The sequence below is a fragment of the Coloeus monedula genome (genome assembly GCF_965178545.1).
Source record: "Coloeus monedula genome assembly, chromosome: 4".
In the NCBI taxonomy this organism is placed as follows: domain Eukaryota; kingdom Metazoa; phylum Chordata; class Aves; order Passeriformes; family Corvidae; genus Coloeus; species Coloeus monedula.
The window spans coordinates 23,586,947-23,659,035 of NC_138784.1; positions in this window are offsets into that span (position 1 = coordinate 23,586,947).

Below are 72,089 nucleotides of genomic sequence, written 5' to 3' on the forward strand. Positions count from 1 at the left end.
AAGTAGACTGGCAGATCCACTCAGTCACCTGGAATCTTAGTCGCCAGTGCATGAAGCAATGTGCTAAGCTCTCTGTAGCGGTGGAGGAGAAGAATAAAAGAGAAAATGAGGATGTGAGGATGTCAGTCTCCTGCTGTCACGTATTCTTTCACTGCACGGGTGGAGTGCAGGAGCTCAGACAGTTTAATGTAAAATGTCTAATCCACCTTTGTGCATCAAATGCTGAACATCCCAAAGAGATGGCACTCAGCATTCCAGATCACTTCTAAAAATACCAGCTCTGTAACTTCCCTGTGCCTCAGTTTGCCCAGCTGAGAAAGGGGCAGATGATGTGGCCATGATTAAGTTTCATGTATTCATTTTTTAAGTGCTTGGAGAGCTGCAGAAGAAAGATTTTTTATTCTGTGAAAGTTATGAATGATAAAATTACAGAGAATGTTATTTGATCTCCTAATCTTCTATTTAGCTATGAAATTTCTCTTCACAATTCCTACAGCAGTTTCATAGGTACTTGATTAGCTAGAAGGTACTACTTAGAAAGGCTTTTGCGTGTGATTTAAAATCTGATTTAAGATCATCACAGACTCTACTGTATTTCTTTTATAAATACTTAGGGTTAAGCAGTTAATTAGTTAAGTGGAAAGTGGTTAAGGGTTAATTACATTCATTTCATAATTCCTTAAAAATGTCTTCTTTCCAGTCTGATCTTTATTTCACCTCAGAAGTAAATGATCATGTATTAATTCTCTAAGTTTTTTCTAAAAACTGTGTGGATATCAAAAGAGGCTATTTCTAGGTGACTAGAAATAGATCACTTAAACAGGAAATAAGGGATTTTAATGTGCTAAAGTTCAAACGTACATTATTGTACAGGATAAAAACCCTCTTGCTTATACTAGCTACTATACAACATATTGAAATGCTAAATAGTAAGTTGTCCATACACCTACATAAGCCTACAATACCCTATAATCACCTCATCTCAAGCCACCAAACAGATCAATCATTTTAGTCCTCACCATGAGCAAATTCTTCTGCTTCACCAGTCTTGAACACACTGAGAAAACCTATCACAGTCTGACATGGCTTGAAGTACCCTGGGATGTGTTTCTTTCAAAATATGTTCTACATACTTAATAAACAATGCATAAAGTCAACAGTAGAGATTCAGCAATGCATTTCCATTACAGCACAAAACAAGAAGCAAGGGAAAGGCTTTGTGGGAGGTGTAAATAGTGGTGGAGAATTATACAGTACTAGAAGACTGATCTGAACCTGTTAACTCTTTCAGATTTCTTCATATTTTGTTTTTGTGAGTTTCTTTCTTCTTACAAAGAATGTGTAGCAGCGGTCCTGGGGTTTTTTTTATAAGTTTACCACTTTTTTTAACACCAGTATTTTTTACTTCTTTGGCCTTAACATTTCAGCATCTTTTCTGTGGTGTTTAGCATACACATCTAAATGAACAGCTGGAAACTATTTGCAAGTGGCATACTCTCCTCCATTGCATTGAGCTACGAATTGCTGGCTCCCTCATGAGTAGTTACTGAGCTGAGTTTCACCAATGGTGTAAATGTGTTATTTACCTGTGTGACTGCTTACCAGTGACAGCAAAAGGTTCTGGGTAAGGCTGCTGTAAAGATCAATGAATCAGGGGCACAGTTAATGGAGAATTTAACTTGAGTCCTGGCAGACCAACAAGAAATAATTTAAAAAGCACTGACTTGCTTTTTTCCAGAGTCAAACAATGTTTTTCTTCCTAGAGGCTTGAAACAGACAATCAATAGATCTGATTTTGAGAGAAAGAGGAACAACCTCCAAAGCAACTTCTCCCCAAGTTTCATGCAGAAATCCCAAATTATCTGGGCTGGAAAGCAGCAAGTGGATACAATCATGTTGAAAATAAGATGGTAGTTTGGAAGATTGTGTATAGTTATCAGCTTGGAGCAGTGAACAAGGCTGATGGTCATTTCTTCAGTCAATTTTAAGTAAAGCTCAAATATTTTTCCTCAGTTCAAGCTGGAATTCAAAGTAGTTCCACATCTCTAGTCTGATATCAGACTTAGTGATTCCTAATGGTCTTATATGGATGTGTGACTCATGAACATGTTCTTCACTGGTATTGTCCTGATATTGCTGTCCTCTGTAAAAAAACCACAGGTTTTTATTTTTATTATTTTATTATTATTTATTTTTATTTCAGGTGAAATACAAGTTTATGTTCACCAAAATTAAAGGAGTGATCAGAAAAGGAAATGAAATATATATCATTATTATGCATGACTTCAATAACATTCCCAGACCCATTCAGACAAATCACCTTTGGCTTCACAATTCAATTGCTCTTTACAAAGGAGAAGTGTTCTTGGGTGACCCTTCCAACACATGAAGACAAAAAGGAGCTTTTTGCTGGGATCCTTATGGTGAGCTGTGACCAACCTGACTGAATGAAGGTCTAAAAACAGAAGTGCCAGTAACAGAGTGTACCTTGACTGAGAGTCAGTGGTCATCATCTCATCAGTTTGCACACTGTCCTGCTAGAGCCCTGTGGGAAAGGCTCATCTGCTTTCTGCTTGGAGGTAGTCATTGCTATTTTGCCTTTCACTTCTTTTATTGACACCACTTTGTCCATAATGTCAGTATATGTACTGTGGAGAAAATCATGAATGATACCATTTCGAGATCCCACATAGGAGAAAATGGTGTGATGTGTAGGGCTGGAGTAATAAAAGCAGGAAAAGAAGGAGAAGCAATAGAAGAAAAACATTTCTTTCCTAGCAGTCTAAGTTAATAAAAGCACCAATTTGTCTGGGTTTTGGTGCCATTTAATATCAATATTAAAATTTCCAATGAAATGCTAATATTTCCCTTCCATCTCTTCTTAGCATATCACCCTCAGTAAATCGAGTTTTGTTAAGTGGCAAATGTGATTTGAACAAAAGCTCTCAGAGACAGAATTTATACAGAGTAAAGTTGACTCGATTTCTCAGTAATGGAAATGAAAAAGCACTCCACTGTCTTTTTGAAACACGATAATGATGCTTCCTTGTCTTTCCCCCTGCATAAAAGCATTTCAAGCTATAAATACTGGAAATCTGTAATGGAAACAGCATAAAAAGTTTCTTGAAAGATTTATTTATGGCACACAGGAGAACACAGGGATTTCTTTCTTTTGGGGGGCCTAAGTTCAAATCAACAGGTCATACTTGAAAATGGTGCTTATCACCCACTCAACCTGTGCTTGTTCAGAATAATGAGTACCACAAATGCTACAACTTCCAGCTTTCTCTGAGAAATTCAGTCCTGGTGTAAGGAGGGACTTGCAGGCATCTTAATGGACAAGTTTAGGAGAAGTCATTTGTGTTTCCTTGTGGGAAAGGCCAACCAGCCACTGAACTGCATTAATGTCAAGGGTAGAGATTTTTCCACTCTGTTCAGCACTTGTGAGAGAATAAAGAAAATTCCAACTAGATACTGGGAAAAATAAATTCCTAATGGAATGATAGTGGTCAAATGCAAGGATAGTGGCCTAGAAGACACTGGGGTGGCTGAGCAGCTGTGGAACAGCAGAGACTGTGTTTAATGACACCCCACTAGAAGTTCCTCAGTACAAGTTCCTTTCACCTTGCAGGCTTTCACAGGGTGTAGCTGGGCACATTGTTATCCAAGGCTGAAAAGGCCTGGTAAATTAGTGATGTCATCATAGGGGTTTATTCACACAACTCAAGACTGTGGGACAAGTGGAATCTTGCCTGATGCTCGCCTTCTAGAGGTCTTTTCTTCAGAAGGAACTTTTTTTGATGTACTGCTTTTTGCTTTTCCTTCCTATTTTCCCTCCAAAAATCAATGCTAAGTCTCATGATGTCCCATCAGGAGTAAAGGAAGAATGTAGGAATACTCATGAATCTTTATACAACTAAAATATTTTCTTTTCCACCTTGATGGGCTAAAACCCAGTGAGAAAGGCTGCGGAACCCTCTTTCCTCTTTCCACCTCTTTGTAGGGAAAAGTCAGAACTGGTGCTCACACTGTTTGCCTAGAGATCAGATTTCTTGCCAATTTGCTTGTGATTTCTGCACTGTGCCACCACAGTGAGGGGGGTCTTGGCTTCTATAGGGCTTGCATCCATCTTTATTCCAAGGATCTGCTAAAAGCTGACCCAGAGATGAAATAACCATTAGGATGCCATCGACCCCATTTTAGGAATTCCCTTAATGCTGTGAATAAAGATATAGATTGTATTGTCAGACTGCACAAACAGGGCACTCACTGAGATATTGGAATTGATGCTGGCTGAATCTGAAGTGGCTGGAGAAATAAGAAACGTGGAAAGCATCTGGTGTTTGTTTCAGAGATGTGAGAGGAGACCTTGGTGATAAATCATGTGTTGAAACAAATGAGAGTTAACAAAAGCCAACAAATTGGCTCTGATTTGCCTTCCATGGGAGGATATAGATCTGTGATTCCTAAGGGGCCCAGAGGGTCATTCACTTTATTCCTTATCTCCACCCTAGTAGCTCCCCATTGCTGCTTGTCCTGAGGGACATATTTTACATGGGACAGATACACATAAAAGGAAAGGTGGGGAAACATTGCATGCAGCAAACTAAAAGAATAAAGAGGAGGGTGTTGATAAAAGATAATCTGTTAAAGTTGAAATCATCAAGAAGAAAATGTAAGACATGTCACACACTTCAACTGTTCAGCTGAGGAAAGTCTTGTGAGTGACTGGCAAAAGCAGGCTGTCTGTCCCACCAGTACGAGAGGAACAAACAGCTGTGATCTCAAGATGCATTGAGGCAAGGTTAATACCAAGGAATACAGCTTGGTGGAATGTCCGGTTTTGGCTAGCTGTGATGTAGATGGATTATTTTAAACTTGAATAGCCACAGAAACAGGGAAACTCTGAAGCCTTTTCCTGCATAAGACAGGAATCAAGCCTGGCTTATTTAGCTCTTATTTAGGGCTGATAGAGTATGTGATTGCTGCCTAGCAATACATTATGTGGATAAACATTGTAGGAAGGGAGACTGCTGTCTGCCAAATCTAAAGGATATCAATACAACACCAAATGGATTTAGAGGATGGTCCCTCGTCAACAATGTGATGGAGGAAAGGAAAAAAAACATAATCCCTTGCTTGGTGCTTGATCATTCAATCTATAAAAAGGAATGATGGCCTGCTTGCAAATGATGGATGCAGGGTAGATTGAATAATTCAGATGGCTTTCTGTCCAGCTTCCTCTCTGCGAAGAAAATCAAAGACAAACAGATGAGACTCCCTCTGCTCCTCATGCAACATCAGTTAATTCCTTCATCTCTCCCTACGACAGAGCATACCACATGTGCCCACTGGCTTTCTTCAAGACCCCCGAACTTTGGTGTCTTACAAAAGCCTCTTGTTGACCTTCTGATACAAACTCTTTCATTCTGGAGAGCTGAAGAAGAGCCAAAGATCAAATGAGGTCCCAAAGGTCTAATACAATTCCCTGAGATCAGTGTTCTTTGTTTCAAGGAGTGTGTAGCAGACCCGTATGTGCACCAACTTTAAAAAAAAAGACAGTTGAGTAAGAGTACCATGTAAAGCCAATGTACCATGGTTTGCAGAGCCAACTCACGCATATGTTTGTGAGTACTCCAGTATCTTCCTGACGTGGTTTGACTCAGCTAAGCGTCAAGCACACGAAATCTATTATTTTTCATACGGGGAAAATAAGAAAATATTGAGGAAAACTAGAGAGCTGATAGGCAAAACAGGTTCAAACTTAAACAGTTGCTGTACAAAGAAAAAGTTTATTACTAACAGAATTAAAAGTAAAAAGAAATGACAAGAAATTAAAGCAAGCCTCTCCTCTCTTCCAGCACACCCCTCCTTTTACCCAGCTTGCACAAAGGATAACAGAACATGGGATTTAGTCAGTGTTGTAGTTCTTGAAAGTCTCTTTCTTATGCTTAAGGAAAAAGGGTTTCTTCTGCTTCACATGGTTCCCAAACTGCCACCAGCAACAGACCAGCCCGGAAATCTGCTGCAGTGAAAAAACATCTCTCCCATGAAAAATCTCACAGTTCCTTAACACTGCCAGACATGGGCCATCACATGGCGTTATTAGTCTTTTTAAGGATGAGTTTTTTTGGCCTGAACACAAATGCTTTCGTCTTCACAAGTCTCTAAAAGCCTTTCACTGCTTCTATATAGCCTGGCACAGGCACTCTTCACATCTTTATAAGCCGCACATGAATTCCTCATCTCACATGTACTTTAGAAAAAATGGATTAAAGAGATTTACGGTTTGTGATATTACAGTTTCTTACCACGGCCTGCAAGAAGTAATTTTAAGCTACGCGTGAAAAACACGACGCCGCCCTCTTTTTTCCCATCACCATTTTCAGCTTCCTCTCACATGACTCACTTTCTCTTTCGGACTTTGAAGCTGCCATGTTGAAGAGTGTTCTTGTTCAGACTTTACGGTGGAGAAAGGCTCGCTCCCCTTATGTTGTTGGCTGCATGGTGTCTGCTTCAGTTTAGCACAAAGTGTGCTGGCTGCAGAAAGGAGACTACGCCGGCTCCTGCCGGTCCCAAGAAGCCACGCCAGATAGGTTTAGCTGTGTGGCAGTCTATGGCTGGTTTTAGCTGCCTGCAGCTCTGGGATAGTCACCCCCCCACCCCCTCCCCCAGCAACCCAGGGTTCGTGTCGCGGTGTTGAGAAAAGGGGAAGGGGGCAGGGGCCCCGGCCCAGCAGGGCCTGCAGGCTCAGAGGCCCCCCCACCTTCCAGCAGGCAAGCTGGAACAAAAGGAAATTCCCACCTTTCTGCGTGGTTTAAATATGTAAATTGCGAGATGCATTATTGGTCTAAAAGTCTGTCCATCAACTCGGGTTCAACCCACTGCACTTCCAAAACTGAAGGTATTGGTGAAGGTCAAGAATGCAAGTTCAGCATAGGTATTTCATAGGCAACAAGAAAACATCTTAAAGAAATGCAGCCATCCCAATTTAAAATTATTTAACCATCAATTCCAAGACCAAAGAGAGTCGCACCTTAAAAACTGAGCTACCAGGCCAACAATTGCAAGCCCACCGTCTAATTTAAACCATTTAAGAGGACATTTCTTATACTTTGTCCTTCTCAATACAATAATCTTGTATTGATACTTGATCAATTCTTTAGCTAAAATGCAGATAGCTTTTAAATAACTATTAGGCTGTTTTCTCCTCTTCTTTCTCTCTCGTCCATGTAAATCTAAGCCTGCTGCCATTTTTAATGTAAGTCCTGACTTGGACCAAAAAAAATTACAAAATTTCTAACAGAATACCCCATCTACCTGCAATATTTATTGGTTTTCCTGCCTCTGGATGGGGTGATCTGATGTTTTGATGAATGGATGAAAAAGTAGCCTATTTTCACTACTTCATTGATATTTGCCTCTGGTGAAACTCTGTGAACTAACACTCTATCACTGCACCTGGAAAATCACAACCAAATTTCTGTCTTCAGTGAGATCCAACCTTGAGAAACCAATTTCTCTATCTAGGACAGAAATAGTTTCCTAATGGACTGATTTCCATCAGGACTTTGATTTCCATTCCTATGCTTGTGGCTTGTATAACCAGCAGCATTTGACATACAAGAGTAATGAGGTGATCATGTTGTATAAACATGCCAGAAGAGCATGGTCCCCTGCCTCAAAGGATATGCTGTCAAAGTATGATAAGAAACAACAAGATTTTCACTTTTGAGGCACAGTTAACAGTCTCTTTTCCCTGCTCATTTGTCAAAAGTTAAGTATGGACCATTTGAATTCCAGAAGGAGAGCTTTGAATGCACACTAATGATGAAAGGACAAACATTACGTTTCCCAAAAATGACCCGTGGGCTTTAGGAGCACTATCTAATCTTATCCCAAAACATCTCCAAAATCTTTAGAGTCCCAAGACCTGTGAGTGTCCTGTCCTCTCGTATTACAGTCCAGTTGATATGGATACTCAGGTGAAGAAAAAGCATAACTAATGAATCATTATCCTCAAAGGAACAAGGAACTAAGTGGGTCTCTTTTACTGAAGTCTCCCTTGTCACCCTGTCTAAACATGGAACTTGCTGGACTACACTTCTTGAGTTCTAACTGCTCTTTCCCACGTTAGGGACTGAAACTAGGCTTCATGGCTGGGTACTTCTAAAGAGAGAAGAGTTTAAATGCTCTGCCATTGTAAGAATGCTGAGAAGGAAACCATCTTTTACAGGGATTATTTCAGGTTGATAGCAGCAGAGTGAAGTGCTGTGATTGGGAAGACTAGTTTCTGCAATGTCAATTCAGATAGATTATTACATTTCTGCCATAGTAAAGGGATGTGCTTTGCATAGTGCACGAAGTGTTACCCGAGTGGTTTTCAGCAGAGTAAGAAAAACTGAATTTTGCAGTGGTTGAGGACTTGTGATCTACATTCTTCAGCATAGAGAGGGAAGACAGGAAGGAACATTGCTAAGGAAGAGAGAGCCCTGGAGATCTGGAACTCCTGCTGTCACCAGCACCAGTGACTGCTGCTCAGTTTGCTGGAGCAGAAGGTTCTGCCCACCATTATTAACCCTCCCCAAAATGGCCCACATTGCCCTTGGGGAATCTCTGGAAGAAATCAGCAGGAGTGGAAGAGCTTTTGTCAAATATCAATCAGGTGTGAAAGCAGTAGTGATCTTCAGACATGTTACCTTCCATTATATTTTGTGCAAATGGACAACTGGGCAGAGAAAAGAGCAATGGCTACCAGAAAGCTACGGATCATCCATTGCTGGGACCAAAGCTACCTGCACAAGGAAGAAATGTGAAAGCTGCTGAAATCTGCTACTGAGCCTGATATATGACACAGCTGAGAATCCAAGCAGAATTCCACAGGCTTGTAAGAAACACAGCATCTTTCATTCTGGTGCTGATAGAAGTATTTGGTTTTGTCTTTACCAAGGCAGGTATTCTATCAGACACAGGAGCTGGGCTTTTCAGGAGCACCATTCACTCTTGTAGTATTTGCATTAAAATAGAAAGCACAGATTTAAACTATTCCAGCTCTTCTTTACCTATACAATTCCAGGCAGGCAAAATTGATAAGGCACATCATCTTTTTCTTGGCATAAAACAGCTCTTAAATGAGGTGGTGAAAAAGAAGGAAAGAAAGAAAGGAAAGAAAGGAAAGAAAGGAAGGAAAGGAAAGAAAGGAAAGAAAGGAAAGAAAGGAAAGAAAGGAAAGAAAGGAAAGAAAGGAAAGAAAGGAAAGAAAGGAAGAAAATCACCAAAATTGTGACTGCCCTGCATATCCACACATATGTGCAAGTCAATCTTTTATTCCTCTTCCCACTAGGACCTTCCTTTTCATCCAATGGAGCCCCCAGACACCTTCATTACTCAGAGAGCTTCAATTAATTATGTCTGGGTTTTATTTTAAAAAATTCAAGATGCAAATTCATAAGAAACAGCAATTAAATTAGCTTGTAAAGCCCCAGAAATGCCCAAAGCTTGTAGCATCCTCCAGCAAACATATGATCACTAACTCTCATTTTGTGTCATATTTAAGCTGCACGTCTTCATGCCAGCTCAGGCTCTTCTCACCTCCAGTACAGTGTGCAAAGGCAAATGTACACACAAGCAAGCTGTGCAAACCTTGTCAGCATATGCATCAGTTCTCTCAACCCTCACAGGCACAAGGTGTCCTTTGTATCCTGCTTTCCAAAGCCTCATCATTTATCCTGTAAATATGTCACTGGTGCTTGCTTCAGAACATGCCCCCATCTGTATCCCCTTCTCTGTTAAACACATAGTTTTTAAAGTGTTCACCTTATTCTGGAATGACAATTGGCTTGAACAGAAAATTAAAATTTACTTGCAGATATTTTCCAGGCTTAAAAATAGTACACAGGGATCTACCCATGTCCAGCAATGAGGTTTTGTGGCCTGTTACTGACCCGGAGTTGCTGGTGAGGCATGGATTAGTTATGGAATTTTTGGCAGTAGTGAAATGTTTATCAGTTTTAGCCTAAGGGATTTCTAATAAAAAATTCATGCGTAAGTGGATTGCTGATTTTCTGTCTTTGCATTCTTTTAGGGGGCACATTCAGTGCTTGTTTTTGGAATTCCATATAATATCTTTCCATCATATAGTCATCACTCTTGCCTGTTCACTACCTTTTCCCATTGAGTTCATGCTCTTGCAGCATGCATGACTGGATTTTTCCCTGTATTTGTGCATGAGTGTAGCAGTCATCTTCAGGCTATTGGATTTCGACATTTGAATAATAGTAATTATTTATAAGTTTCAATTAAAAATGAATGCTTTGTGTGCTAGCCTGGATGCTTGCTTACAATCCCAGATATTTGAAATTTGAAATATGTACGTTTGAATTTTCTTAAGTTTCCAAATATGCAGACTGGGTGCTGGGCATGCTGACTTTGACTTAGGGAACATGAATCAGTCTAGTCTGATCTCCCTTTAATAGAAGAATGGAAAGACTTGAAACAGATTTAGACACAATCTCAAATTTTTTAGGACCTTTGAGGAATAGTACCTTGACCAAAGCTGTCATAGGAAGATTGGGAATCTAGGTGTCAATGACTGAATGCAGCACAGAGGTGGGTAGAGCTGGTGTGTGATGAATATTTCCACCAGAAAAAAAAGCCAACCTAAAAAACAGGAAGGAGAGAGAAATGAGAGTTTTCCTAAGAATGAATGACAGTCTTCTGTCATCCTTTGGGGAGCAAGAGCTGGGATTGGGAATTGACAGTGCAAAATTTTTCTGTTCTGTGGGAAGCACTTAAGGAGGGACAGAACTGTTTACAATGTTAAATTGAAATGTTCTCCAAAACCTTGCTCTGTCAGAAGCCTGTGTGGTGCTCAAAGATTTCTTCTTCTCCTGTAAGACACAGAATGTTTTTTGCTCCTCTGAGGTCTTTGTGAAACAGATGGTAAGTCCCAGTGTGCCATGTAAAATTAAAGAGGAAAACTGTCTCTAGAAGAGAATGTACAGAAAAGGGAGAAAGGTCTTTATTAGTGATGTTGTCCTTCTTTTTATTTTAAACCTGTGTAGGCTTCTGGGAAGGACATGGAGTTACACAGCTCTGCATTTCTGATTAGATGGAGGGCAAAGGAGCAGTTTGACTCTGGGATCCAGAAATTCTAAGTTGTACCTAAAGTACTTGTACTGGCTTGGCAAACCAGAGCAGCTCTACTCACACATAAAGCATGGGGCTTTCTGGAGACTGCTGCTAGGGTTGGGTATTTTTGAGGTTTTGCTGACATACGGAGTTGTATGTATGTGACTGTGCATGCGTTGGGAATATCGCCTGGAGAGCACAGCCAGGGCTCCAGGACAGGCCAGTATAGGCACAGCACACGTGATATATCTTCATGCAAGCACAAAAGCCTCAATCTTCTACTTCCCTTTAAAGCTCTGCATGTAACTAGGCTTTACTCCCTCAAAGCCAACAGCGCATTATTGGCTCGGCCACACAGTCTTTGCTGTCCTCCACAGACTGCCAATGATGCCTTGACTGGCTAAAGCGACCTTAGCTGGACAAATGGCTGTTTTGCTGCTTGGGTTGGTCAGTGTTTGTGCTTAGGCCTTTTGACATGTTCTGGCCAGGATGAAATTACTCTCTGCAGAGATATGGATTTTTTTCTGCTTTATGGGCTATCCTTTCAGAGCAGAAGAGAAAGGCACATACAGCATTATATCTGCAGTGTTTTAAAGAAGCTGCAAGAGAGGGAAATTAGCATCAAGCCTGGTTATAAACAACATATGGAGAATAAATCTCCATTAAGCAAGGTTGAGGAGGAGGGGGAGCTAAGGGGGCAGCTAAGTCAAATAGCAGAAAAGACCTAGTTTTAAATGCTCTTCTGGACAAGCTCATGTAGACTAATTAGCTACCTCATGAGCTGGCTAAAATGCAAGAGCTGGGACTTTTCTGTTAAGCATAATCATAGAAATGTATTTTCCTGCCTCATCTCATGACTTAATACCACAAGTCTGGTTTTACCTCAGGCTATATTCTCCTGCTCCCAGCCTTAAACTTAGTTGAGGGATAAGCATGCCTAAATAATCTCTGTGTGCCAGGCACAATCCTCCACTGGAAATGAAATGCTAAATTCAGAAACCAGCCAGGGGTGTGGAATCACCAGGACATTGCTGGGGGAGGCAGTAAAAGCACCATATCATGCCATATGTATCTGGTAGCTTCTATTATCATGTGCCTTTTTGGCAAGTGACAAGCTGTTGCGAGAAGGAATTCAGGTAGCCACCACGCACTCTCTACAGAGAATAAACCAGACCTGCTAGCATGGAGAAACGGCGTCATTCCTGCACATCCTTGCTGCACAGAGAAAAGCAATTAGCACAGAGAATTTGTCTTATTGCAGTTTCACATTTTAGTGTCCAATTTTGCTCAGGGAGGAGGTGCCTGGGGATTTCCAATACATCTGTTCTAAGAGGGAGGGCAGAGGGAAATTACTTTAATTAAAGTAACAGGAGTACACTTTGAACCTTTACAATCTGATCAAACTGGAACAGAAGGAAGAAAGTGGGGGGAGCTACAATGGAAAGGATTTATAAAATATAAATCATAAAGCAGAGAGGAGAGAACATAACAAATGGCAGGCCAGGTGCATCTTTCCTAAGTGGTGCTGAATTTAGCCCAAATCCCTCTTGCTTTTTTTCCCCTTGGCCATCTGAACAGATGTCTGTAGCCTTCAGACAAATTATAAAATATAGAGGGAGGAATTCTGCTCGGTGCTGTTGCCTTGCAAAAAAAGTCCCTGCTGCTGATTTTTACTGTGTTTACTTCTACTGCTCTGGAACTACAGGGAAAGAATACAGTGAGCAGCTGGGATTTGTAGGGGACAATGGGCTCTTCCATCGACACATTTACTCTTCTTTTGCCTTCCTCTTAATCTCCCAGTGAGCTATCAGCTTTTCTTCCCCTCATGTTGTTTTATATATAGATAGAGAAGGGAAAATAAAATGCTTTTTTTCTTATGAGTATTCATTTTCCTGCTCCCCATGTTTACCATCCTCAGAGGAAAGTTAGACCACAACTCACTAAAACACTTGCAGACAGAGTGAATTTCATGCAACACCTTTGGCTGATGCCTTCTCTAGGCTGCCCCTAGATTAATTCCTGCTCATCACTTTCATTTTAGCCTCTTAAACTTCTCTTCAGTGTGGCCTGCCCTTTCTGAAGGCAAGCCATGGATATTTATATGGAAGCTGGGATTACCAAGGCCATAACCACATAGCCTACCAATGCCATTAAGCATCTAAATCCCTTTGTAAAGCTGAACTTCACTGAGTCTCTTTGTTTCCTTCCTGTCCCTAGTTCCTCATGCCATTGCAACTTCACAGTTTATGGCTGAAGGGACAAAGCCTTCAGGTCCAAGGGGAGTAGGATGATACAGCGTCATCAAGAAGCGAAGGCAGGCTTCACTGTCTGCAGAATGCGTGAGGGATGAACTGTGGCTTTGCAGAGCACTTGGGCACCTTTTACTGACTGAGGGAAGAAAGACCATCACATTCTGCAAGTGCAATTCAGTTCAGATATAAAGGTGTAAACTTAAAAGCTACAGCTTCACTAATCTACACAGGCTCCTAACCTAGTCAAGGGCTCTGCCTAAAAGCAAAATTCTCCTGCACTCCATCCCTGTTCAAAAGCACAGGGAAACCACTGCAACCACCATGCAAGCTGTACAATGACACATTGGTGTTTGCAGCCTTAGAATAGGAAGGACAATATCTGCACCTTTCACTTGCTACAGCAGACTTAGCAGGAGTCTTCAGGATTTGAGAGCCACATCTCATGGCAACACATGCTGGAGCCCTTCCTGCTTATATGTCTGGAAGCCTTTATTTCTTGGTCACCATAATGGCATGCCTCACACACACACACTCAACAGACTCCGTATTTTTGAGTTCTGATTTACAAGAAGTTATAACAATTCTCTCAGCCTGGTATCTGTGTCTGGCAGACCATCTGGAGAGCGGGTTGCATGAAGAATCTTTTCTATATTACTACTTTCTAATTTTTCAAATTAGTTTTTTTCCTCCCTTCACCTTGATGAAAAAATAATCTTGAGCTCTTCAAAATGTTGGTCTCAAATGAACCCTAGTCTATCCATTTCTGCTGTGAAGGATTTATTAAACAGAATATAAAGGGGGAAACATAATAATGAAGCTTTAATTTTCAAACTCCTTACCTTGTTGCCCTCCTGCACCCCAATGAAAACCAAGAGGCAGCTGCTATTAGAAATGCTAATTATTTTATAGATAATTAGATGCAATTAGTCATAAAAGCACCTGATCTCACTTAATAATGGCAAGAGGGGCAGTGGGAGGGTGTGAGGAGAAGAAAGAAGCCTTTTTAAGATGTCGAGATATGCAAAACAATAACAAAATAAACACACAAATTAGAAGATTTGCCAATGTCAGTAGTAGAAAGTAATAAGGCTGCAGAAGAGGCAGCATTCTAGAAAAGTGATGCAATAGTTGAAATTTCAGCTGTTTATGTAGTGAACTAAAAGAGGCTGCATTTTAGTCCATTTTCCTATAAGAAGTTTACATCCTTGTGCTTTGTGAGTATCCTCTCCTCTTCCACTCTCCAACAGAGTGCTGAATTTTAACCCACGCAGTGTGACAGAGGTGACATCAAGTTTCACTGAAATAGGTTGCTTGTACATAAATGAATCTGAGACAGAGACGCTTCTGTGACTGAAAACCCAGGCAATCCACGTGGAGATGAGTCTTCATGGGACACCTGGCAAAAAGTTTCAGGCAGACTTTGTACGTCCTTAAACTCCAAAGTCAGCAACCAAGATAGCTTTACAGGCACGATGCTCAACTTGCACCAGAGTTCCCAGAACACCTCATTCTCTTTTCTCACAATAGCTATCAGTGAGAAAAGAGGCACCAGCCCTCCTCCCTTTGCTCTGGAACATGCAGTGTGACCAGGAGGTGTTGCTGGGTCATCAAAGGCTGTGTTCACCCCTATGGATGCCATAGTGCTGCTGCCAGGGCAGGGCCATGGCAGAAGGCTCATGTGGCAGCAGACAGGAGGCACTTACTCTGTGTGGCTCCCCAGACTTGCCTCAGCTCTGTGACTCTACTGTTACTGGAGCAACTCCCCTTCCACATCTTCTCCCTTCCATATTCGGATGTGGCTTTACAAGGACAGCTCTGCGGCTTTTGTCTTGAGCTTCCCACCCTTCAAAGGAAGACAAAAGAAACTAGAAATTTTAATGGTATCTGGTAACAGGCCATCTCCCAGGGGGGATTGAATTATCAGTGCTATTTCTTACAGTGAGATCAACAAGCTACTCTGTATACACTTTAGACAATACTTTATGACCTTTTAAATCAATGTGCACTCAGATCTCTCTCAGCATCACCTATGGCACAAATTCTTTTTCTCCCATTTTCTGTAAGCAGCCCTAATTAGATGGATTAGGGGAGTAAACAGTCCATCACTGACCCTCTTGAATGTAGTAGATGAAACTCTGCTATACAGCATCACATCCCATTAAAATCCTGCCTCACTGAACACAAGCTATTTCACAGTGACGGAGGTCTTAATAACCATGCCTAAAGGGAAGTTATTATTGGAAAGAAATATCAGGCATATAAGCCATGGCAAATGCATGGATGATGTTAGGGCTGGAAACTCACATCATCAGGTTGTGATCCAGGCCAGCAGGCAGCTGAGCAAATATGCTGTCGCACTGCTGTGCATAATCTCAGAGTTCAGCATGTGTACCCCATGTACACCCCTATGTCCTGCAGACATGCAGAAAGGAACTGAATTTCATTTCTGCCTGTAGTGCCTTTTGCCATGTGCCCTTTTTTATTTATGAGTTTTAACCCACAGCATGCCACACTACCAAAGTCTCTGTATAGTACACAGCACTGCCTTGCAGTCCTTTTTGTTCAATATGCAGTTGCTTTTGACAAGCCTACATCCTAGTTTCTTTTATTTGTAATTTTTTTTTCTTTTTTTTTTTTTTTTTTTTTTTTTTTTGGCTTTCTAACATCAGTGTGAGGCTGTGGTAGTTTAGCAGTTTAGAATACTTGGTTTGTACAGACAGAAGAAAAAAACCCAGCTGCTCTAACCTTCTGTGACCAGCACAGAGCCAAATAGCTGATGGGCAGGTTGCTAGGCCAATTGAACAAGCTGGAAACGCCTTCGTGATGTACATATTTAAGAAAGGAGGAACCGTGAAAACTTCCTTTTTCCTGCTTCCCTGCTGAGGGGTGGTGAGGGGGGAGGCCTCTAGGCCTCCTCCCAGAGTGGGCCTCTGGGGACCCCTGGCACAGCAGCTGGGGCTGGGCCGTGCTGCCAAGAGAACCACCCTGGAGCCACAAGCAGCCATGAACAGCCATGAGCAGCCACGCAGCTGGGATGGCGCAGTGCAGGCCTCTGGGGCCGGTGCAGCGCGTGTGGGGCCAGTGGGCCCTTCCACGCAGCTGGCGCAGCTCTCACCAAACTGGGCGAAAAAACACCACACAGCCAGCAATGAGAGATGTGGCGAGTGTTTCCCCTATGCAGAGCCCAGACAAGATGAAATTCTCAGCTGCAGCTTACAGACACTGACTTTCTTCCAAGTCAGAGAGAAAGAAAAAGTGAGATCACATGAGGAGAAAACATGGTGACACCAAGGTCGGAGGGGGGAAGGGAGATAGCGGAGACGCTCCAAACACCAGAACTGAGATTCTCCTGCAAGCCGTGGTAAAAACTATAATACAACAAACTGTTTCTCTATAATTCATTGAAGTGCATGGGGGGGTGCAGAGATCAATGCGCAGCCCGTGAAAAAGAGTGCCAGAGTGCATAGAGGCTGAGAGGCTTTTAAAGATTGAAGAAGAGCGCCTTTGTTTCCAGGCTGGAACAGCTCATCCTTAAAAGACTAAACCACACGAACCATTATGACCCATGCTGGCAATTGTGGGAAGACTGTGAGACTTGTAGGAGAGATTTTTCACTGCAGCACATTCGGGCAGGACCGTTGTTTGTGAAGTTTGAAACCATGTTAGAGAAATTCGCAGAGAGCTATCTTCCGTGGGACGGATACCACGGCACAGCACAAGAAACTCTTTTCCTTAAACATTAACATAAAGAAAGATTCTTAAGAAATGAAACACTGATCAAAACCCCATGTTTGTTTCTCTTGTGCGGGCTGGTGAAAAGAGGGAGGTACTGGAAGAGGAAGGTGTTCTGAAAGCTTGTTTTAGTTTCTGTACTAGTTTGAAAACAAACCAGTGGGAGGCACCAAGTCAGAATAACAATTTAATAGGGAAATTGAAAAAAAATAAAGGCAGGAAACACTGGTTTAAACTGACAGAGTCAGGATACAACAACAGTCAGGGTGGTGGTAGCAGTCCAATAAAATGGTGGCTGCAGTCCTCCTGAAGTGGTGGATGTGGTTCTGTTTAAGTGGTGATCCTGTAGAAAGGGCCTGCTCTTCCTCCGAAGGTCCAGTGGTGGCTATGTAGCTCTTGTCCTCCAGGAATCCAGTGGAAAGGGTTGTCTGTGGTGGTCAGAATCTCAGATTATATCCAGGATGGAATGCTTGGTTCCTCCTTCTGAGTGGAGCATCTCACAATGGGATGATGAGTCATGTGGCAATGCATTGATGGGCTCCTTAACAGAAGATAGTCTGGAGGGAGGAGGCAAGAAAACACTGCCCCACCTGGTTTCAACAGCTCATAAGGATGGTAATAGAATACACTGCAACCCAGGACAGTTTCTCATTATTCTTTTCACTTTTGGTTCTGTTGGTAATAAATTTTCTTTATACTGTTTAAGTTTGGATCTGTTTTGCCTTTAAATTTTTCCATTTTCCTCAATAATCCTTATTTCACCTCATGAAAATGAAGTTTCAATTTCCCCTTCTCTGCTTAGCTATAGCAGAGGCAAACAAGTGAATAGTTTTCGTGGTGCCTGGTGGCTAACCAGTGTCAAACCGCCACAGAGGCTCAGTTCAATAGCACAGCCATGCAAAATTATCTAATTGCTTCTCTGATGTGGTTGACAGACGAAGCATTCTTTAGAAAGGTGATTTGAGCTGATTGACTTACACCAAGAGAGGTTGCAAAGACAACCCAAAACAAATATGCAAATTCTCTCTGCTCTTATTCATAGGACCCTCCTGTTCAAGTGCTTATTATTTTTACTATTTCAATCACAAAAATACCAAATGTTTTCTGAATGTTAGCATGGATGATTATCTTTTGACTCCCACAATCACACAACAAAATATTTTCTTGCTTCTTCCTTGCAAATACTGACTTGTGGAACTTTTGAGGAAATGTATTGCTTTTGACAAAACTTCCTTTTGGAAATATTTACATCTAGGATTAAAGCTATATTCATCAGGTGGGTGAGACTATCCAAATGCAGATCAGATCAATAATCCCATTAGTTCATCGTTCATTTTTGATGTAACACAGCTACAAAATTCTGGTGAACCAAGATGGACAGGGACCTGAACTCCTCTACAAGAAATGGAGGCTTTAGATAATCCAGAATGTAAATCCCTCCTCCTTCACTTACCCTCTTGTTTCTAACTCACATAAGAAAAAATTTATAAACAGAGGATAAAAATTCTCTATCATTCCCTAAAGATTACTTGCTTTAAAATCCAGAGGATTAAATGATTTCTCTTCTCTTTCAGACAATTTAAAAGCCAGTTTCCCACTCACTGAGCAGGTGCAGGGGAAGTCAGAAGACCACTCAGCTTTATACAATATTTTCCTCTATTTCAAACAGTATGTATAAAACCTCAAGTTCCTTACCTTTTTGCTAAGTTCTTAGAAAAACAGCAAGAGACTCTGTTCCAAAGAGTTCAGCATATTTGGCAAATACCCTGAATCGGCTGTCATGGCCACAAATCTGCAAATACTACAGAATCTGAGTCCCAGCCCTAAACACATAAAATAGAGGTGGGTGTTGCTCCAATGGTTTGACAGGGAGACTGAAACATTGCTGCCCTCAGTGCACTTTTTGCTCAGTATGGCTGACCACGGTCAGCCAACGTTCCACACACTGCTTTGTGATCACAGAATGGTTTGGGTTGGAAGGCACATTAAAGATCATCTTGTTCCAACTCCTGCTCCCAAGGGCAGGGATACCTTCCACTGGGCCACATTGTTCAGACCCCCATCCAACCTAGCCTTGCCCACTTCCAAGGATGGGGAATCTACAACTTCTCTGGGAAACTTTTTTCAGTGCCTCACCACCTTCTTAGTAAAGGTGATGAAAAATTTAGACTCAAAAATGTTGATGCTGTTCATCTACAGTTAATGAATAATAAGCACAGTTCTAGAATAAGGACTAATTTTTGCAAAAACCTGAAGTTCATAACTTCATTTTTCAGCTGAACTATTTATCCACATGAAGCTTTAAAAGAATGTATCTATAAGATGTAGAACTAGACATCCTAGAAATGCAATAGGACCTTCAGGTATCTTAGTGTAAGCACAAAGTAATGGAGTGTCTGAAATATATATTGTCTCCTAGTAATTATAAAAAAATGCTAGAACTTGTAATGAAGCATTTCTAGAAAAATGAGACTTTCCAGAAAGCACTCCAAATTCTGGGCAGCATGAGGTTATGGGCTTCCTATTAATGGCATCTCTGCCTGTCAGTGTGGAGTCTGGATCTACCTTTCTTCTGATTCAAGAGTATGCCTTGAGTTAGCTAAGTCTGGTCAGACAAATAAGCCAAACCACAGCAAAATTCACAAATGCTGTGGCCCAAGACGATGTAAGGCAAAGTAGCATTTAGACATGATGTGCACAAACATGCGTGTTTGGGAAATGGAATGAGGCATGGAATGTGGCACATTCTTTGCATCCTGCACAGCATCTGGGTATAAGCATAGAAATGTCTTCAACTGAGAGGGAAGGAGTGGAGGGAAACATGGAGCTGAGAAGGAAGGTTAGGAGCACTTTTCTCCATGCCACTATTTTCAGTGCTGCTGCAATTAATTTGTGTTTAGATATGAGCAGCTGTCGTCTCTGTGCCTTTTACATCTCCATAGAAGTCAATCATGAGCTGGCATATCCCTCCGCACTCCCCAGGTCTGGCTGCTGCTGGAAAACATTCTTTCAGCCTAAGCATTGCAGTTCTTAGTATGCATGATTTTAATGTGAACACTCAGCAGTAATCTCATATCCTTTGTGTTGGACAGTTTTGCTTTGGCTCATCTAGTTTTGAATGTTGTTGAGTTTTATAGGGATGTTTTCAGTCAGTCTTTAAAATGAATAAAATGAGTCTTTTAAAACACAAGCTTATTTGAGGTTCATCAGGCCAAAATAAACATACAATGACTTGTGAATGGCTGACATGATGCACAAAGAAGCAATTTTAAGTCACACAGATCCCATACCAGAGTGAGCCCATATCCTACAGTAGGCAGAGATAACACCAGTAGAAGAAAAGTGACTGGGCAGCATATCAGAAATTATGAAATCTCAGTGGGAGGAGAGCTTTCAGAACCTCCATGATAATTAGTTTGAGGCTGGAGGGGATATGAAGGTTACAGACTCTTTCCAAGCTTGATTTTACGAAGAGCAACTTGCAGTAGGAAGGAAGGCTGTGAGTGGAGCTCAGCACAACAAAGCAGCAACCAGGAGCCAGGGTCCAGGAAGATGCTGCAGCAGGAGGATCTCATACCATTTGGAGCACTGGCCCTGTGAATCAAGCAGGGCCTGTCATGCTCAGGAAGGTGAAAAAGGGAAGGTGGAGAACTCATGAGACCTCAAGCTTCTCCTCACTCCATCTCTTCCTCTAGATCATCCTTTACTTTTAGCTGTCGTAACTCATTTGCCATTACTTAAACTGCCATTTATCATCTCAAAGGACTGGGCATTCACACTGACTCCAGACAGAGCCCCTTTTCACAAAACATATTAGCAATGCTTTCAATTCATTAAACAGTTCCTTGTACTCTTCAGTATGGAGCCTGCCAGGAGGAAAGCAGGGCAGGAATGTCTGTTTTCTGTGAGCTTGAAGTTCACAGCTTTGCAGACAGTTCAGGAAAGGCTCTGGTGTTTGCCCTGCTTCTCCTCTTGGAGAGCAAAGTGATGGTTTGAAGTGTTCCTCTAACATAAGGGGCAGGAACAAAATGCAGTGGAAGGGAAAACACTGTCATTCCCTTGGGTTGTGCATGCACAGGGGTGTGTGTGTGTGTGTGTGTGTGTCTTCCCTTTCCTGCCCCTCCTCTTCCATCTCATTTCTTAAAAAACAGGCAGGAATTGTAGAGAGATAAAAGGATGTGACTTGTCTTTCTACCCCTCCCCTTTCTGCACTATAAATTCTTAAACAGGCCCAAGAGAGTAAATTGCTTTTTCAACTTTTATCAACAAGAAGCCAGCCCAGAAGAGTTACAGTTCAGTGCTCAAAGATTGAGTTCATGTTTAGCATGAAGCTTCCAGACTGGAAAATAATTATATATATATATGGAGGGGTGACTCCTCCCTGCTGATGGTATAGAACTTGCATTTTGTGGATGTAACTCATCTCCCTGAGGCACTTCCAGTCTCGTCTGAAGTAAACTGCCTTTTGGAGTCAGGGTTATAGTAAGACCTACCCAAATGGGACACAGGAGAGATGTGCTGGACCATGGAAACAGTTCCACTTAGTGCAAACTATTTCACAAGGCATTTTCCAAAAATGTCAAATTGGGGTTTTCAGATACGCAAAACATCACTGAAAAGTAGTTTTTTAAGCCCGCTTTGTGCCATGATTTCCTACTTTAGAAACATCAGATGCTATTTCACAAGTTCTAATTTTCAATTAGTAGCAAAATTGAAAGATGGGGAACACTGAAAAGAGGACAATATGTCCACACACATGTACATGTGCTAGTCTGTGACAGAAAATTAGAGAAAAGGAATGCTGGTAGACAATATCAGAAAAAAACAAGGAAGAGAAACATTTCCTTGAAAAATAAGAACGTATATTTACAACATTAGTTTTTGTCTATTCAATTCAAACCTGTTAGATTTTGAACTATGTTGTTCTTTCAGAAGAACTGACCCTCTTTTCAGAAAGCTCAGGAGAACAAGGAAGGGTCTAATCTGGTGTTGGTTTCAAAAAAGAGCCTTGGGAAGAATTTCAGTCTCCCTGTAAAGCCCCATTTAGGGGGTACAATATGGCAATTTCTGGTTCCTTCTTCTCTATCAAACTGCTTTGCCTCCCCATTAAAGTAATGGAAAAGAACTTAAGAAGTCCAAAGCAAAGCATAACTCATCAGTTCTTTGAAAGAAGAGCTTTTTATCAAAAAAAAAAAAAAAAAAAGAGAGAGCTTGATTTTTTTTGACAAGCAGGTATGCTGTATTACCTGGCACTCTTCCCACAGCTTTTTGTGGAGTGAGATGGTGAGACAGCAGTGCAAGGGGCAGGCTTGTGGGGGTCAGCTCACAACTCTGTGATGCTCCTGACTATACAGTTTGTGACTGAATCCTCTTACTTCCTGCAGCACATCCCCTGAAGCCAAAGGGAACTAACCGGAAGTAATGCTCTCAGGAAGTTAAGATTAATAAAGTTCTCATCATCTGCTCCTGAAGCCACAGGCTTGGAATTACACTCCAAAACTATGCTCAGACTCCCCTATGGGGAATTATAAGACAGAATTAGGTTGTGAGCTGTAAAACCTGCCTGCAAAAGCACAGAGCAGAACAAAAGAGAACATGGCAGCACAGAGAGGCTTGTCTCCCCTGGGCCCTGAGGGGAGGAGGTGTCACGTGGCAGACCCCTAGGAAGTGTGTTGCTGATGTGGCAACACGGGATAGGTCATGCCATAGAAGGAAATACTGTGCCTTAGAAAAGTGTATAAAACCAACTCACTCCTTTGAATAAACATTTCAGATTCCCTCATGGTCTGCGTCCGTCATTCAATCGCCGACAAATGGTGCCCCATGTGAGGAATTTATTATACGCCTATCTGTGTGTCCGTCGGTGAGCCCCATGGGACTTGAACTGCTGGTGCAAGAAGCAGGAAGGCTGGCCAGTGATTAATCCCTACAAATTGTATGTGAGCCATGGGGGATGTAGGGGATGGAGTATCCCAGGAACAGAACATCCCAGAGATGTTAAAACATGGCAGGAAAGTTGAGTCTACAGATTTGAACAGACTCTTGCTCTGGGCAAAAAACTGTGATTCAACTTTAGATAGGACCAATATTTTTAATCCTCGGACATGGGATGCTTCAGATGTTACACATGGTGACAGCGCTGACAGAGCTTTTGTGTCCACGGAGGACAGTGTGCAAGGCACTCGCACAAGAGACCGGACAAAGAAAGATGCTTGTGCCACCGCAGCAGCTGTGCTGACCCCTTCTGCACTGCCAGAGAGCGACCATAAGTCTGTCAGGGCTGTGGGAAGAGAACCAGAAGATGGCCCCTCATCCCCTGACCTGTTTGATCCCGGAGGGAAGCCGGATAGACCATAGAAATGGTACTTTTCTTGTACCATAGAAAAGCTCACGCCACCCCACGCCATGCGGCATCAGCTGGGTCACGGTGGGTGTCTGGAGCCAGGAGAGAGTGTGTTCCCTCTCCGTTTGCCTTCTGCGAGCGTGCAGCAGTGGCGGCAGACGTGGCGAGGGGAGAGCGTGTGGCGCCGCGAGAGTGCAGTGCCGGCAAGTAGCTGAGCCAGTGAGCACATGGCAGAGCTGCGCCATAGTGGCAAGCACATGGCAAAACCATGCCATGACCGTGCCTGGCAGCCGCCCCCACACTGCAGACGGGCAAGATTGGCGGCACTGGAGGCTGGTGGGGCCGTGGCTCTGCTCAGCGCATGGCAGGGGCCGCGGGCGGCTCTCTGCATGTGGGAGGTGAGGAGATGGGCTGGTGGACATGTGCCGGCCGCCAGACCCGCGCGCTTGTGCAGCCGGTGGGGCCCGGTGGGCCGGTGGGGCATGCACGAGCCGGCGGGACCGCACTGTTACAGCCAAGGCTCCCATTCCCTGCAGACTCTCGAGAGCTGATACTGTGCTAGAAAAAAAGACTAAGTGGACCAATAGCCCCTTCCCCAGAGGTGGGGAGGCTGCAGCATACAGCATTTGCACCAGCTTGTGCGGCAATGGCTGCAAGCTAGGTGTTGAAGAATGGTTAGAGGATCAGGGACATGGATCATTGATAAAGCCGAAAGGTACAGATCAATAAAAGAGCTGTACAAGCAAAGGCCTGCATGAGAAAATGCCTGCGTGAGAAACAGGCCTGAGAACCAAAAAGAGGTTTTAAGGAGGTACAGTGCTGTGCTGATAAGATATACTGACCACAAGAAGGGAGGGAGAACTTAGATTTCTCAAGTCAAAACATAAATAATAGAAGCTTGCCAAATGTAGTCTTTTATCTAACCCAATTATGTAGAAGTAAGGATGCGCTTTCACAAGCTAAAACCAATCAAGAACTGACAAGCATGTACACTCATACTATATAAGTGCCTCTGTATTATCAATAAAGGAAGCTTGCTTTATCAATCACACTGATTGTCTGCATGTCTTCCCCTGCCGAAGTCAGCAAGTGCTAGGCATGTCATTCCTGCAGCTAGTCCACAGAACTCTGTTTTCATTATTCAAAATGTTGCCACAATAATTGTCATTTTCCAAAGCCTAGATTTATACCACACACTGTTCTAATTGTTTTTTGTTAGAAATGCTCCTGTAATGATTATAATTAGTAAACTATTTTTTTAAGCAGGAATAAGACTTATTACAAAACCTTTTGAAACCACTTAGAGAGTTAATGTTATTATAATTGTAATTTTCCAAGACCTAGATTTATATATATTCTGTGAAACAATGAAGTATTTAAGCAGTTGAAGATAACCACCTTGCTTATTTTTGATCAGTGAGTGCTTGTTGTTTTATTAGATGTATTATTTTACTGTTCATAGGAAGAAAACTGCCTGTTATGTTACACATTTTCCTGAATTTAGTAAATTGAAAGATGTTCGTGTTACGTATAGCTAAAACAGAAAAGGGGGGAATGCAGAGATGGGGTGTGCCCCCTGCAAAAGACTGTAAAGAAGTTTACATCTTAATTTTTCAATTGCATTCAGAACGATAGTAGTAAAGTTTTTAAGCAATTTTATAAGTATTTTAGAGAAACCTTCTCAGTCACAGCTTGAGGCTCTGGCTAAGTCCCAGCCCTAGCTGACTAGGGAATTATACCATCAGACTCAGGTGTTTCTGCCCTAAAAGAGTAATCAAGTAATTTTGACTTGCTAATTTGATCTTAAAAAACCTGGACTCTCTTTCAAAGTAAACTTTAAAGTCTTCCCTAGGAAAGACTTTCTAAGTCTTCACTATGAAACAGGACCTTACCATCTGAGTGATGGTTAAAGTTTTAGACAACTTTACATTGTTTCTCTAAGCTCTACCTGTTTAATCACGGTCATGATTCTTATTTGTATAAAACAGAAAAGGGGGAATTATGGGGAATTGTAAGACAGAATTAGGTTGTGAGCTGTAAAACCTGCCTGCAAAAGCACAGAGCAGAACAAAAGAGAACATGGCAGCACAGAGAGGCTTGTCTCCCCCGGGCCCTGAGGGGAGGAGGTGTCACGTGGCAGACCCCTAGGAAGTGTGTTGCTGATGTGGCAACACGGGATAGGTCATGCCATAGAAGGAAATACTGTGCCTTAGAAAAGTGTATAAAACCAACTCACTCCTTTGAATAAACATTTCAGATTCCCTCATGGTCTGGGTCCGAGATTCAATCACCGACAGTCCTCTAAGCTGCTGGTTTAGGCTGCTGTCATATTTAGGTTGACTTTACTATGCCAGCTATAATTTCAGTAGAATCATAGAATTATGGAAACTTTTAGGTTGACGAAGACCTTTAAGATTATTGAGTCCAACAATAACACCACCAGGTCTGCCACTATACCATGTCCCTGAGTGCCACCTCTAGACAACTTTTAAATACCTCCAAGGATGGTGATTCAACCACTCCCTAGGCAGCCTGTTCCAATGCTTGACAACCCTTCTGGTGACGAAATTTCCTAGTATCCGATCTAAACCTCCCCTGGTACAACTTCAGGCCATTTCCTCCTGTCCTATCACTCATTATCTGGGAGAAGAGACTGACCCCCACCTGGCTACAGCCTCCTTTTAGCCAGTTGTAGAGAGTGATAAGGTCCCCTGAGCTTCCTTTTCTCCAGGCTAAACCACCCCAGCTCCCTCAGCTACTCCTCATGGGACTTGTACTCCAGATCTTTCACCAGCTTCATTGCCCTTCTTTGGATACACTCCAGCACCTCAGTGTCCTTCTCATTGTGAAGGGCCCCAGAACTGAACATGGGATTTAAGGCACCAGTGCTGACTACAGAGGGACAATCCCTGCCCTGGTTCTGCTGGTCACACTATTTTTGATACAGGCCAGGATGCCATTGGCCTTCTTGGCCACCTGGGCACAGGCCTGCTCATGTTCTGCTGCTGTCGACCAGCACCCCTAGGTCCTTTTCCTCCAGGCATCTTTCCAGCCAGGCTTCTGTGGTGCTCAGCCTGTGTCACTGCATGGGGTCATTGTGACCCAACTGCAGGACCTGGCACTTTGCACTGCTGCCAACAGCGTGTTTATCCCAGTCACACAGGGAAAAAGGCCCTCTGCAGTTCTTTCATTCCTGGAACTAGGAGCATAGGCACAAATCTGTAATCTCTGATGTAAAGATCATTAAATGATAATCCCCCCTTTCAGTATGGGTGAAGCCCATTTTTACCATGCCTTAGTCCCGTCTTAGTTATATCATAGACCCATCAGAAGATCTGTCATTTTTGTCACCGACTACTTATGTCAGTGCATTAATATTGCTATATAAGTGTTTAAAATAATAATTAGAACTCAATGGATAATGAATAAGCTGAATAATTTATTCAAATATATTGCAAAACTTGAACAACTTACTTGATGAATATATTTAATAACTCGCTCTGTCCCCATCTTTGTGAATAATATTTTTAAACTAGATGAGTAATTTGTTTTTAAAAATTTGTAACATTTGTTATATGAATTATCCACTTAATACTATTCAACCAACTCTAAATATTAGTGCATTACCAGCAAGTACATTCTTAAACGGTCACTGGAGGGCCATATAATCATGTCTGAGCATTCTGGGAAGACTTTTTGCTTATAAAATACTTATTGTGATTAAATATGATCTTTCTAGCTCAGGAACTAATTTTTACTTTTTAGTGGAGTAAAAGAAGACCAAGCAGTTAGCAGAAGGGAATAAGGATGTCCATCCTTTTCCTGAAACCATAGCAACACACCCATCTTCATATGGGATGAAAGCTACCAGACATGAAGTAGTACAGGAGGACTGAAGTGTAATTATGCCTGCGCTCCTGTTTCCTCATCTCCAGTGTAACACTGGAGAAAGAAACTCCAGAGACAAAGCACTGAGCTCTGTAGAAGTGATCCTGAAAGAGTGTTGTACTACAGGCTAGAGAGTTTGCAGGGTGTAATTGAAGAGTTAGCATCAATTCAAATCGAGAGAGATTTCCTCAGTTGGGATATGAAGAGGAAGAACTCCAAGACAGAAGTGTCAAATAAGCAACCCTTTCACCCAAGGGTACTTCCACAGTGAGAGTAAATGAACCCATATTATGACCAAGAAAGCAGTAACTGTTCCTGCTGCCTGATGATCACCAAAGGTCATGAGTGAGAGATTTTCTTCTCTATTGATCTAGTGTACTTTCCCCAACCTTGGATGCCTTTGTTCGGCTCTGATAGATTCTCAGACCCAGGACTGAGCTTCCCCAAGGAGCCATGCAGTGTACTTGGTAGCAATCCAGCTTTTGATATTGAAGATAATATTTATTGCTCAGGGAGAAAGAGCTCATATTTTTTCAACTCCTACCTGGACTGACCTAGTTGGGTTTAGCCTTGAAGAAGAAAAATGTAGCAAAGTGCTCTTAAAGATTAAAATTTATTTTACTTTTTACAGCTTTGCTGTAAAGCCTTGGGCTGATGTACAATTTGCAGTTATAATTATACTATTTTAAACACACAGTTCTTACTTGTAGTGATGCTTTTCCTGGTCTTAAAATCAAGAATCTAACACGGTTAGAAGGGAAAAAGGGGTTTTGCCTTGGTATTGATTTTAAGGATCCTTGGGTGCACCCTGTCCAGGTAGAATGCACACCGCAATGCACACCACAATGCACACCCCACAAAAGTTCGGGTATAACATTATAGGTCTTACTAATTAGCATATCTATCAAAGATTCCCCAGTGAGAGGCTTGAGTGAGCCCCCTCCCCAAGGAACCTTCCCCCTTCATGGTCTTATCTTAGTTTACAAAATGTGTTTTGGAGAGGACCTTGGTGTCTGGGGCTTTCTGATCCCTAACTATGAGGCTTCTAAGATGTTTAGTCTCCTAGCTTAACAAAATAAGTCTAAGAATGAAGGCTAAAAAACACTAAGAATACAAAAAGCTATAAAAAGGTATATAAAAGGGGTATAAAAAGGCTAAAAAACACTAAGAATACAAAAGGTATAAAAAGGTATATAAAAGGGATATAAAAGAAAAGGCAAAAAATCATCATGGCTTCAAGAGCCTTTGTGATTCTGGCTCAATACCTCTGGACATGTGACCTTTGGGGTTTTATTCAAGTTTTCTCTCCACAATCATCTCATTAAAAATTGTAACATGTAAAGATGAAGCTCACAGTCCTACTTTTCCCAATTACCTGTAAAGCCTTTTGTACAGATAAACCCAAGGGGCCAAGTACACGGCCTCTCCTAGGACCACTGGGCACTGCCATGTGAAATGAAATTCACAGGTTGTTCTTGTTCTGAGATGGTTCTTCAGCATCCTCTAAGACAGGCTTTATTTGCTTTGGTTGCCCACTTGTGACCACTAGTATAAGTCTTTGACTTTTGAGCATCTATCTGAAGGAAAGTACACAGTGTCTTTTATAAGGTTTGAGAGCTGTGTGAAGCTGAATGTCTCAAGGTACCCAGATCAGTACTGTGTGTGAAGATACAAGGTTGGAGCACAGGAGCACTCTTGAGCTTTGCCTTAATTCTCTTACCTACAGAGCAAGTTGCCACATTCCTGTAAGAAAACATAGTTAACTGAGGAGTTGGGGTTCCAGTGTGTGCCCATGTCTTGAGTTAGATGGAACCTCTACAGTCAATAGGTTAGTTGCCTGAAGATCGTATTTCATTTAACACACTCTGTGTAAGGACTGGAAGCCTCTTTACATATCCCCAGACATACAAGGATTGTCTCTGCAGCAGCTGGGGTTGAAGAAACATTGAGAAGGACTTGGAAAAGGAACAATTTCTGTATCAGGCTCAGCTGGATATTTCATACAGAAAAACAAAGTACATGGATGGAAGAGGCATAAGATGTGTTAATAGCAATGCCTGTGCTGGATTTATAGATATTTCCAGAGGGCTGAACCAGCAATTACAGATGGGAGAATGTGGAACAGCCATGACTCATGTTTTGGGGAAGGTTGAAAGCTTATAGTCAAGTCCTTCCAGTACTGGCAGAATGTCCACACACCACAGACCCTGGAGTTGTGTCTCCTGGTGCAGGATACCAAGGGAATCTCACTGACTTCAGTCACTGCAGTTGTAACCAGTGGCAGGAGAACGGCTTTCCCTGACATGTGCTTCTCTATCTGTGAAACAATTGGTTTAAAACACAGATTCCAATATGAGTTACCTTGTGAGAGTCACTGTTTTAGGACATCCAGACCTTCACCTCCCCATCTCTTATTTTTGTAAGCTCACGATTCCAGCTCCCTCACCTTAACCCATTGCAAATGCTCTTGAAGATATCACTCATATTTCCAAGTACTTTAAAAGGTTTAGTTCAGTCTCATTTGTGTGTATGCCCTACATAACCATCTGTTATTTGAGCACAAGAGGCATAGAACAAATTCATTCCAGGGATCAAAAAATCTCCCAGACTTCCTCCGTTTGTGTGTGTTTCTCCACTTTCGTATGCGTGTACGTGCAGGGACACATTTCTCTGTGGAAACTTTAATTGGACTCTCAGTCCCCTAAAAACAAGTACAGCCAATGGATTTGTTTATGAAACTCAACCACCGAATATTTAGTATTAGAAGAGTCAATTTCAAGCTTTTCACTTGCAAAATCAGGCAATGAACCGTACAGACATCTGCTATCTTGCCTCGATTTATACTGCAATGGGAAGCTCTGTAATGCAAAATGATGTTAAAGTAACTGGTGTAAAGTAGTCCTCAACCTTTAATTGGCAACCTGTAATGCTTACAGCTCAGCTTGGCTGGACTTCCAGGGATTCAGCCTATGAACTAAACCAGTGCAACCTATCAGCTCCTTCTACAATGTTACGTCAATGTTATTTCACCTCATAAGGTAAAATAGGTAAGCAGTCCAATTTCTGCATGTATAGACATGTTTGGGAACTTACTAAATCATATAAATTGTCTGCTTTTATGATATAAAATCATGGCAGCGAGGCATATACAGTGTTGTCATCTCAAGCACCTCTGCAACAGTAAATGTTACATCTATCATTACAGTTGTATTACTGACCTTTTCCATAATTTCAGTGAATACCTGATACACATCAAGGTTGGAAAGACTGCCTCATAAGGTGCTTGTTTGCTTTCTACAGTACATAATCATGTATTGCCAATAAATGACCAGAACTACTCCATGCTTCCTGTGTTTAACAAATCTACATTTTGCTTTTGCTTTTTCACTAGTGTCTCTTCTCTAGGTTGAAGAGTCTGAGTATATGCATCCCCAAGCATCTCATTTTTAGTGCGTCAGAAATATTTGGGTTTTCTGCTATAATTTTGTTGTCTTTGAAGCCTTGAGCTTTCCTTGGCCTTACATAATAATTAGCATCTCTGCTTTTTTGCCATTCACTTTTTGGTCCCTCTTACTGAACTTCAGCTTTTTCAGACAATTGTTCCTTTAGGGTTTGTTTTGGTTTGGTTGTGGTTTGGTTGTTTGGTTGGCTTTTGGTTTTAGTAGGACATAGCTTTGTGGTTTCTTTAATAATTCCTTCTTATTCCTGATAAAGCTCCCTTATGCTTCTGCTAAGCTTGGCCTGTTATCTTTTGGTCTTTCTGAAACATTTATGGATAGGTAGTAAGTGTTTGCTGTGACCATCCACCATGGCATCTTTAAGCATCTTCAGTGCTGTCCAAAAAAAAAGATTTTTAGGTATTGTAACCACTTATTTTAGCTTCTTTATAACAAGACCCCTTATTTTTCTGTAGTTAGGATTTTTTTTTAAATTCATCAGTACAGTAGCAGACCTCTTGGCTCTTGCAGGAGGAATGTGGATGTTGGACATAAATAGAGTATTGCCACCATTCTCAGCAGCTCTGTGACAGCCACGAAGTCCTGCACATTGGTGATGACTTCTCGTTTCTTTTCCTTGTATTGTATTGTATTTCCATAGAAAAATAAATTGTCATTGCCTGAAAGTTCAGCCCACACATCACTCTCCACAGTGAAGTTTATCCAGTAAATGAGGGCAATTATAATCTTCTTTTATTGTTCACTCCTGCCTTCCTGGATCTCCTTCAGTGTGTCAATCTCTATCACCATCTTCATCAGGCAGCCTGTAATAGCCTTAGTGCTGTATTTTGCCTACATGGGACTGAATTTTGATTCATAGGGTTTCTATTTCTTGCTGACAAGGTTTGCTTGATTGTTAATTTGGTTTGACTCAAAGTTTCTTTCAGGCTCTACTATGATCCATTCATCTATAGAGAACATTTTGTCTTTTCCGTATAATTTTTCAGATTAATATTACATTGTCCATCTGCTTCGCCTTCCACCAAATCTCCAGTATATCTTTTATGTATTTATATTCATTTAAATCTAAATTTTCCTATCTCCCTTAGCTGCTAGTATTAAGGTAGATGTACACATAAAATTACTTTTCACTTTCTTCTATCTGTGCCATCATGCATTTGTTTGTAACTTGGCAATTTCTAGGTTTTGTACTTTGAGGATGAAGAGTTCTTATAATGCCAGAATGTGCTCCTCAGCACCTTCCTGTGAGCACCCTCCTGTGCAGTATCAGCAGCTGGAACTGCCCTGGGCACAATCCTTCGCTTCCAGACATCTCTCTAGTCTTGATGGTTTTGATACCTCTTACGTATATAATTTTGGAAATAGCATTACCTGTTCACATCTGCCTGGCCCAGAGTAGATTACCAGGACTATTTCGGGGAAAGCTGCCAAGGAGTTCCTGCTCTTTTATCTCCCCATATTTCACTGAGGATGGTGGTCACTAGCTCCTTTCCCAAAATTTCCCAGAACTCTAGCAAAAACCATTGTGAGCTCTGATGCTTCTCAACTTACAAGAAAACCAGGAAACAACCTTTTCTGGAACCACAAGCCCAAACAGGGACATGTTTAATAAGCAGTACTCACAACACAGCTGCCCACTCCAGTCTCTCATATGCAACAGTTTCTTATAATGTCACCCTCCTCACAAAACTCCTCAAAACCCAACCTACTTCCCCTTCAGGAAGAAGGTTTTCAGACCCACAGGCACACAACCCATAGTAGCAATCACAGACAAATAACAAATAGAGAAGGGAAATGGCAAAGAAACTGTGACAGTCATCACAGTCTCATAGCTGACCACAAACCTATGAGGTGGCAGGATCCCTCAGGGACTGAGGACATTGTACACCATACAAACACCATAGCAATGCACTGTGTTTAAAGAAATGGAAAGGTAGAAGCACATCCTGTCTTGCATGAAATCCTTTCCCAGCTGTTTTTTCAGAGCTGACCAAAACAGGCAGGCACAGATTTTCAACTGGTGCTATTCTGTCTCTCCTCACACTCTTTGAGGAAGGTTTATGGTGGGGCTGCCAAGCTATCCTAGGCCCTTGCACTCCAGCTGGCTTCATGTTCTCTGTTGGACTACTCAAACCAAAACAACTCCAAGACTTTATAAATCGTGGTATAAATTTTCCACCCCTTTCCTTCCCTTCTTTGCCTCCTCTCCTGAGGCACTGAGCAAAAGAGCATTCCCTTTTCAGTTATTTTCTCTGAACTGAGATGGGGGAGAAATGTCAAATTTGGGAATATAAAATCTGGCAAGAATGAGAAAAAAAAGAGACAGGGAGCAGACAATTATCCTGGTTTGGCCAAAAACTTGCTTTAGGGGTAAAATGGTTGTATTGAAAAGGGTTCTGAACTGCTCTGAATTGGGGAATTTTTCACTGGTTTTACAGTTAGGCCCTTGTTGGCAGAAAGACATCAAATGTAGCAGTAAAAATCCTACATTTGTGACTTCTCAGGAACTAGCAGGAGCCTCTCTTTCATCTCAACAGGAGTGTCTCTTCTTTGATTTTACTGTCTGCATTACTGTGTAGTTTTTCCCTTCTTTATAATCTGCTTCTCTCTGTAACAGGGAGATACAGCACATCATTAAGAACAAGTAAACACCATTAAAAAAAATCCACCTCATTGTCACTGCATTGTTTTGAATTGGATTATTGACTGTTGAATAATACCAGGGTTAGAGAGAAGCAGGCAGAAACTAGCTTTGAACCCCTCTGGGTAAAGAGCCTGCTTACAGCATCAAAAGAAATTAGTTTACTCTAACTGCATGCTCTGGGTGGGAGAACCTAAGAGCTTTTCTCACCTGTAGCTCACACTCAGATGGCCCTATTTTGGGCAAGTTGCTGCTGACTAGACAATTTTCCTCAAGCACTCTAAGGAGCATGACATCACAGCACTAGAAGTTTAAGGAAGGGGCTCCCCAGCATCTGTAGGAACATAGTGGGAATTAAAACACCAGTCCTTATTCTGTGACAGATAAAAGATCTCACAAAAATTCAGAGCGCAGCTGATTTGTGACTTTTTGAGACCACTGAATGGCTTCCTTACAAAGGAACAGAGAGATGGGACACTCAGCAATGCTGGGAAGATGTTGTGTGTGAGGGGGAGGGAAAAATCACTTTAGTCAGGTAGATCCTGTAGCTCCATGAGGTAGGGAAAAATACTTTCTCCAAGCTCTGATCTAAGGAGAAGATTCTGTAGTGTTTCCTTGAAATATTTTCCAGCTCAGGGTGAGAGGGAAGATGAGGTCTCTGTCAGACACTGCTACCAGGTTGTCTCAGGAAAGGGAACACAAGGAAGAGTGTGAAGAAACTAATCACCTTTATTTAAAAGGAAAGAAAATAAAAAGTAAGTGAATTGTAAATTTGCTGGTAAAGTAGCGCCCTGTGAGTCTTTTACAGACCAAAGTTGGCATATGAGGTCTCTTCTCACAGCTCATCTGTCCTTGGGCTCAGGATATAATGGGACTTGTTCAAACAGCCATTCCTCTGCTCCTTTTGAATCAGTCTGCTTTCAGTTTTGTGTGTAGAGGCTTTCTTTTTTTTCATATCAAGAAGCACCATGACATCTTTTAAAAATCTGTCTTTGGTATTTTCTAGCACAGACAAGATGGGGTCTCAGTTTCTTGAGAGATGATGTCCTCCTGCTGTTTATTCCCTACTTAATCCTCCAAGTGCGACATCAGTCATCTCCATGCAACTCACTGAGACTTGCCAGGCACAGGATTATCAATGATACAGACTCCAGTGGGGAATGCACAGAAGGAGCGGATGCACGGTAGAGGCAGAGAGACAGAAGCCTGTTTTCATGCAAACTCGAACTCACAATAAAGTGGTTTTTGGACAAGAAAATGTGGAAGCAGCAAATATGCAAAATATAGAAAATGTACCTGATATCCTGAAAAAAAGGAATTGTCAGTGATCCTGGCAATTGCAGTTTCATTAATTTAAATTCTATCCTTGGGGTGAAAATGAAGCAAATATGAGAGACAGGAGGAGGAAAGAGAATCACTAAACAGCTGGAGATAAAATTTCAGTAATGTAATTTCAGTAACATGACAATGGGTCCTCAGCCCAGTTGGATCCTCTAGGCGCCACTAAAGTACAAATAATAAAAGAATAAATCTTCACAAACAGATATAAAAGGGTTTAAAATAATTAAAGTAGTAGTTCCTACTGGAAATTCAGTTGCTACACTGCATTTTGGTTTTCCATAAAGTATTTGATACTGCATCTCCCATGAATGTACTTGAATAATTAATTGAAATTGGCTTCAGTAGGAGTACTGCCATGGGGTCTACAAATTGGAGGAAAGAACATTAGCAAATTGTAATGATAAATGGCAGTGTTTGAGTTTGGGGGAGGAAGCTACTGGGGTGCCACAGGGATTGGTGTTATGTCCTACCTCATTTATCACCCTCATTAATTGGTCTGGAAGAAAAACAAACAGCACATTAATGAAATTCACATTCAATGCTGAACTGAGGGGGAGTTTTAAATCCTTGTAGGGATGAATACAAAGCAAAATAAAAAACATTCAGAAAAAAAGTGAGGTGCAGGGACAGAGAATTTTTTTTTTTTTTTTAAGGAAGTAATGCAAGTGCTAGGTCTTGCTTGGAATATTTAGGGGGGGAAATATCGACAAAAAACTGATTCTTTTAAGAAGCCAGGTATTCTAAAATGTGTGAGAACATGTCCCCTGGAAATGCATCCAGTCTTAATTACAGATCTCAGGTGATGAATTCTACTTGCTTGTTAAAGGTTTGAAAGAAAACCTGGAAAACACCCCAAACCGACCCAGGAGAATCGGTTTATTGACTAACTACAGTACTGAGTGATCAGTCATTAGGCAAAGTATTTTATTACCAGTGTTGTGGCAACTGTCTTGTTCTGGTGTTTTTTCTTCTCTCTCCTCTTTATGTATGTTCAAACCTTAGCAAACCTGAAGGCTCTTTCTATATTTTCCTTTATTTTCTCTCGTTTTGTCATCTTTGTCTTTTGCCTATTTTTGATTCTCTTTTCTTGACGTGATCTGCAATTAGTCAGGAAGAATTAACTTATTGGACAGGCCGATTACTTGATAGATTGCAATGCTTCCAGAGGCCAAATGTATCTGCTGCTCAACAGCCCTAAAAAAAAACTTCTTGAAAAACAGTAGTAGAAGTACAAGGCATTTTTGTACTTTCCTTTTGATTGTTCTTAGTATAATATCAAACACATTTTGATGCTAAACTTAGCACATGCTTGGGTTTTCAGCACTGTGCCTTGGTAATTGAATGCTTTCACTTAAGTATGATTCTCAGGTTCATTTCTTACTAGATTAAGTAGTAAATGTAAATCAGAAAGTATTTCTCAATGTGATTTACTGCTTTAAAAAAGTCAAAATAGTTTTCATTTCCTGCACAGAGATTTGGCATCATCGTCTGTTCAGGATTCCAATGGTGTTGCCACCCAAAGGTTGACCAAAGCAGACAAGAAACAACTAATCCATATTCAATATGATGTCATCAGTACCTTCCCAGAAATAAGCAGCATGTGCTCCTTGAGGGGTATAGTACTGGTTTTTAGGGGGAATCATGGTATAACATATCCAGAGGAACTTTCCATCAGTTTGACAGCTCTCCAGCACTGAAGCCTTCTCTTTCTTGGTGTTTTGGAAGTGTTGCAATAAAAGGTGGTAGAATCACAGAGTCATCAGGGTTGGAAGAGACCTTCAAGATCATCTAGTTCAACCACAAACCCAGCACCACCATAATCACCCCTAAACTATACCCTCAAGTGCCACATCCAGATGCTCCAGATCCTTCTGCAGCTTCATTGTCCTTCTCTGGACACTCTCCAGCACCTCCTTGTTGTCAGGGGCCCAAAACTGACTCAAGGTGTGGCCTCACCAGTGCTGAGTACAGGGGAAAAATCACTGCCCTAGTCCTGCTGGCCACACTTGCTGATTCAGGCCAAGATGGCATTGGCCTTCTTGGCCACTTGGGCACACCTGACTTACGTTCAGCCACTGTCAACCAGCACCCCCTTTCTGCTGAGCAGCTCTCAAGCCACAGGGGAGCGGGGGGCAATCTCGTTTAAGACATTCTGCAGCAGAGCAGATGAACAAAAGAACTTTCTCTACATGACTGCAAATGCAGCTGGCATTTCCCGTGCTGTTTTGAGCGCCATATCACTGGAAAGATACTGAAAAGCTGGAGGGACTTCAGAGAAGAGGCAGAATTATTATTATTACGTAGTGGAAAGGTTTGATTGATATGGAAAGACCAAAAGAGCAAACTATGTACATCTCGGCAAAGCAACAACTAAGAGAAGATATGATAATCACCTCCAAATAAATTCAAGGAAAATCCCAAGAGGAAGGGCCCTTATACAGGCCAAGTACAATAGAGCATTGCATAATAATAGGATGAACTTCAGAAAAGGAAAACTTGAGAAGTTTGAATGTTAAGAAAAACTTCTTCCTTTCTAATAAGGGAAGATGTGGAAGATCTGTGGAGAAATATTTCTGCAGGACTGCTTAGACTATACTGGTCCCAGTGCAAGAGAAGAGTTCAGCAGCCATTCCACACAGATCAAAAGAGGCAACACTCTCCTGAGGTCAGATGGCCTCTTCCTAAAGCCAGAGACCCTAAATAGCTTGCTGCTAGTTTTTGTGAGAGAGCCATCCTCTTGTCTTTAAAGCTGCCATGGCGTATGTTGTTCGGTGAGATTATCACTGCATGCTGCATGCACTGCCAGCCTGCTCACGGCTTCAGCAAGGGGGCTGTATTCTAAGAGAAAGGCTGTCTGTGAGATGTAGTCTGTGGATACAATATGGCTGCTAGCCTGAATTTTTCTTGCTTCTTTCTAGGCTCGTGAGATAATTTTCTCTCTCATGGAAGATATTGCAAAAGTTCTGTAAATTATGAACACCTGCAACCTTGTAGAACTATGTTTATGGTACAGTAGGAAAATATTTTCACAATGGATGTTTATGATTTCTAGCCAATTAACCCAGGGGGTGGCTGATCCTTTGTCCAATTAGACTATGAAGAAAAAAGTCTATAAAAGAGTTTGTAAAATAATTAAATAAATCAATCTTGCTGCACAATTCCTGCCTGCTGGATCTTCTCTCCTCTTCTCCCTACGGCTGCGGGATGCAGTAAAAGTAGACAGTGGATGTCCATTATGAAAGGGTTGAGATACAAGAACATGTAATAAAGAGCAAAGGAAATGGAGGTGGCATTGCCCAGTATATTGCAGTAAAACTATTGAATTATTTGCCAAAGGGAGACCTCGACTGAAATATTGCAGCAAGGATGTTTGAAAAGTATGTGCTGGCTCACAGCCATTATCAGTGCTGGATTAGTAGCTATGCACAGTAAACTGCTGCTTATCAAAGATGTTGATTTGCCAGGAAGGGTCAAGAGGGATGGGCTTTTTTTCATTTATACAAAACATTTCAGATCTGGCTACATACAGGATTGCAAGGTTTCACCCATTGTACCAGGTGCTGATCTCTGCAGGAGAAGAACTTGAAGAGCAGAAAACAGCTTTTCAGTAAAAGAATCTAGGATACATTAAAAAAGACATTACTCACTGGGTCATATGTCCATTTCTTTAGATGCAATGGCAGTAACAGTGAACTCTCCAAGCTGCTCTGCAGAAACTCTCCTAGTTACACTTTTACTCCAAGATAGATGTGAGGTAATTTGCTCAGGGGTGGCCTTACAGGGGAATGGAGGCACCATAGCCAACTCTACTAGATCCTGGCCTAGCTGAACTTAGCAGCCTGAGGATGCCAGTTTCCCTCTGTGCCTGAGCTCTCTCAGATTGCTTCACATTTTTTCAGGGATGAGTGCAGAGGTTACTGGTTACCTCTCTGTCACTTAGTCAATTGTCCATAACCCAGCTAAACAATATATTTTCCTAGAGGAGTTAGATATTTCCATTATCTTTTTGTTCCTTTATTTACCTGAATACTGACTCCCTGTTTCTATTTCTTCACCTTCCCTAGGCCTGTAGAACAACTGTAGTGTTAACAATTATTTATGGGAGAGCTGCTAATGCATGTGACAAGAAATAGTGCTAATGGTGATGTCTGTTAGCCTGTAAAACAGCTCCCCCAAGTAAACTGGTGGAAGTCTCATCACTGGGATGTTTTAAAGCCATCCTGGACAAAGCACTGTAAAATATACTGCAGGGAACAATCTTGGAGTGGCGGCAAGATTAATAATGGCTTACTCTTTCATTCAGCCTAGAAAAAAGACATATGAGAGTATTCAGAATACTCCAGGGATGTGCTGGTTTGGCTTGTCCTTTCAGGGGTCTATAGTGGCAGTGCTTTTCTGCAAACTCTAGGTTAGATTTGTCCTCGGGGAGACAGAGAGCCAGAGGGAAAGGGGAAAGAGCAAATATGAGAGCATGGAATGTTGCATATATTGCCCTGACCATCCTTTTTTTAGGACATTCCCTTTCACTGCCCTGGTGCTAGTCATCACTCTCACACTGCTAGCCTTCCCCCTTATTGAAACATTTCTTTGCTATGACCAGCTTCACATCCACCTTCAGCAGTCCTGAAAATCCCATGCTTTTCATCTTTTAGCTCCACTTCCCTGTGTGTTGTTGCTGGAGTCACTGGTGAACCAGTGGTTGGCTACTGAGAAAAGGCTGATGTGCTCAACCCCCAGTAAACCACCCTGATGGTTTTGTACAGATCTGGCCAAAAATACACATGAAGAGATTAACAGTTCATAAAGTTACACCACAGTGCAAAGAGCTCACTTGAAACTGAGGAGCAGAGAACATAAAAGTCACAGTGATTAGTCTCTGCTATCCTGACAGGGAATGATAGACTTGATAAGTAATGCTATTTTTCCACTCCCTGTTATATAACACACCTTTAAATCAGGTTAATGCTCACCAGACAGGAGCAATCATTGTAAAACATGTTTGGTCAGGCAGTGTCTTGCACTAAAATAGTTTTCTGAGCCAAAAGCAGGGGGTTCATTTAATTTCTACAAGAGGCCAAAGAAGCTGGACTTCTTATCAGGCAAGGCTGATAGGATCTAACTCACCTTGACTACTACTGCTACTACTACTACTACTACTGCACAACAATCCACTGACTACCAAACTGGCTGGAAAGCCAAGCCCAAAGAGTGGAGGTGAGTGGAGCTGAATCCAGTTGACAGCCAGTCACTAGTGGAATTCTCCAGGGCTAAGTATTGGGGTCAGTCTGGTTTAATATCTTTGTCAGTAATTTAGATTGGAAATTAGGAAAAATTTCTTCAGCAAAAGGATTGTCAAGACTTCCCAGGGAAGTAATGGAGTCATCATCCCTGGAGGTATTTAAAAGAAATGTTGATGTGGCACTTAGGGAGATGTTTTAGTGGAGGACTTGGCAGTGCTGGGTAAACAGTTTGATTTGCTGATCTTACAGGTTTTTTTCCAATCTGAATGATTTATGGTTGTATGATACTAAAGAATGTGCCTGGTAAAAGGACAAGAGGCAAAGGTCATCATTTGCAACAACAGAAATTTCAATTTAATATAAGAAAAAATTTTTACTATAGGTGTGGTGAAAGCAACACAAGAGCGGCCCAGAGGATTTGTGCAATCTGGGAAATTTTCAGTGTTCAGGTAGGTAAGATCCTGAGCAACCTCATCCTGTTTGGTAGTTGGCATCCCAGAAACAAACATTCTAATATAAATCATTTAATTACTTTCTGATTTTGCCTTTGAAGATGTGGCTGGCTATTTTGGTGTTCAGATAAAAGCTCCAAAACCCTTCTGAAAGTGTGGGTCAGGCATAGCAGGCAATGCCACTTGCTAAGTTCTGGTTTGCAATCTCTTTTGTGCCTCAGTTCTTCACTTGTTGCACCATACACAAACCTCAGTGCTGTTGTGCTCCCCAAGTACTTGGAAGGGAGGAAATAATTACAAATGCTTTCCATAGAAGTGAAATTCTAGGTAGGAATCACACACACACATACTCTTTAGAAAATTTAATGCAGAATTTATTATTCTATTACTTGGCTTGCTGACTTTTTGCCTGTCAAAATGGGTCTTGTTGATTCCACTGTATCCCTGAAGACAGAAAACAAAGTTGACAAATGCCTGCCAGCCAGGCAGCACTAGCGCTGTCATTTGCATTTTCTCAGTGGAAATCTGGAATTTGTTGTCAAACCTGAAATTTCTCATGACAAAATTTCAGTTATGCAAAAACTGGTTTTAGGCAGGACAGTCCTTATCTGGGTCCTAATAAGAATATATCCTTTTTCGTTTTTTCTTTCTCATCCACTTAGCCTTTAAATGATTACAGCTCTTTTCATAAACTTACCAGACAATGCAACATAATAGCCCTCCTGTCAAGACCAGGACATCTAGGTTTTCCCTTAATAGTATTAATTTAAAATAATGGCTCAAGTGTTCAGTTAAAGCCAAGTGGAAGCTGCTGCTTATTTCAGCAGCAGCCAGAGTTTGCTCTGTGACTTAAGGAAAACTATTTAAAATTGTCATTTGTAAAATGAGAATACCCTTTTCTATCCAGAAGGAGAAGCAACTTCTTAGCCAGGAAGGTCTGAGTAAGGTGCAGTTTGCAGCCCTGGCTGCTTCTGCCCTCTTCCTTCTCCTGCCCTCATTTAATGGGAAGCTCTCACTCAGCTAGGAAAGATAATGCAGAGAGGAAGGTAAGGTTAGATTCTGAGAATTTATTTTGCTGATATTGCTGCTGCAGCCCAACAGCTTGTTGCCTGAGGGTCTTACTCTTTGCTCTGTGGGGTCATTTAAATCTTGCTGAAAAATTTCCTCCTCTCTCTTAGCCCCCATGGAACCCAGCTTCTGTTTTCCTACACCTTGGTCTCTGCTGCTTCATGAGTGATGTTGGTATAGCTGATAGTTGCTTTCTTGCCTGTTGGAAAATGACTAAGACAATGGTCTCCCTCCCGTCACTATATTCAGGAGTAGCGGTATTAATGAAAATTTTCCCCCTGCCACAAAATAGCTCAGGCTGGCCAAATCTGACTTAGTTTCCAAGAATCCATCTCAGCAATGAGCTCCTGTAGACCCCAAGGAAGCTGGTGATGTTCAGCTGATGATACTCAGTCTTTGTAAACTCAACCTTGCTTCTCATCTTGCTAGAGTAAAGCATGGAAATGCTCCCCATGTTTACAGGGAGGTGGTTGGGGAGGTAGGTGTGGGTGTGCTCTCCTTCCAAAGCCATTCTGCAGAGACCTTGTGGTGTTTGTATTTCCCCACACAAATCTGCTTCCTATGGGAGCACCGAATTAGCCACTGAAAGGGAATGGGTCCTGGCACAGTCCTCTTAGACCCACAAACAGAGTAAAAGGCTTCACCTGGAAGATAGGCATAGCTGGCTGAATGACAGTGTTGTCTGATAGCTCAGAGACAAACCTGAGACTGCAATTGAAATGCATTTGATGGCTGGAGTTCATCCTCTATTAGGCAAGAATCCACATTGTAAAGTGAACCAGCTTTGCACCTGTTCTGTCCCTGGCATCTCCTGCCTAAGAAAGGCCCACCACTGTGGTAAAAGGTATAGAAAAATAGTAATAAATCCTATTCAAAAAAGGATTTGATCAAAGAGCTTTCTCATTTTCTTTCCTTGTTTTCTTTTATTTCTCTTTCTTTCCCTTTTCTTCTATTGTCTGATTATTCTAGACAACTGTGTCTGATGGCGTGGGGGAACCAATTGTGGTCCTATAAGTGTCCATGAGGCTGGAGGATGAGACCATATATAAGTCTCAGGTACATAATATGTGACACATAAACATGTAAGCCTCACATGCCCTGGTGCTGGCTCCCAATAAAGAGAGCATCTAAAGTGATTAAGTACAGAATAGCTTTGGCCTGTGTGTCCCCAGTTGCTGATTTTGCTGTGTCTCCTGGAGTCACTTCAAGATACTGACCTGCTCCTGACAGTCCTCTCTCCTGACTCTCATCTCCCTGCTCCCACCCCTCCAGCAGCCCCTGTGTGGGACTTGGATGATCCATGTTCAAGGCCCTCCTTGACCATAAATTTTTGGTATACCATTGTTTGGGGGTTTTGTGCCACTGCCAGCAGTGTGTCAGCTTGCCATCTGTACAGAGAGGGAGTAGTTCTGCTTGCTCTGTGTTCCTGCATGTGATTCCAAGGACAAGGCCCTACCTCCAGCTCTGAGCTGGGCTTTACCTGGCTAAGCCCAGAAATAGATCACCCTCCCCACCTTGCCGCAGGCTGCCATCTCACTGTGCCCCCTCTGTGGGGATGTGCCCTGAGTGACTGGTTATCACACTGACACAAACAATCCCAGCCCCTGAGGGGCTTTATGGCACATATCACATAGGTGATGTACAGCACAGCACAGCTTTTCCTTTTCCTTAAAGTGGAGGTGTCTCCTCTGCCCCTGTATCCAAACTGTTCATCTTGCCCTCCTTCAGAAGCCTGCTCTGTGATCAAGGGAGCTTTGTGTCACGTTTCACTGATGCCCAGTTGAGGCACTCAGGCTGGGATCACTGAAGAGAAAAACCTCCATTTGTTCTAAAGGCATCCCTCCAAGTCTTGTCACAAGCAATCAGACAACCTTGGCAGAAAGAACCCTTCATTTTGTGTTATAAACAGGAAAAAATAGTATATGATCTAAGCTCCTAACCATGCTTAAATCTGTTTATTCTGGTATTTCCCTCAGCATATATCATCAAAAAATATGTTAGTCAGAATATTTTTCTCTCTCTGACTATCTTCCTGACTGCCTGTTTTTAATTATATCAGAATTAAGTGATTGCTGCTGTGGATTATGTTTACCTGAAGAATATGCACAGTGATGACTGTATTCTCATACCTTAGCATAAGCCTTTTGGCTTAGTAAAACATTAGAACTTTGAAATACAATGTTCTAAAGTCAAAATACTCTGAAAAATAATGATACGTCTGCAACAGCAATCTATCTGCACCTAGACACCCTCTATATTTGAAAATAATGTATTAACAAAAGCCTTAAGATGACATCTTATGTGTAACAAATGAATCTGGAATAGAAAACAGTTAATGTGTTCAAACTACAGCGGCTAAATTGTGAATTTATTTTTTCTCTGATGCTTGAGCGACTCCATATCACAGCCTGAAGATTTGATTATGGACACAAACAGAAAGAACTAGCCCTGGTTTGTCAATGAAGCTGTGGACAGTTGACCCTGGCTGGACACGTGGTGCCCACCAAGGCTGTTCTATCACTCAACTCCTCAGCTGGGCAGGGGAGAGAAAACATAATGAAAGGCTTGTGGTTGGAGGTAAGGACAGGGAGAGATCACTCAGCATTTACCATCACAGGCAAAGCAGATTGAACTTGGGAAAATGAATTTATTACCAGTCAAAATCAAAGTAGGATAATGAAAAACAAAACCAACTCTTAAAATACCTCCCCCTCATCACAACTTCTTCCTGGAATCAACTTCACTCCCTATTTTCTCTACCTCCTCCTCCTCAGCTGCACAGGGGGTTGGGGCATGGCATCTGTTGTCAGTTCATCACACGTAGTCTCTGTCACTCCTTCCTCCTCAGGGGCAAGACACCTCACATTCTTCCCGTGCTCCAGCATGGTCCCTCCCACTGGAGACAGTCGTCCATGGGTCCTTCCCATGGACTACAGCTCTTGAACTGCTCCAGTGAAGGTCCCTTCCATGGGTTAGTCCTTCAGGAACAGACTGCACGTGTAGCAAGCCAGGAGGCTTGAAGCAGAACTATATTTGAATGTGGAAGCTCCTGCCTCTCCCTGGGAAGAAACACAGAGCTCAAACCCACTCCAGGTAAGGCAGGCAGCCCCACGCTCCTTGCCGAGTCTTCAAGGCAGCAAGAAACAGGATGCCCTGTGCTGCAGCGATTCCTTGCCTGCTGGCAAGGCAGCAGCTTCTGAGTCAGCTCTGCTCCACATCAACAGGAGCTCAGAAGAAAACAGAGCCCAGCCTGCAGCAGCTAACAGGTGTTATCTGAGTATCTGCAGGAGTTCAGAGTCCAGAGTGTTGCTTGGTGTGTTGGCTTTTGTTTGTGTTTTTAAAAAACAAAACAAAACATGATAGCATATTGTTTAGTATAAAAAAACCCCACTAAAATTAAAAGTTCTGGCATGGTTGGTGACCCACTAAGAACACTGCTGAACAGTGAATCTTGTTCTACCACCTGTTTATTAGAAAGGTACCAGAAAACTAGACAGTAGAGTCACAAGATGCAATTCAAAGACTAGGGGTGGAGAAAAAATGACTGAGCCCACTGCCTTTCAGGGAAAGACTTAAGGAGCCCAATCCGTTTCAGTTAATCAAAAATAAGATTGAGAAGCAGTGTGGCTACAGGGTATAATTACCCACTTGGGAAGAAAATACTGGCTACAAAAGGTATCTTTAATCTAGCAGAGAGAGACATAAAAAGAACTAATTACCCAAAGGTGAAGCCCAGCAAATCTAACATAGTAATGGGGTGCAACTTCTTAAGAGTACAGATGATTAATCACTGGAACAAAATACCCATGGAAACGGTGGGTTTTCCATCTCAGTGGCCAGGTTGAAGGCTGCTCTGTAAGACCTGCTTTCAGCATGAGATGCCAGACTAGGGCCTAAGGACACTCCTAGTGGAAATCTATGGCCTGTTTTGCTCTAGGCCAACACTTCTTTCAACTCACATCTACTTTACCTCAGGATCTCTTCTGCACAAAGACCTTTAATTCCGCATCAGTAATGGTACTTTCTCACCTTAATTTTGCCACTTTTTATGCTGCATCTTCCATGGCAAGTTCTGGCAATAATTCTTGGATGCCCAGACTTTTGTTGCTCCTGACCACCATGCTTCCTCGGCCTGGACATCCGCCTTATTTTCCCCACACCACACTGTGACATCTCGCCACTTTTCTCCTCACAGCCTGCTCTGTTGCTTTGTGTGCATCCCCACAAAAGGTGTCTGTGTTACCAAACAGCTGAAGTAACCAGGGCAAGGAGCCCCAGGACAAAATCTGTCACTCTCTGCTCTCACTTGCCACCTCAGAATGTCCTGCCTAGTGACATCTACACTCTGAAGGACATGAAGATTCAGAAAGGGCTTCCCAGGCAGAGTTCTCCTTGTGCTACCTCACACTTAGCAGACTCTAGCCTTCAGAAAGTGTCTGCTCTGCCTCTCCCTTCCCACCCCAGCAGATGGACCCAAGGCATGGGAGTCAGGATCGTCACCAACCCACACCCACTGCTTCCCTGGCAATGTATTCCCTGCTACAGCCAGAGCGTTTGTAACCTGGAGAGTCCCTGCCACTCTGCAGACAGCAGGTCTCACTGACTTGATACAGTTTTGTGATAAAGTGGCCCACCTTCTGGCATTTCAGAGCCAAACAGGCTTTTGAGGGAGGCTGCATTGGTGAAGCTCATTTGCCAAGAGTGGTGCAAAGCTCCAGTCCCACCAGAATCCCCACTGAAGTACTCTTTTTTTTCATCTTCTGCTTGCAAGGCAACTTTACCTCTTCCTTGCAGGCGTGGACCTGGCTAATGGAATCTTTGCATTTATCAGCATCAGCATGGATTATTAGAAGATACCAAATTTGGGCCTCAGTTTAAGGTTGCCACTCAATTCTGGATGGGTCAAAAAGCTGCTTTCTGTATGGCTGAAGCCTCAGAAGGCATGCAGAGCTTCTGCCCTAGCCCCTTGTAGCTCTTCAATAGCCTCTGACATCAATTCAAAGTCCCATTTCTCAAAGAAGCTGAAAGATTGAATCCCTTCTCCATGAAGGACTAAATTTTAATCTATGGCCCTGGTGGACAGTGCCTCTGAGAATGGACAACAAAAGAGCTCTGATGGAAGGGAAGTAAATCTATGTGGAAATTGTTTAATTGGGAATCAAATGCTCTCCCAAGCCTGGGGATCTCTAAGGGATGTCACTCAGCTTTCCCGGGAGGCAGCTTTATTGCCACCACTGACACTAACAATACAAAAACCTTTATTCTTCACTCATGCCCTCATTCCCTTCAAAGACAACGGCCTTTCATGCAGAGTGCTTGCCCCAAAAGGGAAACTGCGGGAGGACCACTGTGTGGGAATTAATGACTTTTCTTCACATGAAAATTGCTTGGAGACTGCAGTAATGGATGCAATATAAAACTCTACATATAAGCAGGGGAACTTGACCCAGAGTTTCTAGGTCAGCTGTCAATGCAATAGACCTAATTTCTTGCACTCTGGAAATGAGTGCTGAGTAAGGGAATTGCACAGATGACAACTGCAGCTTGTAGAAGAAGGTGAAGTCTAACCCACCTGACTTCAACTTAATTCTAACCTCAAATGCTATTCCAGAGCTCACTCCAAAAGCACTGTCACTGGACCTGCATCACTAACATTGCCCCAGGAAGAGTTGTGTAAGATGTTGCAAATGAAGAGTTTAGGTGGAAGCCTGGGATTCTCCTGTGGCTTTCCTATAATCAAGATTCCTGAGCTTACACTTTTTTTCCCCCCTTCCAGAGTTGGAAGGGCTAGGGGAAGTGACGAAGGAGCAATAATTCAGTACATTAAATATACATGCATGTGTATATATATTTATAAAGAGAGAGAGAGAGAAAAAGAGAGTTAAGAAACTGCAAATCCATGAGCCAATTACAATTGACTTCACCCCCTTCCATCTTTTTTCATTTATAGTGCAAAATAGACCTTAAGCTCCAATCCCAAAGTAATCATTACAGTAATTCCCTCTAGAAGAGAATCACTATTTACTGCTTGCATTCTCACCTCAAATAGAAAATATCAAGCTGCAAACATAGAAGAACAGGGGCTAAAGAAACGTATCCCCATTTTTCTCAGAATGACATACCTGGAATGTATATTGTCATGTAAAAACTGAATTGTGTATTTTCCACTGAATTTTCAGTGGGAAAAATGTCTAGTATTTCTAGAGCCTTTGTTGGTGATACTTATGTCTCCACAGTTACATGGCGTGGAGTAATGCCACAACCCAAAAATTCTATCACACAATCACTGCATGTTGATGCACAGCAAGGGGAGGCTGTGGTGATGAAACACTGAGAGATACCAAAAAAGAACCATCTTTGTAACAGGTGTAACATCATTGGTGATAGCAGCAGCCAAATACTGGTGATAATCTACTGGAAGTTACTAGAAATCAAGTATCAGAAGATGTAAAATTACATTAGGATCACACTTGCAGATGCATTCAGGATAACACAGTGATGTGTTTGCCATGCTAACAACACTAGTCAATTAACAAACCTTCCAGGCCAAACTACAACCAAAAAAAAAGAGATGCTAATCCAGTTTCAGAAGTGCAGCAGTGCACAAAGCGTGGGCTCACTCCATATGTTCTCTCCCTCCTTGCAGAGTAAACCTCAGTGTTGCTTTTGCATGTTTGATGACAGTTTTCTACAACTCGCTGAGCCTAGGAAACATTGGAGGAGCTATGAGTGATTAAATTCAACTGGAGCGAGGCCAGCTCATCTCTCCATTCTTCAAAGTTGGTGGAAAATGTGCACCAGTAAGAGGTGAGGGTAGTTAGTTCTCCAACACTAAAGAAAGCTGCCACCCTGCCTAAAGTTTGCCCTAAAGAGGCTGTCCCTCATGTGGTCATGCCTCAGCCCCTGCCAGTCTACCCAGCCTCAGCCTGATCTCTTTACAATGAGATTGAATGTTTTATACAGTAAATAAATAACCTGAGGCTGTGAATCATGAGCCTATTTTTCCTTCCAGGCTTTCTGTTCTAATCCAGAGCAGAAACCTTCTAATGATGCCATCAGCTGCAAGAAAGGAAGCTTGAGTTATCATAGCCCCTGGATAAAATAGTGTGTGTGCAGTACACAATTGCCTGTTTGTTCAGATAAGCAGGTGGTGTTAACAGTGAGCCCTCTGACTGCCTATAATAAGGCAAAATCGGTTTGATACCTGCCCCCACTGCCTGATGAGAGCCAATGGGCTGTAATGCACCCACTCTTTTCCTTCCACTTACGCACTAAGAGATCGATCACAAATGGCCCTTTGCAAATCATGAAAAATGAGCCTTATTTGTGCCCAGCACAGTCCTATTATGCATTTACTCCATCTTCACAGACCCCCCACTTGTCTCCCTCCCTCCCTTCCTAGAAGATTCTATGTGAGTCAGGAATGTGACAGCTCACACATGGCTCTCCATTCCCAGCTCTGCCGTATGGCTCTACAGGCCAGAACCCAGAGAGATCATAGCAGCTGCAGCACAGAACTTTTGGGCTTGTATACTCAGACTGGTATCCAAAATCTGTGCTAAGGGCCCACAAACACTATGGTGCATGGAAAGAGGGGGCTGGTGTGTCAGAGCAGCCTGAATATGACACTGAGCAATTCAGGGAGCATGTGGATGTGCCAGGTTTAGCACTTGGTACTGTCTTTTGGGAGAGTAAGAGGGCTCTCCCCAGTATTAAAGGAAGAGGTTCCCACTCCCACTTTCCAAGGATGGAGAGTAGAAGGTTTGCCCCTATCCAGTGATGGGTTTGGGGCATTCTCTTCCTCGTGGAAAACCAAGTTTGCTCCTTTGCTTAGTAAAGACAGACTCGTATATCTTTTTCAACATTCATTTGAGTTCTTTAACAACCTGCCAATCTTTTAGGCTTTCCCAACCCTTACCCAAGGGTCAGACAGTAAGGAAGTACTTTTGCGCTGTTGCTCTCTTCTCCATTGATTGGAACATTTTTCCTGGGCCGGAAAAATGTCTGGGTTTAGCACTTTACCCTCAATAGTTATTGAAATGTAAGGTAACAATTTCCCAGGGCTGAGCTTATTAGCTTGGTCACATTAACACGATTTGAATGCTTTCAAACTGGAGCTCGCCTTGCAATGTGCTGCTGCACTGAGGACATAGCCAGATGGCAAATGGCTGGCTCTGATCCCTCAAGGCAAGTCCATCATTATGGGGAATGCCACAGAAGAGCAGAGAGCAGAGCACGTATGGAAATCCCAAGTGAGTGCCAGTGCTCTGGTAGACCATCCCATACATGCTTCTAGAGCTCTTACAAAAAATGAGCACGGATGTTACTCGTAAGCTCTTCAGCTGTGCTCTGCTAAGCAAATCCTTGTTTACTACCTACCTCTCAATGTCTGTTGTTAACATACTGTCTCTTGTCTTCACAACCTTTGGCAGATGCCTGCAAGAGTTGCTCGGAGACTGGAAAGCAATGCCCAGAAGAAAGAGTGTCCCCAACATTTTCCTTCAGCAGGCAGCTTCCCTATCACCCTTAATCGCTGCGGGATCAGACTCCTTTTTGTTTGCCAAAGGCTTACTGTCAGTTTCAGTGTAGGGATTGCAAATGTTCATCTCTTGATTAATTGCCAAATACTTCTTCAGGAAGAAGGAGAGGGATGGCTGCTTATTGACACCAGCCTGCATCCTGAACTAGAGATTTTCAGCTCCCACATTTTAGATTGCACCCTGTTTAGAGTGCAGCAAAGAGAGGCCATAAATTACAGTAACCTATGAAGTCCAATCACATAAGAAAGATCAGAATAAAATTCAGGAATATTTTTCTTCCCTGTCATGTGTATGCTCCCTATAGATCAGTATAGCAGTAGGAGGGAAAAGTGTATACCCTGAGAAGAGTCCTTCTTTTCCTGGGAGTCTGGGTCCTTCCAACATGTTTTAAGTTGTTGAAGTATTTGAAATGTAGCCATGTCATTATGCATTGAGATTAGTTACAGGGTATCTCAGTAATAAAAAGCAGAGGCATGTAAACCTATTTTATAAAGATATGCTCCCCACACAGGCTGTACACATTGTGGTCATTCTGCTGGAACTGCTCAAGGAATGTAAAGTTAAGTATTTCTGTAGGTCTTTCCGAGGTTGGGGTTGTAATGCAAAATTAGGGGGAAGAAGACTTTACATGGTTGGTATATGATTTTCAAACCTTTATATCACTGCTAAAGAAAAATCAATTTCCTTCACAATAAGGCTGGGCACTGTGCAAAAGCACAGCTATTTACATGGCAAATCACAGTTTTCAACTTTCAGCCATTTTGCTCATAATAGTTGTTGAGAAGGGTCACAAGATACAATGGGAGAAATACATTCTGCTTTTCATTCGCACTTAAAAATGGTCTGAATACTTTATATATAAACTTTTCAAAACTATTCACCAAGGCAAATTTTAGTCTAGAAGGCAGATACTTCACAAGCCGCAACTATAGAAAAATATATTTTTTTAATAAATAACAGTTCTCCCTCTTAAATATAGCAATAGTTGTCCCTTACTTTAATACTTGGTACTATGTCTTTCTAAATATAGAAATAACATTTTTCATCTAGTACCTTGAATCTAGGCTTTTAAGATTTCTAGGATGAAAATAGTGGCCAAATAAAAGTGACAAAATAAGAAGGAACTTGAAAAAAAATTCAGGGTTTTGGGGTTTTTTTCTATTCACTTTTGAAGCACAAGAAGCATTAAAGTACTAATGTTTGCAGGTGTTGCAATAAGGCATTGACTTCTGTGGTTTTACAGTGAGATCATTCTGCTCTAATCTTGTAAGGCTTTTAATGTAATTTTTCTCATGGCTTTTCCTACACTAAACAAGAGACCCACACAGCATTTAGTAGGGTTTTTTTGGGTTTTTTTTAATGGAAGATACAGTATGATTCCTTGGGGCAGCAGATCTGCTCCATAGGAAGGGTTGGTCCTTGAAACATGGGATGGGCACTTTCAAAAAATGCACATAAACTCTGGCTTCTGCTAGATACAATTTTTTAACCAGGAACAAAGCAGCAATGGAAAACCAACAGAAATGTCAACAAGCGACATTTCTGATAACCAGTCAGCACACAGTACCAGAGGATGCAATTCTTGGGAGCAATTCTAAATCTGCTCCCAAGAAACACAGCTTGCCATTCGGTTTGTATGTCAAGAGAGAAATGCTGCCTTCTTTGTTGAGATATGTAACTCCACCTGAACTGCCAAAGATTTTCTCTTTTGTTTTTTGATTCCCTGATCCCTCTGAATAAATGTATTCTTTAATATCAAAAAGGATGTCATTCTTGGCCATTTGTACAGCACATGCACTGGCTTGAATTTCAATTTCATGCAGATACATGTGAAATGCATGAGCTGATGCAGTAGAGATGCAGTTCTGCCTAGTCCACTGTCCTACCTCTGACACCAATGGATGCACAGTTACAGTCAAAGAGACAGTCCCAGCTCCACCCTCACCTCAGAACCATCGTACCTTTCTTCCAATGCTGCTCCAAAGCTCCCACAGCCACTGGGGACCCCAGACCCTGCATGTACAAGCACTGCACCCCTCATTTTTGTTATGAAAACCCTGGTCTCCCAGAATCACCACTAGGTGACAGAACGGCAGGGAAAATACCTTTTGAAAGCAGAAGTTCACAACCAAATGAAAAGATGGCACACTGTACCACCTCAGACAGACACCATGGTAGCAGCAGTAGCGGTACTGCTGCCAGTAGCTTTTTCTTCCTTCCTGTTTCTCTCTGTACTGCTCTGGAGTGGCTAAGTTGATACTAACCATGCCTCTGTTGCCATTTGGGCATATGAGTACTTCAGGATGTGGCAGACTTTGCAAGGATGCATTCAAGTCAGATCTCACTCTAGGGCAAAGAAGCAGAAAGTCAATTCAGGCAAAAATTATCGAGTGATTTTAATGCATTTGTTGCTCTTTGTCTTTTGGGTAATAATGAGAAACAGCTTTTGGGACAATTGCACAAAAGGTGCCTGAATTAGGACAAAATATAATTTTGTAGGTGCACACAAAGAAAAAGGATAAGAAGGAATGGGAATTATGAAGTTACATTTATGATTTCTGAAAAATTCTTCATTTTACTGCTAATCATCATGGACTCCTGCTGCTTATAACCTTATTGTAATCAAAGGGTTATATTCATTTCTTGCATATTTATGTGCACATAACTCCGACTGAAGCTGGTAAGCATTTTGTGCTTGCTGTGAGGAGCGAAGAGGTGCCACACAATTAAATCATTTACTCCAGCTGCGTTAGGAACAATGAAGATGGCCTAGAATGTTATAAATGTAGATAACATTGCCCAAGGATGTATAGCATTGTCCCTTTAACCTTTTTCTGGGGGTAAGACAGAAATGGTCATAGGTGTTGGAGGCAATGGGAGGACAGGTTTCTTGAATACAGCAGTCACAGGGCACCTCAGGAAGCAAGGATAATGCAAAAATCAGGGAAAAATAAAACCCAAACAACTGGTTCCAAAGCTGTATTCTTCAGAATTTTTGTGTCATTTTGAGTTTAGACAGTCTGATTTTGAAGAAAAGAAACAGCAGCAGAACCATCCTTCCCCCCAATTCACCTTAGAAATCAGCATCATTGTCTTCTCAAGTGAGATACAGCATTTAATGAAGGAGCTGCTACCAGTAATTAAAGCATCCAGATCTTCAATGCTTGCACAGCACACAGAAGCTCATGAATGTTGCAATCTGGAAATAAGGACAGATATCCAAATTCCTATTTAGTTAACAAAATAAGTAGCACTTGTTCTCAGATGTGCCAGACCCCCCAAGGCTCCAGTCTAATTGCTTTCAGGGGCTGTGGACAAACATCCTCCTTCAGATCCAGCTGTGCTGCTGGGTGTTACCACTGCAGCTGCTCATCTGTGGTGTTCTCCATCCTCTTCCCACCCCTTCCCTCCTCTAGTGTTAAGCATCTTTTTGAACCAGCCCACACAGCAGTTTGTGTCAGCATTCCTTAGTTTGTGCCAAGCAAATTAATTTGGCTCTGTTTAAGTGGTTTAAAAAGGAGGTGGCAGTAGTGATTTTAGCCCTGAGGCACAAACTTTGGGCAGCAAGGCAAGGATAAATGGTGATGTAGCAGCCACCTGGAAGCTGATGAAGAGAACTAATAACCTCAGGTACAGAACAAATGTCAAGTAGCAGTTCAGATCAAATAAACCATTTTTTCATGATGGGTAAGAAAAAGTCCCACGGAATTATCTGCACTGGGTCACTCTCACAAGCTGGACGTATACTGGACCAATAGATCTTGTGCCATCCTGTATATCTGATTTTCCAGCTTCTCCCCTGTTCTGGGATGTCTCATCTGCAGTGAATGGAAATACACTGTTGAAGTATGGCTGCCATCCATCCAGAGTACTTGACTGACATCCTTCGCTCTTCTGCCTGTACATGCTGAAGTATCAGTGACGTTCGAAATCCTTGGGGTTTGGTATTTTTTTAGGGATTGAGACAAATATTTCTGGTCAAGTATCATTGCTTAGCATAATCAATCGAGAAAAACATGAATTTTCTGCCTCCAAGATACACCCTTAGCAGCTGTGATACAACCAGAGAGTGTCTAGCTCCCCATATCTGGTGTGTTCCCATCCAGGAAATGCCAGTCCAAACTGTGACAGGAATACCTGGATGAAACACATAAAGAAGCTTGACTGGTCCCAAAAAACTAGTCGTACTGTATTTGTAGAAGAAGCATTTGCATCTACAACATATGTTCTCTTTTGGTCAGTGGCTCTAAAGAGCAAATCTTGCAGCCTTTCTCATACAAGAGGTGATCCAGGATGACTTTATCATCTCTCCCCTTTGCCCAACTCCAGCTGTTTGAAGATGCTGTCATGCAGTGTTTGCTAATAATATTAATGTGTCAAAATGGTGGCAAGACAAAAAAAGTAGCACCCATGCAAGAGACAGCCCAGTCTCCATATCCCTGCCTTTGGGGAGCTGTGTCCAGTGTTGCATGAGGCATCCCAGCAACTTTCTCATAAAGTGAAACTCAACTGCAGCGAAGTTGGGAATCCCCATCCAAATCAGCAGACCTGGCTGGAGAGCTGGAGTGTGTGACGAAGTACAGTCAGTAAGAAACCAAATCGAGAAAGTATTAACTAAAGTCACCTTGCTCTCAGTGAGGACAGGTAATAATCCTCCCTGAGACCCTCTGGGAACATGAGAGCTTAAATAATGAATCTCGAGGTCTCCTTTGTGAGGCACAGTAATGTGACACCTCTATCTCTTCTCAGCTCATCCTCTGCAGCTGACTGATTTCCAAGGAATAGCAGTGAACTTTCAGATTCCCCTCCAGTACATAGAGGGGCAGGGAGCATCTGCCGAGGAGCTGTTCTTACATTTTCAGTCGCCTCCTGTCCTGTCCCAGTCAGTTATGCAGTTGTAACAGAGGCTGTTAGAAAGTGACAGTATTCTGCCCCAAGCTTGCTCCATTCAGAGAGGTGAGTGAAATCTGGGTTTCTCTCAGTTTTAGCATCCTCCAGATTAAATTAAAGAGGCCATATTTGTGTTAACTGACCTGATAACCTGAGGAAGGATTTAAACAATCTGAAACCTCAGACAACTGCAGAGAAAGATTCCACAGTTACACCTCATAACCCTGAAGAAGATAGTGCAAAGGCTTATAATAACAAGCAGCCCTTTTATGTATAGAGACGCTGATTCTACATTTACAATGGCATGGGACATTAAGGTGAAAACAAATACTATTTTTGCACAATTTTTCCTTTCTGTTACAACAGGGACAGACTTACAGGGAGGATGTTTGATGGGGCTATAGGTCTGATTACAGCATGTACTGGCTGCCATGTAGTCTCTTAGCCACTGGTTTGGGAGTGGCTGCTCCTTTTTCCCCACTTTCTTAGACTGTGGTCACATTCCACTCAACTCCACACGACTGAAATTTGTTTGAAGACCTTTCTGCAAATGAGAACAAAAGGCCATATACATTTTCTTAGATCAGCCCCTTGTTTGTTTTGTTTCGCAACTGGCGGTGAACAAAATCATTTCTATGGTTCCAGTTGTGTTCCAGAGTTCATTTTGGAAGCTTTCTAGAGAGGGATTAGAAAGTAGAAATTATCATCTTGTGGTCAATAGAACCTGCACGTTCCAGGGTGCCTCAAAGTCTTTTGTCCTCATTATATGAAGTAGTAAGTAGTTCTTTAAGAAGCTCCAATAAATTATGTCCTCAAATAAAGATGTTATGCTGTCTGTGTACAATGTTACTAATTTTCTTTGTACAAGAAGAAAAAACATTAAGCAGTGGTATGAAGGACACCTACAGTATCCCACCTTTATGACTCATGTCTGCCCATCTTCACAACCTTTTATTCTGAACTCACTGTTTGAAGTCTTCTTTGCTCTTCCTTTTCCAGAAAATATTGACACTCTGAATGGCTTGATTTGTTAGGACAAATTCGTCTAATTCACTGCATTTAGGAACATGGTAAACTTCTACTTGTGTACAAAAAAGATGAAAGGTAACAGCTAGCAAGTGATTATTTCTATCACTAGGTTTCTGTATAGAATTTCAGACAAAATATTCCTGCTCTTAATAGCTTGAATGCCTCAAAAGAAATCCATGGTAACTTGATTAACACTGTCTGAATCTTTTCACAGACTGGATGCTTTTCAAGAAATAATATTTGAATCATCTTTCTTAATGAAGAAGAGAAGATCAGTACAGTGTGCCAGTTCTGTTGCTTAGGCACTCAAAGCTGGCACTGGCTTCACATTAGGGTTGTTCACTTAGTGACTGCAGGATGCTGAGGCCCTGATCCAAGAAAGTAATGAAGCACATGGGCCTAAACATAAGCCCGAAGGTAATTTTTCAGACTGTCTTTTGTTCAATGCCATAATCCTGCTCCAAGCACCTTGCAGAAACAATATGGGAAAACCAGAAGGGAAGGGAGGCGGGTGTTATTTGCAAACAGTTTTGACAAACAATTCCCAGTGTGGAACAGCTGACATTACACAGCACCTGGAGTGGTGGTCTCCTGAGCAAATCCAGGGGATGCAAATCATTTACATCGGTCTCCTCAACTGTCTGGAGGATCAGGAGGTGCAAAGCCATTGTACTGAACTGCACTACATTGGACTACTGTAGCTGGCACCTCTGAGCATGATAAGCCCATTGAAGCAGGAATACTGTTACTAGTTCTGCTTTTCTTCCTGTGAGATCTGTGACAATCAGTCTAAAATTACACAGTTAAAATGATCCCTGCATCCACTGAGAGGTGGGGAGTGGGAACTACAGACAGATGTGGAGCATGGGAATTTTCTAAACCCAAGTTCACCCTTTGCCAGAGTCTGGCAGGCTGTTCAGGCACCCATGCAGCAACCCCAGGCATGATGACATCTGTGAGCAGAGAGAGGATTCATCTCCCTCCAGTTTCTCAGGATCAATGGCCAGCAGAATCTGATTTGCTCTGTCTGCAAGTCTTCTGGCGTGAGAAAATAAGAAACTTTGGCCTAAAGGAATGGGTCCTGGCCAGCGAAACCACAGACTGCAAGGTTCCCAGATTGAGAAAATTCTGTGATAATTATCAGGATCTTATGGCTCTGCAGGGACCCAGTAAAGCAGGAGTGTGCCTGTGCAACATCAGTCTGTACAAGAGGGAGGATGCAAGGGTTTGGATGCACTAAGCTAGGCACATCTCATTTGTGGGGACAGTCTTAAAGACGAAATTGTTGCATTTTATTTCAAGTTAATTGTGTGCATATTTCTCATCAGTATCCTATCCAATAGTCTATTGGAAACTTTTTTTTTTCCCTTCAGTTGCATTCGTATTCTTTGCAGAGGCAAAATCCCTCATGAATCTTAAACAGCTTTTGCATGAAATCAGCTCAGCTAATGAAAAAACAGAGAAGATTGCCATAATCTCTTGAATCTAAGGAGTAATATAGAGCACTGATTCTATCAGGATGAGGAAGAAAGAAAGACATGAGAAAGATGGCCAGGTGCATTATGAATTTTTTGCAATACATTTCTTTAAAATATGTGGGGGAGGGAGAAGTGACAGTATTTTTAACAACACCATTATTTTACATCATCCTTCTCCTCATTACTTATGGACAGGCTGATGTTGAGATTTAGCACAGGAAACAGTTTTAGGAATCCATATATTCTTGGCTACAGTTCATGCCCTCAGACTGTGCCAGAACGCCAACTGAATGTTAAATATCTAACCTAGCCATGCATTTTTAATGCAAACTTTACCATCACATTGAAATAACACTAAGCACTAATGGCAAGTCTTTTTCTTTTTTAACAAATACAAGGCAGTATCCAGAAACTATACTGAAACAGTAGGTGTAGTCAAAACCAACATACACTGCAAAAACCTATGATTTCTTCCCAGAGACAATGTGCCATTCGCAGTAAATGGCATGAAATGAGATGTGACCACACCTGTGAATAAGGTTTGCTGGACTGGGAGCTCTTCATTTAGAAGATTTAGGCAGGTCTGCAATTTATTCTGGTGCTGGCCATCCGTATGCCTCAGCTATGCCACTTGAGGTGTGTTTGTCACTGAAGGCAAAATGAGTGATGGCTCTTCTGCCAATGCTCCACAGACCTGCTGTAGATGTAAAGGTGGAAGTCACACCAGCCTGTCCTGGTTTGAGACAAATTCGGAGGAACGTCTGAAATGAACGTCCTCTGATAGAAGGCAGGGTACAGCCAGCGCTCCCCCACCAGATTCGGAAAGAATTTTCCTCGGAGAAAAGTGAAAAAACCCCAACTATTTATTTAACAAGTAAAGTGCACGTGGGCATGGGGGGAAAAAAGAATAATGCTAAATAATAAAACCTCTCACTGTGGAGAGAACCTGGGTAGATTTCAGAGTCCTTTGTGGGTGTGGCTTCCTCCTCGCCAGAGCTGGGGTTCAACGTGGCCCCATCCAGGCCTCGGTGGAAAGGTCTCCCAGTGAAGTTCTGATGTTCTGGTGTTTTGAACAGTTCCAGAAGAAAAGAAGAAGAAGAAAAAGCCAAAGTCCCAGGGCTCCGTACTTTAACAAACGAACAAGAAACTAGTTAAAAAGCAAAAGGAATGTAGCTCTCTTCCCTGCTGCAGAAGCAGAGCAGGAGAAGCCAGAGAGCTTATCTGTGTTTTGAACACAGCACCGAAGGAATTCCACCGGTTGTGCCCCCTCTCTCCTAAAGGTGCAGAAAGGCACAGGATTCAAGTCTGGGCATAGAGCAGGCGATAGGGAATACAGTATCATACAGTCACCCCAAGACACCCTCCCACACCAATCTGGTGGATAAGCACCCCACCAGTGAGGCTTTTTTGGATCCAGGCTTTGTTCTAAGGTCTCTGCACAGCAGTGTCCTGTGGTGTTCTGAGGCACTAACTTGGTCAGAGATCTCTGAGCAAGCACTGCTTTGAGTAAATGTTCCTTTAGAAACTATGAGGATTGTTAAGTGAAATTAAACAGAGAGACATCTCTTTCTTTCCACGGCCTCTCTCATTCAGTTAAGCACTGATGGCTTCAAGGCAGTGATTCTTCCAGTGTTTGTACAGATACAGCACAGGGCACCTTCAATTTTAGTGGCAGCTGCTAAGCACCACTGGAATACACAATAATTAATATGAACTAATTGTGTGTACCAAAGAAATCAGCTGACTGGCAGGTCCTACGTACCCACTTCTGAAAAGATGATTAGCTCTTTATTATTCTCTCTGCTTTTAAATACATGTATAAGTGTATATACGTATTTCTTCTCTATGGAAAAATTTCAGTGATTGACCAGTTTAAAAATAAATTATATGAGGCTTGAGATCTAGCAAGAATGAGAGGGATGTTCCTAAGCCATGAAATTTTCAGGATTTTGAAATGGTGTCTTCTATTTTTAAAATTATTTCTGGAACATACTAGTCTTTCATTACTGCACAAGTCTTTGATTCATTAAGCTTTTCTATTGAAAACAAAACAAAAAAAAACTCAGTGTAGGGGAAGAACTGGAGATCATCTGGCACATAAGCAAATAAAAAAAAAAAAAAAAGGAGAGATAACCTACATCCCTGCAAAAGATTTCACCAAACCTAGTCATCTTCTTCCTGCCTTCCTAAAACATACAGCTTAAAGGACTCTTTCATTGGTTTTGCCTTTTGCAATTTTCTGCTTTGGGTTTGCCTGCTATTAATTTAAAACATGCTTACCCCAGTAATGAAGACCCAGTTCTGAGAAGTGATGCTTCCTCACTGGCAGAAGGTCTTTCTCCAATAGACAGGGCTGAAACCTGCTGGGACAAAGCAGTTACAGCTCTGCAGCAGTTCACTACTGACCTAAAGTGTGATCCCTACTCCATAATCAGGCACTAAACAGAAATATTTCTGTATCTAATGCAAATAATGGGGTTTTCTTGCTCATTCTGTCACTGAGACACCTGAAAAGGATGGGTGCTCTGTTATGTACCAAAAGCAAACAGTATCACTTTTATTTTCCTCGGGGAAATGAGGTTCTCATCTCATGCCTTTACTCCAAGGTGTCCAAACACCATCTTAATTTCCTTTTTCAGATGCTTAAGAGCAAGCAAGGTGACTTGTGCTCCTGATGCCTTAGTTGTTTTTTTCTGGAACATGGTGTGTATTTTGTCTTTGTTCCCTCTGTCAAACTCATGCGATGGACACACTGTGATAGGAAGAAGTACCTCAGCTGCCTAAAGAACCAGCACCTAGTTCTCAACACCAGATAAAGTTAGTTGAAATGAATCCCACTCTTAGTCACTGCTACTTTCTGGGTAGCTCAAAGACACCTGTCATAAGCTGCTCCTGCTGTGCCAGCAGTCCTGCTTCAATCAATGCAACACCTGGCACAGTGAGACATGACCCAGCTAGGGGGAGAACTGATTTTCCTGTTCTCCAAATCAATGAATTCTGCCATTGATTTTCCTTAGGACCAAAATATTTCTTTATCTTCAGGATAATGGTATAAATATGGCCTTGATGGTTAAAAGCAAAGGTCTATGCAGCCCAACAGATAAAAAAAAAAAAAAAAAAAAGCAGAAGCAAGGCTGGGATAGAGTGATTATCCCCATTCCGTTCCAGCAGCTAGAAAGTATGTTATAATCTGAGCTTGTAGGTCTGTCTACATCACTCAGTGCAAACTTTTTTTGACCTAATGCCAACACATTTATTTAATTGTTGTTTTAATTTAGTTTCATTTGGGCTTTCAAAATTTCCTGTGACAATGAGTTCCACAGTGTCATCTCTTGAAAACATATGGTGCTTCTTGTAAACCAAGTGTCTAATAAATTGTTCCCTCCCTCCTGGCATTTAAGGTATGAGCACTGCATTGGTTTGCATGGTAACAAAAAGCATGTTTTTATCATATTATCTATTTCTTTCCTAATAATTTGTAACACCCCATTTGTCTTTTTGACCACTGCTAGCTTTGAGCTGATCGTTTCTGAAGAATTACATGTAATGATTCCCGAATCTGTTTTCTGAGTAGTAATAGCTCATTTAGCATCCATCACTGTGAATGTATAGTTAAGGTTGTTTTCCTCCATGTGCATTACTTTGCATTTATTGGCACTGAATTTAATCTGCCATTTTATTACCAAATCACTCAGTTTCTTGAGCTCCTTCTTTGAGCCTTCACAAACAGTCTTGACAGTTGTAAATAATGTGATGTCAGCAGCTGGATATGCCAATTCACTATTCATCTCTTTTTCAAGGAGAGTATTCAGAGGCATGCTGGGCCTGTGGGACCACACCAACAATATTCCTCTTCTGTGAAGCTGTCCCTACCTTCTAATGCCTACCAACTGAGTCTCCAAACTGCCCAATATCTCGGGAGTACCTAGGCCATGTGACTTTCCCCTGCTCCTTTGCAGAGACTCATGCTCACCCATAACTTCTTTCTATACTAAAACTCCCTTTCCCAAAGCCAGGCCTCCTAGTCCCATCCCATCGCGGGGAGGTGACGCCCACAGCTACACTTTTCATCCCACTCTGCCTCAGCAGAGAAGCTCGTCCTGCCCTCCCGCGGGGGCAGCCCTTGGCGCCCGCCGGCCGCCCGGAGCCCTTGGCCGGCGCAGCCGGTGCGGCGCAGCCCCTCGGGAAACCTCCGGGACGGCCGTGCCCAGGGCTCCCTCTGGCGGCGGCCGGCCGGCACGGTCCCAGAACCCTGCTAAGACCATCAGTCATTCCCTGCTGCACTCGCTGCCAAAGTCCTTCCCAAGCCATGGCACTGTCACAGCCCTCCAGAAATTATGTGAGTCCCAGCAACAGTGGGAGATGAATGCTTTTACAGGGGAAAAAACCCCTAAGAATCCTGTTTACTATTCTGTTCACATCTTCTTCAAAAGGGGGGGGTGAAAAAAGAAAAATTAACTGAAGGCGTTGAAAAGGTATAACTGATGAGCAGGGAGCCCAGGACCCTGCCACGGTAGCACATTTCAGCTGGGAACTTACCTACTGCAACTCAGAGCTCAGTGTTTTTGTTATCATGCTGCTAACTGATGGCAGACTAGCTATGTCTGTACAGTGCAGAGTCAGAAACACTGAGAAAGAAGTAGCTTTCCAGTTAATTCTTCACTTGCTCAGAGAGGGCACTGAGAATGGGGGGTTCATCTCTCTCACTCTGGGCAGCACTGTGTGTCAAAACAAAAGCCAGTGCTGTAGAAAATAATTACCTTCTCATGCTCACACCACAGGACTAAGTCACTTGTTTGGGAGTCTGTGTTAAAAGATAATTCCACAGTAGAAGCAGCATTGTGGTATAGCAAAGTTCAGCATAAGTCTGCCTGGAGAAACTAGCATGTTTGAAGCTACTCTGTAGATGTCTGAACTGCATGGTGCTAACATGCCCTATGCACCTAAAAAAAAAGTTCAGATACAAATATTTAAAGTACAGCCATGGTTTAGCTCATCTCAGTACAGCCCAATTCCACAAAGGGCAGTGGGGAGACATAACACAATTTTTGTAACGTTTTTTTTCCCCATAAGATCACTGCATTAATTGGACACTTCTCATTTTACACAGAGAAGTGTTTCCTTGTTCTATGCTTTTCCAGAACCTAGCACAAGATGGTTCTTAGCTGTTAAAAGAGAGTGAGCTGCAAACTCAGACGAGTGCCTTGATAAGCCCAGCTGGAAGCTACATTTTGGAGCATTGAACAGGCACAGAACACAAAGTCAGTGAATAATATGACTACAGTACCCACAACAACAGAAAATTCCATCAGATTGAAGTATGTTTCTAAGCAAACAGCTTGCACCTTTACTCATGTTTGCATGCTCTGAAAGACATGTGCCTGGGCTGCATGGAAAGGACTGTGCAAATTCTCTCTTTTTCTCCATGTCTTTAAAACACTCTTGCTGTATTTGGTCTTCCAAAATGTCACCAGGAAGACTTAACAACAATTTACTGTGGAGAGGGGGAGGAGAAGCTGACCATTAGCACTAAAAAGCAACTGCAAATGGGACAGGCACAAGCCAGGTTAAGCAACCAGCTTGTGCTCAAGGTTTAAGATGTTGTTTCCCATCTTTCTCCCTGCTGCAGCTGCAAATAGAAGAGATGTGCAAGTTGGATTAATCTTTGTTATAAAAAAAGTGGAGTCTTTAAGGGCCCACATACTAAGGACCCCTGCACTCTCTTTGGATCAAAGTATTCTGGATTTGATTAGCTCAGCTACAGATGGTGAAAAGTTCTTAGTAAAAAGATTTTCATGGAAGACAGAGACTGTCCTTTTTGAGGATGAAGCAGGTGATAAAAAAATTATGCTGCAGCTCTTTTTGATGCTCTGTATGTCCATTATCCATAGGCTGGATATTAACTGTGCGATGCTCCACATGAATCGCTATGCTATTTTCACATCCAAAAAGAACATCAGCATGGTGCTGCAGGGTCCCAAGTGGGACTTTGGTTCTGCTGGACATTAGCTTCAACATGTCTGCACTGACAAGGTCCCTCACCTCATCCTTTTTTCTACTGCATCCTCCCTGCATGTTGTCCACACTATTTCAAACGCATTCAGTGCCAGCTGTCTTACTCCTTTTTGTGAATCGTGTTATGCCATCTGTATCACTATTACCTTGTGTTATCAAGAGAAAAAAGTCCTTGGCTATGTATGACTCTGTTTATGTGTGTGTGTGTGTAATTATTTTACTGCTGTGTAGCTGTGATGTATTAAGGTGGTGCCAACTGAATATTTAGTGATTTAGCTTGTTATGCCTGAAGCAGGTTTTTATTGAAATGTGATATTTCTATTATGAGCTATAAGCCCCAAGTCCAAAATGTGCATCTTCAGAACTCTTCTCAGAATACTCTCAGAAAATTAATATTTCAGATCCCTTTAGTAGTTGTAACACTTCTGTAATAATGTAAAAACATAGACATGCTTCAAGCTTGATCCAACCAGCATTTCAATCAAAGTAACTTTTTATTTGACTTTTATGGCAGTCAAGGTGGGCACATTACTTTTTTAAAATGTTTAAGTGAAACTGGAGGTCTTCAGGTATAAGCAGGAGGATGCTTGAATGCAGCATTCAAATTACTTGGCACTAGACTTTGGTTTATGTAGCACGATTTCTGAATAACCATTGCCAGAACATGAAGTGGGATCTAGAGATAACTTCCCGTGTCACTGGTAGCCAAGTGCTGTTAACTGAGCACTGAACTAAATGTAACAGATTTGGAGATGTAAAAATAATGTGACTTTGTGTAATGAAAACTCCGTTTTCTTCATAGTGCATCAAAGGAGTAATAGAAACTTATTCTTTAAAATAGAAAGTGATAGGTAACAATAAGCTGATTCTTAACCTCATCTCATCCCTACCACCAGTGTACTATCATGTAAAAAAAAATTAGAGAGTATTTACCAAAAAAAACCCTAACAAAGCTGGCAGTGACTGCCTTGTGTACTCACCTAGGCATATCTCCAGTACAGGGATGGCAATTAGTATGTAGTCTGCAGGGAAGATCCAGTGGGTAGAGCACAAGGCTGTACCTGCCTTTGCAGAGCCAGAGGAACAAATCTACATGATGCCCAGGACAGATTAATGCACAGGCACATGCCTGGGGCTCCAGCTGTGCTTTGATGTCAACAACATTTGTGTTTTCCTTATTAAGAAAGGCTTTTAGGCCTCCTGGCCATGAAGGAAAGCTGGAAATTATGACCTGCATGTCATGGATAGAGCAACATCTGCTTGAATCTGCTGTCAGCGTCCAACCGAGAGAAGGGCTGTACCTAAAGCTAAAAGGAAATCACAGGGACTTTTTTTTTTCCTAAATAAATAAAGAAGACAAAGAAGATTTTTCATTTTTAAAAATGCCATTTTCATGGATTCCATAAAAAGAGGACTGACAATCTGAAAATGCCTTCATTTTTCAAAGCCTACCTCCATAATAAGGCAACTAAATGGAATATTTCAGACAATTGGTTTTATTTTTGGCAACCTAAACTGCAAATAAGGTTCAGTGTTCAGCCAGAAAGGAAATGAACTGTCCTGTTACATTACCTATTACATTACTGTTACATTACTATTGTAGGCAGGGGTGGGGGAAGAGACAAACCCTGCACCATCTGCCCCAAACAACCCTCACCAATCTGTGACTAGATTTCTCTGTGGCTGTGCAGGGGGCTCTGCAGTGCCTTGTTTTGGCCATGCAGAACTCAGCTCCTCTGTGCTATGTTGATGTGTGGTAAGGGTAAGTTTTCACTTTTTCCTCAGAATAGGCTGTGGAAATACTTACTGGATCATAAATAACACTACTCTTGTAGTGCTTTTCAGTGTCTCACCAGTGACTAACACCTCATCACCAAAGGAGGCTGAATGAGTCAGGAACAAACCACAGGGAGGCGTGATCTATCAAGCAGCTCCTGTCTTTTGCTTTCTGGGCTGAAAAAATGCCCTTTCATCCCCCTCAGAAGTTGTCTGAACCAGACAATCCTCATCTGCTTCCTCCTCTTCCTCCCCTTTCTCCATCTGTGGAGAAGTGCCGTAGAGTGTGTCAGAGCCACGGTGGTTTTAGAACCTACTGGGATTTGCAGAGGATACAGACAACGGATAAAAACGAGCACAGGGAAGGGGGTTGGGGGCCACAGCTGAGGAAAAAAGAGTTTCATGCAAATGAGTCACTTTTCAGGTAATTCATCAGTCCTGCTTGAGAGACAGATCATCCCACATTCTGCAGGAGTCCGGTCATCTATAAAAGCTTTGAGTATGTCCTAATGCATCTGCCTCTTCATGTATGAGCAGAAGCAATCTCAAGTCTGGTATTGCCTTAGCTTTCCAGTACTTGACTCTGCAGCCTCAGCTAATAATGTTCTTTAGATGAACTTTCCGGTATGTGATTTTATGGATAAAAAGCAGACAGTGCACTTGAAGAGAGGCCAGGTTGGCACAAAGCTACAGAAATGTTACTTTCCTATGACAAACTGCAAGGGGAAAAAGAAAAAAGTCCAACTATATATAGCCCAAACAATTTTCATAGCCTGTGCCAGTGGCACATCAGAAAACACAGAAATATGTTTGAAATGTCTGTGGTTATAAAAACATGAGATGGCTTCTTGCAGGAAATTTATTTGAAGTGCATGAAAGTGGCTATGTTAGATGTCACCCAGAGGAACCAAACTAGGACTTTTCTGGCTCAAAGGCATAGACAGTTTTAGCAGCTGGATCTGAACTTTGGCTCAAGAGTGTGCAGTTCATGGGCTGGACCAAAGAAGGATCCGCAGTCAGCTGCAGGTCAGAAGTGCCCATTTTACTGAAGTCTGAGTTCTGTTGCCACTACGAGTGGAAATACCATGATTCAAAGAGCAACTTCAGGAGAAAAACCACCCAAACAATTGCCCTGCATTTGCCCTGCAATTGGACAATTTACTTTGGTATGCAACTCAATTTCCCAGCAGACCCCTGTGGACCCATCCAAATCCTAACAGTGACGTACTGCTCCCTTCTGAAGATCCTTGAGTCACAAGAGCGTCTTTCTACCTCTGCTTCTGCCACTTCAGCACTCGGCCTTTCTCTGGAAGGATGCAGCAAGGAGGCTCTTAATGGGTCCCCATGGGACATCACAGGGAAGTCCAGGAGTGAGGAAGAACATCAGGCACATAATTCATGATCTGCCTCAGGCAAAAGGGGGCAAACAACAACAGCAGCAACAACAACAAAAAAGCTCTTCCCTCCAGAGTAGATTAATAGGAGTTCCCACTGGAGCCCATTAAACAAAACAAAATGCTGAGAACCTAGGAATACTGTGCACTTCATCATTTTCTCAGGATCCCCAGGGACAGGACAGGGAAAGTTGCAATGTTCTCTAAGTGAAGGGAAGGAGCCTGGGAGGTGTGAGGGCTCTTCCAGGCAAGAGGGACTTGTATCTCCTTGGCAAGTGGAAGAATGTCTCCTTTGTGTGCCTGCAGGTGATATTTTTCCTTCTCTAGTCTGTACATGGATATCTTGTGCTCTTCCAAGATTTCGCAGGGCCTCAGCAGACTGTTTGCTTGTTTTGCCATTTTGCCATCTGGCCAGCCTAACACGACTGTCCCTGGCAGAGGTTGAAATTTTGATGTTTTGTCTAAATTTGGAAGTGACATTTTCCTCACGTTTTGTAATAAGAACTAATGAATCGCTACAGCACAACCTCTTTTACTTTCTCTTGATGGAGTTTGACCTGAATTTTAGCACTGATGAAGGTGATGTGCTGACAGGATAGGTTGCAAGGACAATATCTCCAGTCTACTCTGTGTCATGTTCCTGCCTGGAATCTTCTCCTGTTATCAAGACTTTTTTGTCTAGTGTTCTCATTCCTCTGTCAGCAAAGAGTTTATTCTCTCTTGGGACTACCTTTGTATGGCTCTGAGGACATATCTTCATGCCCTCCTGCTGTTCCTATTCAGGACCTATGGAAAAATTAATACAAACCATCCCAGCTCATCCTGAAATACTTGTCTTGTCATGCAAGAGGATGCAGGACAGTTCACTCTCTGCATTTTGTGGGATAAGTACCGTTTGGGGTATTTGACAGGCAAAATCACGAATTATTTTCATTTTCTCCATTATAAACCTCTTTAAAAATTGCATGTATGGGTGCTGCAGTTTAAAGAAGATGGGAAAACTCTCAACTTCTCTTGTGCTTTCTAGAATAAGCCACCTGAAAACAGGATTTAGCAACCAGCCTTTAACTGATTTTAATTCATTGGCTTTCCTTATAGATACTGGATGCTCTCTGCAGTTTTGTAAGGAGGGGAAGTGGAGAGGAAGGTGCTGATCTCTTCACCCTGGTATCCAGTGCTAGGCTGTGTGGGAATAATTCAAAGCTGAGCCACAGAAGGTTAAGACTGGACATTAGGAAGCATTTTTTCACTGAGAGAGTGGTCAAACACTGGAACAGTCTTCCTAGGGAAGTCTAGTTGATGCTCTGCTGCTTAAGAGGCATTTGGATAACACCCTAAATAACATGCTTTAAGTTGGTCAGCCCTGCATTGGTCAGGCAGTTGGTCTGGATGATCACCGTAGGTCCCTTCCAACCAAAATAGTCTATTCTCTTCTATTCTGTTCTATTCCTATAATTCTTACCCCTCCTGAAAAGCTTATGTGCAAAACCCGAGGTTGTTCTTGGCTTATAAATCATGGGCTTTACTGTATGAAGTAACTGCAGGAGAATCCTTGCATGCAAAGCAGATGGATGACTACCACTTCTCATTCTGTGACATCTTTCCATTATGGGGATGACTCGACTTAAAGTGGAAGATGAGGATGTAAGACGATTTTCGCTTCCCCACCTGCGCTGTCGCAGCCCTGGCATGCTTATCCCACAGGACGCGCTGCCCTCTCCTGGTTGGCTTTGAGAGGCAGAAATAGTTCAAGCAGTGATCCCCTAATACTGGCTCTGTCAGCCTGAACATTGAATTAACTAATGGTAACTAAAGCCCTGTTTCACAATACTGTTTGCAAAGCCTATCATGTGAAAGGTGGTTAAAATCCATGCAGGGTGTCAGAGCCAGTTGGGAACTTTATGACGTGGTAATGCTTTTTCATTGTGGAAATCACAGCAATTTTAGAGAAAGGTAAGGTTGGCAAACCCATACACACTGAAATTGGTGAACATCCCAGACAGATAAAAACCTCCTTACACATGCAGTATAGAATTTCTTTATCTCCACAAAAATTATCTATGCAGTAACTGTTTTCCAGGATACCTCACAGACCGGACTGCTGAATTTAAGAAAAAATACCTACTGAAAAAAGTGGGTTTAACAACATAATGTGATAATTAACTCTGCATCCTGTTAATCAGGACAGACAGCAGCCTTAGGAAAAACATACATACTACAACTTTCCCTAGACGTTTTTTTGCATCTATGAGACCAGGAAACAGGGTCAGCTGCAAAAACATGCATTCGATCTGCACACACAGAGCTCTACACTACCAGGCTGGGGTTGTTTGGATTCACTGTTCATTAAAACAAAATAAATTTTTAAAATTCTTCATGTTCTTGAAATATGTTGTTCCAATAGTCTTTAAAAGGTCATTTTGCCATGTTCAAGATTACTGCTTTATTTAAAAATGAATTGATTATGGTGGAAAAATAATTGAAAGTTCAACAGCAAGACAAAACATTTTAGTATGATCAAAATGAAATGTTTTTATTGAGCTGAGGCTAATGAACTGAAAAAAACCCCAAAACAACAAAGCAAAACAAAAAAAACACCTTCTTTTTTGAGTCTATCAGAGTTTGACTTTTTGTTCTGGTTTGATGTGGGAGCATTCCTTAAAATCTCAAAATATTCGCAGCAGGAGAAGGCTGTTTCCCATGAAACTGTACCCAGGCTGTGAATTACTACTACACCAGGCTTCTCAGGAAAGAGACAACAGATGCCAGCTCCACCCCATTACTGTAACATGAACATTTCCCTCACAGCCAACATGCTGATGGTCAGCTAAACCTCTCTCACTTCTGCCTAAGTGCTTACTCGGTCTGTCCGTGCTTTTTTTTTCATACAAACACTCTGAAAAAAGCACATGTGGTTAAGAACACAGAACAAAAAATCAGTCAGTCTCACACTCTCAATCTGTGCATTGCATGGTCAGTTTGGGAGTGGGGGATGTATGTACTGTACTCCAGGCATCTAACTTTTAGATAATTAATCTAAATTACTTCTTGGGGCTTTTTCTCATGAAAATATAGGGAAAGAAGTGCATCTTGAGGGATGTCAGGTACATTTGTCTCAGACATTTGGCTAAGGATACCTTTAATTGCCCGTTTGGCAGTGCCAGTCTCCTTCTCATTGGCAAATGAGACAGTTTGCCATGGCACTGTTTCAAAGAGTACCTTCTGCTGGGCATCTCCTTAATGGATTATGCAGTGAAATCCTAATCCTTTAATTGCAGGTACCACTGCAGGACAACAGCAGCTCAGCATTGCACCAGTGATTCCTAGGAGCATTCAGTGCCTTCTCCACACCTGGATGATGAAGAATGATTCCAGATCACAGGAAGTTCGTTTCCATGCATCACTACAGACATATATTCACTACCAAGATACAACCAATTTGAAATAATGAGCTACAGGTCATGGACTTTCTGTTTTACTCTGTTATTGATTTCTGGGGGTTTCCCCCCTGCTTTTTTTCCCTGGAGAATTGGTTTTATTTCTGTACATATGGATTCTGTAGCCTTCTTCAGTAGGTGGGGTGAGAATTGTTGTTCTCCCCCATGTTTGTGGGAACGGACCTCATTAAGCATATTCCTTCTTCATTTTTAGCTTTCCATCAGCCAAACAGCAAAAGAATCAAAGCTAGTTTATAGCCATGCTGGACAGTTCTCCATGGCAATTGCTGCTCCATGGCCTGAATTGTTATGAAAAGGACAACCTTTGATCTCTCCAGCCCTTCTCACATATAACACCTCCTGCTCCATTCGAGGTAAAATGCTCCCTATCATGGATTAACTAAAGATTTTTCATAGAAAAACCTCTACAAAGGGCTCAGGGGGCCTGGCAGTGGCGAAGAAGCATTATGAAGTACCAGAATGGATTAAACAAAGGGTGAAGTTGTTAAAAAACACCCCCAAATTATGTAATCAGTGACCCGGGCTCAAACTGTTTGTGTCCTTCCTCTCCTGCAATCCTGCTGTTGCTGTTATGGGTTTTGGCTTGGGAGAAATATTTTTCTGAGTCCATTTCACCTTGATGGATAATGATGCCATTTTAAATGTCAATTGATAATAACTGTGCCATAAAAAAACCATAATAAATGTTATCTGTTTAAACCTACAGTGTCCCTTTTATTAATATTTCTAATTTATGAGCATTTTGAGAAATATTCAGAGACAATGGGTCTAATAAATCTGAGGTGAAAGGGACTCCAGAAGAAGGCTGCGTGAGCTTTATACTAGATCACTGCCAGCTGTTGAACTTTGAGGAGATCAGAGCTGCTCAGATGTCACTGGGGAGATTGGTAGAGTCCAGTAAGGCATAAAGGATGGAAGACAACCTGCAAGGACATGAGGCTCCAGAGGTGATGTGGGCAATTTGCAGCTGTGGGTGCACCGGTCTGTCTCTGGCTGCCTGAGCTCGCTGACCTACTCTGAGCAGCTGACTGAGCACAAGCCCTCGGAGATGAGCTGCTGTGAGCTGCAGCATCCACACTGTGCATAAACACTGGACAGCTCTGGCTCTGAGTCACATTTGTGAATGCAGTTTAAAGGAGATGCTTCAGAGGCATTGGGCGGGATATCATCTCATTACTGCCTTTATCCAGTGGAAGAGACCAGTGGGGCAGGAATGGTCCTGTTTTGTGACTGACAGCATAAATGCAATTCTTTTTCTTCCTTGAGATAGCCAGTATAGGACAAAAAATTCCAAAGTATTGACCCCAGTTGATTTTAAGTCTATGCATCCAGAATTTTTCACTTTCTGATTTTTTTTTTTTTTTATTTTAGAAAGATCAGAGGTTCTGTGGACCTCTAGATTTGCCTGGCACAAAGAGGATGAGTTGAGAAAATCAACATGGCATGATTTTGTTCTAGACAGCTGCCTTCTGCTGTAAAGGGTTGCCTTCAGAGCACAGCAATCCCAGAAGAAGACGTGTTTCTTGCCTCAAGGAATTTATAGACTAAATTAGAAGGGTAGCACAATAATTGTAACAAATCAGAGTCATCTGTATTTCCAGGTCAAGCACAAATATAAAAATATCCCCAAACTACCCTGCAAAACCACCATATTAGAACTTGGCAGAAAAATAACTTCTTCATCATTCTCCGGTAATTTAAAAGTAAATAATTTCTTGTCTTGAACATAAATAATTTGTTACATTTCAGCAACTCAATCATTTGAGAAAGGGAGTCAACTGAACTATTTTAATTTGCAAAATGTTCATTTGCATTTCAAGGGTCTTTTTTTTTCCACTCATCTTTATTTTAACATAATACAAAGCAAAGAAATTCTGAACGAGCAGTCATTCCAAAGACAGTATTTAATCCTTTTTTTTTCGTTAATGAAATTGTATTTACCACTATTTTTCCATTTCTATATT